This window comes from Indicator indicator, chromosome 3 (genome assembly GCF_027791375.1).
Source record: "Indicator indicator isolate 239-I01 chromosome 3, UM_Iind_1.1, whole genome shotgun sequence".
Classification (NCBI taxonomy): Eukaryota; Metazoa; Chordata; class Aves; order Piciformes; family Indicatoridae; genus Indicator; species Indicator indicator.
The window spans coordinates 17,134,235-17,206,035 of record NC_072012.1 but is presented as its reverse complement, the minus strand read 5'-3'; the positions used below and the strand labels follow the sequence as shown (position 1 = coordinate 17,206,035).

General features: G+C 44.0%; 1 protein-coding gene across 1 annotated transcript; it reads left to right on the top strand.

Annotated features, from left to right (window-relative positions):
- Positions 1 to 23,179: 23,179 nt before the first annotated feature.
- Positions 23,180 to 62,077, top strand: CCDC3 (coiled-coil domain containing 3). The gene is made up of 3 exons (XM_054399873.1): positions 23,180 to 23,592; positions 24,450 to 24,624; positions 61,802 to 62,077. Exons 1-3 carry the CDS (start codon positions 23,180 to 23,182, stop codon positions 62,075 to 62,077), a joined length of 864 nt encoding a protein of 287 aa, XP_054255848.1.
- Positions 62,078 to 71,801: the final 9,724 nt, after the last annotated feature.

Genomic DNA, 71,801 nt, shown 5'->3' with positions numbered 1-71,801 from the left:
ATTCAATCTGGGATCATTATAGATTTTTGATTATCAGTCCCGTATTGAACCTATTTCTACTGGTACTGTTATTAGCTAGAAAGGGAGAATCATCACATGCAATATCCATGAAGCCAAGAGATGACACAAGTAAAATAGTACAATAAAGTGATCCAAGATCATGTTTTCTGTCTGACAGCCCTGTGGTGGGCAGGATGTGAGAAGCAAAGGTAGTGCCAAAGAATGTATCTAACTAATTGTTTTTGGCCCATTCTGTGCATTTTAATACAGTGTCATGTACCACTTTCCCTCCCACATACAGCCGAATGGATAACTTCGTTTACAACTGCAATTATATAACATCCCTGTGCAATGACACAGAAAAGTAAAAATAGTACCTCTGGCACAGCTTTTAGATGATCTAATTCAGAGCTCACTGGAATGTAGAGAAATTGTAATGATTTTGTTTTTCAGCTTTTTCCTTCCTCGAGTTGCAGCTTGATTGTGCCAAGTTGCTGGAATTTCTCACTATCAGCTCTGATCTGTTTCTTGAAACAAATTCATTCCATCACCAGTCAAAAATATTACCTATAATTTTTTTTTCTAAGAAATTTAGTCATTGGAGTCACATTGGCAAAAAAAGGTCCCCACTTATTCTGGGCCTAGCAAAAGCAGCAACCAAGAAAAGTACTTTATGCTATTTCCTCTAGGTACATGGCCTTGCATAAGGACCCTGGTGACAAAGTAATGTCCTGCCTATCAGGAGGAGGATTTGGACTTTTTGCTGAGAAGTAGAGTGAAGTATTAACCACAAGTTCCATGGTTTTGTGATTCTGTCTTTGGCATTTCAGAAGAATTAACTGACTCGTGACTGCACAAAAATGGTCATTGACAGTACTATAGGATCCTTTCTTGGGCTCTCTTCTCCATTCTTGACAACTCAAGAGATACTGGTGACCGCTCAAGAGATACTGGTGTCCACTCAAGGAGCAGCACATTTCACTCAGCAGCTGCCATGCCAGCAGGTGCTACTTTTTCTGTCCTTACACCCTTGATGATAAAGCGGACAGAAAAAATAAAATGGGTAAATGTACAGAAAAGCTAAAAGAACAGTGGTAACTCCTTGTTTTCTCTTTCCAACAGATGGCACCAGTTCTCTTTTCAGATCATCTTAGTTTGAACAGGTCAGGAGCTCCAGAATACAAGTGTTTAAAAACTCGGACATCTTTGCCCTTTTCTTTTAGTCTTTCTGAGTGCAAAGTTTGGACCAAGGAGGCACCAGACTGAGAAAATGTCTGAAGCCTTTGGAATGTGGCACTGCTGCCAAGTACAATTATGCCAGGAAAACACAGGCAGATCAACAAGCAAATGTGAGCTAGGGCTTCGAGACGTGGAAGAGAGGTTTACTTTTGCCTAAGAATGGTCAAAAGTAGAAGCAGGACTATTTTAGGGAATTATTGTGAATGAATTGGAGAGCCATGGAGAAAGGAGGATGAAACATGGGGATTCTAGGCCAGATGGAGAAGTCTTAGACAGCCAAGGAGCAATGACAGTGCACCTTGTAGAAGGAGAGCAGTTGTCTGTCCAATGCAGCATTCTCCTCTTGGAAGAAATGACCCCTGAATCTGCATGAATTTAAGCCAGAATGAGGCTGAGGAAGCCTCTATTCAGAAAGTATTGTGGCAAAAATCTCTCACAGATAATATTTCATCCTGAAATGCACCCATGCTCATCATTAAAAGAGAACAGCATCTGCAGCTCCTTGCCACAGCTCCTTGCTACCATATGGGCCATGGGGGGAGATGTGCCAGGCTCCCATTGTGCATTATAACATACAGGAAACATTGCTTCCTGGCTGCAAAGAGATAGTCAAAACAAAAATATTTGGGTGGAAGCATAACATTATTTTTAAAGGCAAAACTCTCAACTAAAGAATGTGGGCAAATGAATTCTTCATGAATGTTGCCAGTTAAATCCTTTTAAAAACCCTCTTTTAATGTTTTTAGTCATACTTGTCCCTGATTTTGTTTTTACCTCAAATGTCTTGCTATGATTTTTGGTTGAAGGGCCCTTTGACTCCACAAGCTGCTTTCCTACTAAGTGTGGGAAATGCCACCTCTAGTGGGTTGTGTGAGTGCACCCATCACTATTTCCCTTTTTACACAATCTGAAGGAGGGGAACACTGCTGTCAGAATGATCTGAGCTGCACTGGCATTTTTTGAGAGGATGCAGCAAAGACCATATCAGGCATTCCAAACCACTAAGAGGACAATTGAAGCAACATTGTGGAGTTGGTGACAGCACAGAGTTTCCCAGTGAAGACCTCAGGCTGGTAGGAGCTAGCTGGATTTTTTAATGGGGCATCTTCTCTCTCTAGAAGCCATGAATCTTCACCAGATGACACCCATCCTGATTTGAGGCTGGGCCAGTCACTAAATGAGTGACAGACCCTATCCTCACCTTACTCTTGAGATACTGTGTCTGCTACTGAGTAGAAGTGAAGCTTGCAAGCCCATGTCACAAACTGCAGTATTTCTCTGATTCCTTAGGGGATCTTCTCATGTTGCAGTTTTGGCTTAATTCTGTGATCATTGTGGGAACGCTCTGGTTACCTGGGAATGCACCTGCAAGGAGGCTTGGTGTGAGGAGTTTATATACTGTCTAAGCCTGTATAAGACAGCACTGCCTTTGAAGGAATTGCAGGTAGAGACATGCAGACATCAGATCAGAGGGAACCAGACCATAAATTGTAACTAGGATCACTTTTTACCTAAATCACTTTCCCTTGGTCTGGCTTACCACATGCTTGCACAACTTGGTTGAAGACTGAAGAAATGGCTTTGGACCTGTTGGAGAGGGTCCATAGTAGGGTCATAAAAATTATCAGAGGGCTGGAACACCTCTCCTGTGAAGGAAGCCTGAGAGTTGGGGTTGTTCAGCCTGGAGAAGAGAAGGTTCCAGGGGTTTCTCTACTGAGGCTTTTTAATTACTTTAAGAGATCTTATACAAAAGACGGAGAGAGACTTTACCAGGAGCTGTTGTGACAGGACAAGGGACAACATTTTTAAACTGGGAGTAGGTTTAGATTGGACATAAGAAAGAAATTCTTTATCATGAGGGTGGTGAAACACTGGAAGAAGGTACCCAGAGAAGTAGTGGCTGCCCCATCATGGATGTGGCTTTGAGCAAACTGATCTGGTGGAAGATGTCACTGCCTATGGCAGGGAAGTTGGACTAAATGATCTTCAAAGGCCCCTTCCAACCCAAACCATCCTGTGATTCTATGACAGAAGGGAAGAATGTCTGATTCTTTCAGCAGCTGTGCTGGTTTATGCCAGCATAAACTCTGTGTGATACTGCAGTGTGTTTTAGAACCTTGAATCCCAAGGCAGAGGGAACTTGTGGGATCAAGAAAGGATGTTACCATGTCAGAGTGAGGGGCCTTCAATGGACATCTGCCCCACAGAACACAGAGGGGTACCCCAGCTTTCAGTGATGCCCTGGATGCCAAAGGCACGCCAGCCCCAGCTGCTCAGAACTTCTGTTCTGCTTTCCAGGACACAACAGGGGTAAACTGCGTTTCTTGTTAGCAAAGGTGCATCCTCTGCGAAACAGGCCAGAAATCCAGAGCCTGCCATTGCACTGTCATTGGGAGAGTGGTGAATACTGGGAAGAATTTGATTTGCAAGAAAAAGGAGAATTTCCCCGGAGCTGTTCAAGGCAGTCAACACAGCCTTGTTTCTGTCAGAAAACAGAGTGCATTTCAGACAGCTGAGGGCGCTCAGCACTTCTTAAATGAAGTTGGTGTTTTGCAGCTTTCAACCTTAAGGTGCAATACTAAATGTGTCGATGGTTGAATCAAAGATAGTGCTGCTGGTGAGCGAAGCCTAGGCAGGGGCTTAGGCTCTAACACTGCGAAGAAGTGAAAAACAAAAGGTCCAGAGCAGGTTAAATAGCTGCTTATCTGCTTCTGAACAAGCATAAGTTTAATGCCTTAATTTTAACAACACTTTCAAAAGAGCAGTAGCTTAGCAGTGGTACTGGGATTGTAAGCCCTAGGCCAGCGGTTGGACTTGATGATCGAAAAGGTCTCTTCCAATGTCAGCGGATCTATGATTTCCCTTATGAAGCAGCAGGGGTTTATTTGTTTATGATGATTTCAAGTATCTCCCTAAAAGCAGAACTGCAGAAAGATGTTAGGCTAATATACCTAGATATTTATGTTCTGGCCATCTTCTTGCAGTTTTCTCTCATTGTGGTTTTATCCTGGTCTGTGGGATCTACTTCTTGGCATGCACCTTTGCCAGAGCCACCATCTATATCTGTCCTGGATTTCCTGAGAGAAAGACCTTTGTTATGGTGGGTTCTGCATTGTGGGCATGTCTGTTTGGTTCTGGAAAGAGACACACTGACCTTATTTCACCCAAACCATGTTACATTATTTGTTTTAGGGATTTTTAATATAAAGGGAGTTTCTCTGGTTTCTCATTTATCTTCTATTAATTTCTGTAGCTTACTCAAACTTCTTAAATTTCTTCTGTGATTTTTGTTTATTCACCACTCTTTATTAGTAATTCCTTAGTTTTGTAGTGTTTCTAAAGCTCCTTAGGGCATGAAACATGCTTCTGATCTGCTAACTGTTATTATGATTACTGGTAGTGATATGAATAAAAAAATAGAGGATTTTGCTGAAATTCACACAGTTACTTTATTTAAGTCAAGTAATTACTGCTACTAAAGTCTTGCTTAGCTGGATACCTCATGTCCTCAAGAAGAAAGATTAATCTAATTATCAAGGCAATGATTTCTATGCTTGTTTCAGCTCTAAAGGAACATCTTGGCTTAGAAAGTTTAAGGATTTTTATGTCTGGTAGTTCCCACATTTTTCATCCACAGAGACTTTGATTTTCAAGCACTGGTTATTAAATCAAAGCACCTGTTAATTGCAAAGCCAGTTGACACTGAACATCTCACTGATCTCTCTTAGGTACCCATGTGCATGGTGAATTTTCCTTATGCAGAAATAAACTGTGTAAGTTTAGAGTTTGTGTACCACAACATGGCTGTAACAGTACTTCCTAACTCAAGCTGTGCAGAGCCTCATGCCATGGCATGGACTCTCTCATTTGCTTTGTTGCACTTCGTGTCATGCAACAAATGTTTTCCTCTCTTTGTTTTGTATGATGGATCCAACCACACAGCCAGTCTGCAACTGGTGTGGCGCCTTCAGGTGGGATTTCCATTTCAACCTTGAGCATAAGACTTGGTTCCTGAGCTACCCAGCTCCATGGTTTCTCCAGTGAGGGCTGAAGCACAGTGCTCCACAAATGGCAAAGCACTTCTTTCTTGTCCTGGGGTCTCTCTTCACTGGGAAAACATCAATTCTCAGTACTTAGAATCTGGAATTCCCAACCATTTCAGCATTTCCAATGAGATAAAAAAATGGCTTTAGAAACATGCAAGCTCCTCATGGTACAGCTAGGCAGCAGAGTAACCATCTCTTTTCTCCTCAGAGGGCTGTACCTGGGTATAAAAGGGAGAGACACTGGTGTGAACAGTAATCAAGTCCAGCATCCTGATGAGATGCAGAATGACATCCAGATGCCAAACTCTGTGCTAAACCCTTCTTTGCCGGTCAGCTCTGCTGGGGATGATTCAGACTAGACTTCTCAAGGGATAGCCTGTGAATGTCCCCAGTAAGTCATCCCTCTCACATGTCTATTACTTAATATATTGTGTGTCTTTGGCCTTTAGGTGCCCTAGGCAGCATTATAACTATCAAATTCATAGGGCTGCTTGAAGGGCATCTGCTTATTTGCAGTGTCCAGTATCTCACAAGTGTGACCCATGAGAACTGCATGATGTTAGACAAGGCAGAGCCATTTCTTCCCCTCTGCCAGCCTTTCTGACTCACTCCACACCTTCAATATTCTCTTTTCAGCTAGGACCAGATCCAAACTGGGGTTAATGGCTGGAGGCTCTGTAACCAGACATCCTCTGCTACTCCTCTGGAGCCAGGCAGTGTTAATGGCAATCCAGGGAGGAGATGGACGCTGCAGGCAACAACCACTATAAGTCCGTGCTGCTTTCAAAAGCAAGAGCCAGCCAAAGTACAAAGCAGATGAGGGAGCAGACTTTATAATCAGGTTTACAAGTTGATCAATTATTATCATAGCTGCAATAAATTAGTTACAGAGATGAGAACAAGCTGATGTTGTAGAAAGGCAGCTTTAAAAAATGTTTTTCTCGACATTCTGAGTTCTGTGAGGACAGAGAAACAACCTATTAAAAGATCTTGTTAACCCCTAGGTTGTAGCCTTAAAGCTGATATTTACTTTATACATGTTGTGGGGTGGTTTGTTTGGGTTTTTTCTTTTTCTTTTTTCTTTCTTTTTTTTTCCACAGAATCACAGAATTGTCAAGGCTGGAAGGGACCTAAAGGATCATCTAGTTCTAACCCTGTAGCTTTCCAGTAGATCAGGTTGTCCAGAGCCACATCCAATCTGGCCTAAAACACTTCCAGGGATGGCACTTCTACCACCTCTTTGGGCAACCTGTTCCAGTGTCTCACCACCCTCATGGTGAAGAACTTCTTCCTAACATCCAATCTAAATCTACCCTCCTCTAGCTTGGATCCATGTTTTTTCCCTTCTTCACTTACCTTGCTTTCTTGTCTAAAGAAATAGTGGGATTTGGGGGTAGATTATTCGATAATGCAGTATACAGGCAGGAAACACATCTGGTTGTTTCTGTTTGCTAAGCTCCCCCAAGGTGAACACAGTTGCATATGACATAATGGAGACACAAATGGGACTCCAGACAGCTTCTTTGAAGTTATGCTTATGGTGCTCATTGTTTCACTTACAGATGTTTCTTCTAATCTTCTTCCTTTCTTGCTGGCTTCCTGATTCTTCTGGCTGGCTGCTGAGTTAGAGGATACAAAGGGGAAGAGGTACCTGGCCTCAACTGTGTGTACTCCAGAGCAAACGTCAGCCTTACATTTGATTGCATTACATCATAGCTTCTGTCTATTGAAAAAGGGGTTATTTATGCAAGAGACACTGAAATGGGTAGGAAGTGTAATGATTTTTAGGGGTCTTCTCTCACTGAAGGGTTTGGATACTCATTGAAAATATTAGTTTGTCATATCATATTTACCTTATGCGCTTAATAGCATTGCAATGCCAGAGTAAGGGCCCAGATGACAGAGTTCCTATCCAGGTCTCACTGCTTTTGTTTGGCCTGTTCTTCCCCAAGAAAAGCATTTGTCACAAAGCCTGAAACCTGCCCAAGGTCAAATATCACTAAGACCTGGCATCATTGCCAATAGGGTTTTCCTTGGAGGGATTCCTTCTACTTGCAGTTTTTTCTGTAGTGCATCATTATCTGGTCTGGGCTTCCCCTGACATCCTGGTAAAACTCTGCTGATCTCTACAGGGCCAGTTATGACTTTAGCAACATATTTTCTGTGACCTGTTAACTTTCCCTGTGAAACCATTCTCTCCATTTATAGGCTGTGCTCTGGGTGGGGATTTAGTACGAATCTCTTTAAAAGCTCCAGTAGTTCCTTACCTAGGCCAAAGCTGGGCTCCAACACAGCTGCTGCTCCTGGAGTGACAGCTGGATATGGTGGGGTTTGGCAGCAGTACTGTGTCCCAGAGCAGAGAGACCATGTTGGAGGCTTCTTTAGGGTCCTGGAAGACTTTGTGTAGGATCTGTATGCTATGGGGTAGCTTAGGGCTAGGGATGGGAAACTCCTGAAGGTAAACTTCTTAAGAGGCATTTTCTCTTCTATATTCTTTGAAAGCAAAGGCTCATCCAAGATTTCAGGCTGCCTGAGACTAGCCAGTAAAGTACATTTTGGGGCTGCAGGGTGAAGATTTTTTTTGAGAGTGAGAGCTGGGCTAATGTATTTGGTTCTGTAACTTGTTTTGCCTGTAAGCACTTCAGGGTGGTATCTACACACCAAATCTCAAAGAGCTTTGTTGGTTACAGCCAGCTTGTGTAAAGATATCATTTGCTCAAAACCATTACCTGGAAAACACCTCCTTGAACTCTGGAAATTAAGGGTGGGTTCAGTGAAAGTAACTAGAGCAATTTGAGAAGGAAAAAGTAACTTCTGTGGGAATGACTTTTCACAGGTTAACTTAATTCATTGGCATCTTCAATTTCAGATGACTGAACTGTGCTGGAAGCAGAAGCTGTTTTCTCCTTGTTCCTTTTCTTGCCACTTCTATTTTTCAGCATTTGTTCATCACTAAGTTCAGGGGAGGCAAAATCAATAGCGCTCCAATATTAATAATTGAGCAAAGCAGGCATCCAGCTGAGTAAACCAAATCTTACTTGAAATCAGAGTAGTTACTTTCTAGCTTGAGCTAACATATCTGTGAGTTACATACAGACCAAGGTAGAAAATGGGATAAAAACAACAAAACAGAAAAAAAGCCAACGCCACCCTATGCTGTGCTGTCATAGTTCTTACCCAAAGAGGGGCAGAAATGAATAAGAATTGGTCTCTTGAATCATTTGAAATTGGGATGCAATCAGGCAGAATGGTTTGAAAGCATCTTTAGTTTGTGGGAATGAGTCTAAGTGCTCTTTCCAGGTTTCATCCTAAAACTTATATGAGGCACTTATTGAGAGCTGATCATACAAAGTACATGAAGGAGAAAAGAGCTTGACAAAAAACAGCTTTTAACTTGAGGAGTGGAAAAAGAAAAGGCAATAAACATGCTACTGGATGTGTTTCTGAAAGGCGTGTGGACACTCTTGCAAGAACCCCACTGGTATATAATCCTCCACAGCACCCCCTTGCTGAAATGGAAGACTGCAATAAACTTCTAACACCCCTGGTGAAATTACACACTGGATAAGGAACAGGGTCTCTTAATCCCAGTAAATCATCAGGAAGGGGTGCAGTAGGATGGCACCCCAGATTGTTATGCCACCCTGGTGGCTTTTGCAATTTACAGGTGGGAGTTGGCTGCATGGTGTGTTCCTTGCAAGTACTGGGTTTGAGAATCTTTAGATCAAACCCATTTATAAATACTGAGAACAGTGGGCTTCTCTGAGGAGCAGTCTTGTTTTAATGGGGTAGATTGTCAATTTATGGACTTGTCAGTAATGGCATAAGTCACATTTGAGACATAAGGATATAGACAGAAAAGAAATCCAATGAGGATTAATACCAGGATGTCAGCAATCTGGGAGATATATGATAAGCATTGCTGCAAAGCCAACAGACACAAAATACAACATAAAGATTTCCTTTCTTTCATGGGATCTCCAGGGATCCTTCTGCAGAGTGTCCAGAAAAAGTGCTCTGAATCCTAAGTAGTGTGAGGAGGTGGACAGGCTGATTTAAAGGGGTTAAATATTGCTGTGGGGTGGGGGTATCCACCAGAACTCTGGGATAATGCTGAGCACTCACTGCATCAGGGCTTCTGGGTGACATGTTGAGGACAAGCCATGTGATGCTCTGAACAATTATTTCCTAGATAATTGCATGCCATTTCTATAAGAGATAAGAAAAAAACTTCTGTGCTGGCGTGTGTGAGAGTCCCTGTGTATCAAGGCTTTCTTTAAAGGAACAACATAAGCTGCATTTGTGGACCTAGTTTGTAATTTGGATGAAGCTTGCAAAAGTGAATCTCCTAGAAGTCTCTGAGTGAGTCTCAGCTAATGCTGCCTTAAAGCAGGTGGTGTTTGCAACATTTTCCCCAAACAGCAGAGCAATATCAAGGTCTTTCATTTTCATGACACGCAATGTCGGTTTTTTTTCACAATTATTTCTTTCCAATGGCCTGCATCACAATAAGAGCTGCAGCATGAAGAGACCATGACATTCAGAAGCCAAGAAAACAAAGTTTTGCTAGATGTGGCCCATCTGTGTTTCCTCTCCTAGCTCTATCTTTCTCCTGTGGCTTTCTGTGCAGCAGCTGGCAGTATGTGTGAATACAGGAAAAGCCTTGCAAAGCCAGGAGAAACTCAGAAGTCAATTAATTAATCTTGAAACAGCACAGCTTTAAACAGTCACCAGTGACCTGGATTTCCTATACGCAGGGTTTAGTAATGTTCTACCAAATTGCCACCAGAGCTGGTTTTTTATTAATAACTTTTTACAACAAACAACAGTTTGATCAAATATTGCCTTTGAATGTGTCAGTGAAGGAGCAATCACATAGCTCTTGGCTTCAGACCAACAGAGGCCACTATGCTGGGAAAGAAGCTCCAGCCATGAAGATGAGAGCTGAAGGAAAGAAAAGAAGAGTAGAGGCTTGTTTGTCCTTGATAATCCACTTGGATTTGTGCAGACTGTATATGTATGACTGGAGTGAAAAATAAAACCATGTAACATGATTCAGCTGATCCCAAACAAAGGATAGGGGTGAGGAATTCCTACCTGAACACAGGGAAGCTTCTCAGGGAATTTCCCCTGGATGCCTCTTAAAGCTCTGACTGCTGCATCATGACTAGCAAGGCATTTGTTTTGTTTGGCTTTTCTTTTTCTTCCTTTCTCCCCCCTCCCCTCTTTCTGTTCTTGTCTATTTTGTTTCTGAAAGCATGACATGCTGGCCTCTAACATTTCTGGAGAGAACACACACATTCCTTGCAAGTCTGTGTTACCAAGAAGACAGAAAATGTTCCCCATAATTACATAGGATTTGATCATTCCAGCATTTCCATGTCTTCCCAGAAGTTTTATTATCAAAATTAATTTCTCTGGCACCTACTTGAAGCTCTAGGTATTTTCCCAAACCTTTAGCACACAGTTAGCAGTTCTGAACATTTCACTACTCTATTTCTTTTCCTTGGTTTGTTAATTATAATTTTGTTAGAAGTCTTGCCTACCACATGAGCTTTATGCATGTAGTTCCCATTCCCAGTATTGTGATACTCCAGGACCTCTGCTTCACTACAGCACTGTGATCAATCAAAAAGATATTATCCCTAGTTAAAAATAGGAATCTGGGATGCAATGGAACTAAAACTCATATTTTTAAGTATTTGGCCTTCAGTGACTTGCTCAAAATGTCACAGCAAGCCAGTGGCAGAAAAGGAAATTACACTGTGATGTCCCAAGTCCAAGTCCCTGCCTGCTGGGTCAGCTTGGTTTTACTGTCTGTTAGCGTATCACCTTTTTAAAAACATTCTGTAAATTTCAGTCTGTGCAGGACTCATCACTTTCTCAAATGCCTTTAAGGAAAGGTGAACCAAGTGGGAAGTGATTTTAAGAACCAAGGACTAATCCTACAAAATTGTCTTCTAGCACTGCTGCACATTAGATAGAAAAAAAAAGTCTTCTGCTTAAGACATATCTGAACTCTGATCCAAGCTGCAGAATATCAATCATATCATATATTCCCCTCATTTACTGCAGGTATAATTTCACCAATGAACTAGGTAAGGGCTTCAGGCAAGCAAGCAAACAAACAGCTCCAAAAGAAGAAGAAAAGAACTTCAAAGCGTTTAACTCTACATTATTTAAGATACAGGTCTGTGTCAGCCAACACATATTTAGAAAAACTTATCTCTGCAGCATAGAGCCTGATAAAGGTCTAAGTGCCTGAGAAATGTACAGCTATTGGGATTGCAGTGGCAAAAGCAATTTCCTTCTTTACATCAGAGCCTTAGCAAAACTCCTTCTGCTTAATGAGATAATGAAAGATTAAGGGACAAAGGTGGGGGTGTGGAGCTGGGCTGCAGTCAGCCAGAGTCTGTGTGGGGTGGCAAGGGGTGAGAGGAGCCCCAGGCAGGGCAAGAGGTGCCTGTGGCATCCCTGCCAGTATGGTGGTCCTGTTGCACACCGTTATGCAGGTGGTTCTCCTTCTTTCCACCCACCATGGGCCAGCCCCTGTCTCCAGACTCCCTCAGCGCTGTCAGTCCTGGTACATAACCAGGGCCTTACTGTCTAGGGCCTCAGCACAGATGAGCTTAGCCACCTCCGCCTCACGACAGTGAAATCGGGCCACTTGCTGCTGAAGTATTAGGGGATGACAGTGCTTGGACTGAGGAGCCAAGAAGTGTTTGTGACAACAGTGTTTCTTTGTTTCAAGTGAAGGAAACAAATTTAATGCAGGGTACAAAGCTGACCCTGGGGTGAAACACAGCACTGAACCTCCTCAGAGGCTGCCCTCCTACCCCCGAGCAAAACCCAGCAAATCTTTGATACACATTTACAAGTGAGTGAGAGAGCAAAAACCCCTCATAAATTGTTCCAGGAAGAGAAAAAAACAGCAGAAACAGCAAAGGGTGATCAATGTGGATTTTGTGGCAGATACTCATGCAGGACAACTACCCCATTTCCTTTCCAGTTTAGAAATAAGATTTTTTTCTCAACACAGAGATAGTCCTGGAAGAGCTAACAAAGCTTAAAGCTGAGTTAATGGAGTCATGTTCTGGGGGATGCTCACAGCAACTTTGTCTCTCTCTCTCTTTTTTTTTTTTTAAACCAATTAAAAAAAAAAAGAGGAGTTAACACCTGTGCCTGCTTCACCGTGCCATTTTTCAAGTTTGCAGTTGTTCTCAAGGGAATCAATGTGACAGATTTATGCAAAGCTTCAGTTTGGATCCTTTTTTTGCCTTGGAGCAAGGCTTTTATCCATCACTCTTCTTCCCCCCCTTCATGAGGGGATGGTGAAGAGGAGGAATGCATTGCACTTGAAAAAGGCAAAGAAAAACTTTCACAGCTGTTCCTAGCAGCTAGGATATATTTAATCAGAACTGGAGATTAACACAGCTCTGTGAAAGAGATGTTTTCCTTCCCCTTATGGTTGTGTTATCACTTGTGCAGCAGACAAGGCTCTGAACTGAACCTCAGTAGAGAACTCACAGCAAGGGGATAGAGGGGCTGACTTTGTATTCTTTTTGCCAGTCACTCCTGCAATGGCATGGCCGTTTATTTGGACCCTCTGTATTGCGAAAGCCTCTCCTCAGTGTTTCACATTCCTGGAAGACCTCAGATGGCCTGTGGCCAGCTCTAGCTTCAGTAAGCTTCTGTATAGCAGGATATTTGATAGAGTGTCTGCAGAAGGCAGCTCTTCTCTTGCTATTGCATTGGAGATGGAAACAGCAAAGAAGGTCTTTCCTAGCATCTCAACAAGTGCTACATGCACAGGGAGGCAAATAAGTAATGGCAGATCTCCTGCAGCCCAAGAACATCTATTGTTTCCTAAGCCTTTGTTCTGGGCAGTGAGCCCTGAGTACCAGTTTGGACTGTTCTCTAGACATCAGCTATGCTTTATCTTCACTGCTCAGTGTGCAAACATCCTGAAATCCCCTGAATCATTAAAGAACTGAGAGGCAGAACTATTAACATCTATATGGGCTTTTCTGTGTCATGCTTGTTTCCACATTACCTGCATGGCACGGACACATTAACGTATGTGAATTCACAATCCTTCACGCAGTAAGAAGATGGTACCTGTGTGACCTGCTATGCTTTTGATCTCCAAATCTTATTTTTCCAGTCAGCCTCCTTCTCCATTCCCACACTTCAGCGAGATATGAAGGTCTTGCCTCTACTCATAGAAGTGCACCTTTCAGTACAAGTGAAACAAGACATTATGCTTTAGCCTTTTCTGTGGGAGGGGCAATTGAACTATTTTCCACATAAATCTGCCCAGCATAAACATGCAAAATACGATCTTTCAGCCAGAGCAATTAAAGCAACCCAAGAAGGAGACAGGCAGCTTCACTGACAGGCAGTATAATCCAGAAAATCCTTTGCTTTAACTGCTGCTACTGGATTTAGTAGCCTTCACTGGCTCCTACACCAACTGCTTGCTACGTATCATCAACTCCTGAAGTAGTGGCCACAGGACAGCTGTCCTGGCCTTCATGTACAACCTTGCACTGGCTGCCATGTGTGTGCAAATCTACTGTGCAGCAGTTTAGCAGTCAGCATCTCCAGTGGGTTATCAGCAAGTTGCACAGATGCATGTCACTTAGCCAAGGCAAGTTTAGAAGTTGAGATATTTCCTCCTTGGTAGTGCTGATTGCTTGTGGGAGCATCTCATTGCCAAGGAGGTCAGGAGCAGGACTAGATTACCGACAGCATCAGCAGCATGGCCTTCATCTCTGGCATCCAAGTGAATCCCCCATGCATGGCCATGGCATTGCTAACCCAGCTCCTAGGGGAAGAAATTCCCCTGAGTCAGGAGGACAGTTTTACTCAGCAATGAGATGGCTAATTGCCATGAGAGGAGGAAGCAATCTCTGTTAGGGGAGATGGATCAGAGCCCACTTCACTACCTTGGCCACATGCTTGGGTTAACTCACAGGGTTAAGTGTAGCTTTTTTATCCTGTGCTGAGCACAATTTCTAAAATCCAAATAGAACTCCTGAACAAAGGCACGGGGGATGTGCTTTCAAGTCAAGTGCTCTGTGTACACTTCGTCTGTGTCAAAGATCTGGAAAGTCCCATTCAAAAACGCACCAGAGAAGAACAAGCCCTACTCAAGACACAGAGAAATGCAGGGCTCATATACTAATGGAGGAGGGCACCGAGCCGTTTTTGTGAGGTTTGTCTAGGTGGTTTGATGTCCTCTCAGTAGCAGTTAAAGAGAGAAACTTGCTGATTGGTGGTTGGGGAGTAGGTGCTTTGTGGGGAGTGGACATATCTCATGTGTCGATGGATGTTGGCAGGAGGTCTAGGAGCCCTGACTGTCCTGAACATAGCTCGTAAAACCATCCCAGACAAGAAACCTCATCTCTTTCCTTCACTTGGTACTTCATTTAAATGGCCCAGAAATGGAAGCAGATGTGGAGATGTCCATGAGACAAAAGAGGGAGTAATGGCAGGGCCATGATAGGAAAGGCATGCAGATGAAGGAGAGCAGCTCTTTGGCTGCAGATGAAGGAGGCAGCTCAGGAGCATGGGGATCAGCTGAAAGGTTGGTCTTGTCCAAGCTAAGCCCAGGTCTGCCAGTCAGAAGACAATGCAAGCTGGTCAGTGTGAGACTGCACAGTGAAAGCTGGTTTTACAGAAGGGCTGCCAGCTCCTTGGGGAAGGTGCACATGTCTATGATGGTATTTATACTGGACACTTTCAAGCAGTGCTCACTTGAAAAAAACCCAACAGGCTTAGGATTCTAGTTACTCCTTTTTTCTTTTCTTTTCCCAATTTCAGTAGTTTTACCATATGGTGTTAAGTTACCTTCCAAGCTTCTTAATTCCTTCACTCATTCCCTCTTTTCTAGTTTTCATTCATCAGGTACTTCCCTCACTGCCTCTTCTCTCCTGTCCTGAGTCTTTTTTTCCCTTTCTTCCCAATTCCTCTGCCTTTCCCTCACTGCCTCTGTTTTTCTCTTGAGCTCTGCACCACTGTATCTGCCTCATCTGTCACATTATTTCTCATTCCCTTCATCTGAGGGACTTCATGGGATGCAGGAACATTTCTTATCCTTCTAGTAGTCTGCTGTAATCTACCATTCAGTAATCTTCACTGCCTTGCCCCATTTTCCCACAGGTCTGCCTCTCCAGATGTGCATATACATCAGAGGTTGCACATACTCCCAGATCCAGGAGGATGGAGTTAAACCCAGGTCAGGGAACTGCCAGTATCTGTGGGATTCTGTTTTCCAAATCCAGAGCAACTTGAGTGTTGGATGAGATAAGGGTGGCAGGCAGTTTTGTTCCTTACTACTTCCCTGGAAAAGAGTCGGGTATTCCACTGGTTAGTGCAGTTTGAGAGAAAAGAAATGTGCTAGAAGTTAAGCATATGTTGTCTTACAATGGGAAACATTTACATAAAACCCCTTTAAATTGCACAAGGTTATTTTGTAAGAGAACTGTCATATACCATGAGACAACTTTACCGGAAAGAACATCTGTAATGAGAAACAAATTACAATGACCTTTGCTATAGTGCTTGAAAGCAGGTTTCTTTGGGGTTGTGGAGACTCATTTGCCCTCCAGCAGTAGAAGAATTAAGATGTTATGTTTAACATAAACAAGAGAGGTTTAATCCCAAATCCTCGTGTGAGAGCACTTTGTGTTCTCTTAAAAGTTCAGTAATTCCATAAGCAAGATGGACAGTTAGGTTATTTTAGGCTCAGCAAAAGCAGGGGAGGGACAGAAGGGACATCAAAGGGAATTAACTCATCAGAGTAAAAACCCAGTTGTGAAAGCTGAGCAGAGTGTGAGTTCAATTGCATTAACTATATGTGATGCCAAGTTTTCTCATTATCTGATGCACTTCCCCCTTTTGTTTTATTCAGGCAAACTGCAAGAAGAAAGTTTGGTCTGTGTAAGACTATCCCAAGTCAGCGCCACACACCTCCTGGACACACATCCTCATTCCTGCTCAGTCAGTAATAGCATGAGAGTCATGATTCTCATTGCCCTATGGGGTCTACACGAAGTTCTCTGGGGTCAGATGCTGTTTCCTGAGTGAAGAAAGAAAGGTAAGATGGTTCCTGCAGACTGGAAGGCTGCACAGGGAGGGATGTTGTCTCTGATGACCAGCCTTTGCTGGATTTATCTGCACATCATCTCTGTACTCAGCAAAGACAGAGAAAGTTTTGGGTTGAGAACATCTTGTCTCCTTTGAAAGGCAATGTCCTTCCCCATCTTAAGTTTGTCCTGCTGCTGTTCTGCCAGTGCCACAGACAGAAGTAAGCCCTGACAATGTTACCATTTAGCAGCACTAAATTCACTTTAGAGGAATGGTGTCAAATATATTACCTCCAACTATGTTTCAGAAATTAAATCAAATTTAACAGATTGAAAACATAGGAGGGACAGGATATAAATCCATAAAACCTGAGCTATTAAAGCAAAGGCAAAGCATTTCAGATCTTTTTAAAAAACTTTATTTCTAAACAAGAAGACGAAGTCCTACAAGATCAGTGCTCCACTGGAGTACATCACTTCCTTCATTGCTTCCCTGTGATCCTGCAGCTCAAGACACTAAGTGTGAGTGACGGGGTGATCGCTCTGACCCAAAGCCAGGTCAGAACTGCCTTTAGTTGACTGAACTAGGACTGAAGTACAAACTGGACTTTGCTAATACAATTTTTCTTCAGAACTGACCAATGGAAATTGCCCCATATTTGTGTCTAGCCAGCAGAATAAATGTGGTTCTTAGGTAAAGGAGCAGAAAATCAACCAAGAGTGGTGGTGCTGCCCTCTCTCTGACCAGTCTCTACAATCCAGGAGAAAAGGAGGTTGACAATCTGAGGCAATGAAGATACAACAATGACTGATGGTCTGGTCATCCTGCCACCAAGTAAAAGGAAATGTATTCAATCTGTTCAAGGGAGTGCTTGGTTGTCAGATTATAAATGCCAGCTGAGGATTTCTGTTAAGAGGGTTCTTTTTCCACATAGAAAAGAACAGCACAACATAGTCCCATGGCTGTAAGCTGAAGCCAGACAAACCCAGAATGGGAAAAAGCACAAAATTTTAACACTGGAACAACTCATCATCAGATGAACTTGCTTCTCCACCATCTGAGATTTTAAAGTGAGGGTTGGATGCCTTTTGCTTTCTTCTAAATTCAGTTGTGATCTTGACACAGGGGTCTCTAAGTGATATCTTCTAGCCAGTGTGGTCAGATTAGACTTTCTTAATGGTTCCTCTGCTTTTAAAACCTCTAATTTATAAGAAGTGCATTTACCTGCACCAGGGTTCACCCCAGGGACAGGGGAATTCGGGATCTTTATTCATTCCTGCACAGCTGTGGGAATGATCTGTTTAGATATTTTTCCCATCATCACTTGTGTCAGTGGTATGTGTTATGCAGATGTGTGTCTACTGGGAGCTATGCTCAGACAGCACATTTCACATTGATTTATGAACAGACTTCTGAGCCCAGCTTCTGGCCTCTGCTGACTTGGGCTGGAATCGCTTGCACATGGTTGCTATTCTTATTCTTGGACCTGCAGTCCTGGCTAACAAACCAGATGCTGCAGAAATGCAGAGCCAAAATGGTTCTTGCCTCAGAGCTCTTCTCTAAGAGCTTTGTATGGAGCAAGGGGTGGACATGAATAGCCAAGGGAGCGCAGAGGAAAAAATGGGTGGTAAAAATGATTAGGGGTAATGAACTACAAAAACAGTGTACATAGCAGAAGGTTGGGTAGACAGTGGTGGGCCAAGGCTGGATCGGCCCAAGAAAGGATGCTGCAGGACTCAAGTGAGAGAATAGTGCCTGCACAGAACCTTTGTTGTGTGAATGGTGGGAAAGACATGTCTGCTAGAAGGATCAGGGAAAGTGTATACACAACCTTGAGAATATAGAGGAGAGTCTAAGGTGAGGATGACAACCAGGTTGTAAGCCCAAGTGATGAATAAGAGGAAATGATAGTGCCAGTGATTGAGAAAGGGAGAAATGGTCACTTGGAATGAGAGTAGCTGTTAATCTTCATTCAGTGGGACTGAGGGCCAGATGTCCCCAGGTGTCAGGGAGCCAAGCTGAGATGGGAGTCTGGATAGGATGACACAGCTAACAGGACAGAGGTCCATATCCAAAGGAAACTGCATTTAAAATAATGAGATTTATGAGGGGTTGGGGCAGAGGGAGAAGAGAGTAGGAGGGACCCTGTGGGCACAGTGAGAGCAGGATGGGAAAGTTGGACAGTTAAGAAGGGTAAAAGCCAAAGGGGTGAAGAAAGGACAGAAAGACACAATGAAGGTGTAGACAAAGATCTCCATCCATACCAACTCTTTGATCCTTCTACTCACTTTTCCATTAACATTGTAAATGGTAATACAGAAAGTCTTTTTACTGCTTTGCAAACTCCTTGAAACAGAAGTGTATTCCTTGCTGATCCCCAAAGACAGATCCTGTTTCTTCATGGTCATGATCCTCAAAAGAGGGAAACATAAAGAACTACAGGGAACTTTGGCCAGGCAGTCTGTTTTTGTTTTTTTTTTTTTTTTTCCAAATAGGAATCACCCAGTCCAGAAATGGTGCAAACATAATTAAGTGTAATGGGCCAAATGTTAAACTATGAGAAGAATGATTCAAATTAGAGAAGCATAAACAGAAGAAGCTAACAAAATCATCTCTTCCTGTGGGGACATCAGGAGCCAACTATTAATCTTTGTAGGTCATACAGTTTAAAGATGAGTGGGCAGGGGGAAAGAGATCTGGGTTTGATATTTTGTGCCTTGGACTACAAAGGAATCGCTGTGCATATATAAATAGAAGACATCTGGGCTGAGGTTTCAGATCACCTACACCCATCAGAAAAGCAGCCAGACTCCTAGCACTGTGCTCTTACCTGGACTAATGCTCAGCTCTGTCAATACTTTAAAGGAGGAAAAAAAGAGACAGAGAAGAGCTATGTTTTATTAAAAGGCTTAAATCACCCACATTGCCACAGAAATAGCAAAGAAAATGACACAGCCCTGAGGGAGAAACCTTTGGTATCTGTAAAGATGTGTGAAAGAAAAGGAAGAGCTCCTGCCTGGGAAAACTGCAATCCTGTCTCAAAGTCTACAAGACTGTCTAAGCAGAGGAAGTGAATGAATAACTGTGGCACATGCAAGAGTTGCTGAAAGTGCAGCCTGAACGGTAATTGGCTCTATTGGTGCTCCTCTGATTAAATGGCTTTGGCTACAGCACTCATCAGACCCATGCTGAGTTCATAGAACAAAAGTATTCATGCTGCACTGAAGTCTCTCAGATCAGCCAGTGGATCCCTGGAGAGAAACAGCAAACACAAATCTGAAGGATGCAGTCTCCAGGGAGGGTTTCTAAATCCTTACTGTGTGTCACTAATTCCTTGTTATCCAGAGCTGGAAGAGAAAGGACTCCTGGAACGAATTCAGATACTCCTGCTACTTTTCTCCACCTTGGAAATGAAGGAAGAGAGAAGAAAATTGATGGTGCTCATGTGGAGAGAAAGTTAAGAACAAAACCAGGCTAATCACTGTGATGTGAAGGTGGATGGTTGTAATTCTTTACTAAAATAGTGGTCTGAAAGTTGCTAATGAACCAAAACAGCAAATAGCCCAAAAGGACTGGCTTGCAAGGATGGGAAAGAAAGGTTACATGATGATAACCTCCAGAAAGCCTTCTGACAGAGAGTGGTCTCAGCTGGGGATGCCTTCCAGATGGCACAGGAGAGTCACCCCAAGACCTTACAATGGCACTGGGCTCAACACCAGCAAAAAGAAACGGGCAGAAGAAGGAAATCAGGCATTTTCAAATGAGAGGTGTTTTTACTTTTCTATGAAGGTCTGCATGCCTATTGTGTTTGCTCCAGAGTTATGGCCAAGACCTCCTTTCAGCTCATTCAGCTCTGAAGTCAGCTCCATGGACTCCTGCTGTATACTTAAGCCACCAATACAACCACTCTGCAGGATGACAGAGAAATTCCAAAGAATATTAGTTGCTTGCTTCCACACTCCCGTAACTACCACCAAAAAGAGAGCTGGATAGCATCACCCAGAGCCAGAGTACACCAGCCAATGCTGTTGTGTTTCTGAGATGGCTTGCTGGTTCAAGCAGTCTTGCCCAAATATAAGCAGTTTAATTTAGACTATTAACAGTAGCATTAAGAAAAGACACATCCATATTTTTTTGTGTGAGCTGCCCATGCCCTCCCCTTTTCCCTCCTTCCCAGCTGCTGTGTGGTGGCTAACTGAAACGTGAGGAATAACAGAAGAGATCACAACTTAGATATTTCCAAAGTTGTTTGGGGTCAGTTGGCCATTACTCACTTGCAACACAAAGTAAACAGAGATGAAACTTAAGTATGAAGCTTTTTTATCCAGAAGAATCAATCACATGTAGAATATACAGAAGAAAGAGCAATTTCACACAAGCTAAGAATTTGGTTCCCAGAGCAAAACCAACCAATCTGTGGCCACAAATGTCTCATCAGCTTCTTGAGGTTCTATCTCCTCAGCAGCTGTGCTGGCGTAGTAACATACCTGTATGTTGCTGCCCACACCCAGCATGAGATTCTTGTTGCTGAAGCTGCTAGGCACTGTCACCAGACATATCACATGGAGGGAATGTGGAGAGACACGACCCTGGGTGGACTGACCATCTCTCCCATCACTTGTGTCACTTCTCTCTTTCTTCGCATGACCTCCATTTTTTTCCCCCAACATCTTGAAGCACCGTTTCTCAGGAGAAAACTGAGGTTTATAACAATGCTTCCATATACACTGGATTGCACAAAATGCCTTCAAGACTGCCCCAGCTTTGTCTGAAGTCAACATCAGCTCCAATTATTTATTTTTCTCCTTAGTTCTTGTTCCTGTAGCTAAAAACTACTGAATGAGACTCTGAAACTTCTCTTCCACAGTTTAATTCCTTCAGTTTCCAAAGCAAAAGCAGTTTTTCCTGGTGGTCAGTGTTAAAAAAATAGTGGTCTGTGGGGATTTCCTGAGGATATTTTCTTAAAAAAAAAATACTTTTCAGGATTGTATTTTAAGCTTTTTTTCCTGAGATTTGGAAGCAATTTTTCATGTGCAAGAAGCAAATTATAAAAATAATTTAGAAAAGCTGGATCAGTCATTATGAAGTTTTTGTTAGGAAAAAAAATTACCAAAAGCTATTTCTGATTTAGCAAGAACCAAATTTGCTGTTCTTGTATAAAGGTATGACAAAATAGGCTGTAGGACATTGCCATCAGAAAACATGAATGCTAACTTTGTAAAACTCTTCAGCACATAGCTGAGTCTGATGAAACTATTCCAGAAGGAGACACTTGTTAAAGAAGAAGTCTTGTCTCACTGTTGTGAAGTTGGCCCAGCATTATTTAACTGATGATTCATTATTTTGCACAATATTTTGAATACCAGTCATGCATGAGGACCTCCCCCCCTATACTGGGCACAGTACAGATATAGAATGAAAAAAGCATCTTTTGCTCCCAAGAGCTCCTAGTCATTGTAGAGGACTGGAGGGGCACATGGAGACAGACAGACATACAGACAGATGGAGGATGTAATAGATTAAAGGAACCAGCCAAACATGCTGTCAGACTTTTGGTAATCATCACAATTAGGGAGAGGCTTAAGTGTGTCCATGATATTTATATTCTACCAAAAGTTTTTAAATGTCCCATGCCCATTCTTGACTCCATTAATCCCATGAGATCTGATGTAGGAAAAGGAGAATACTGGAATAAAAAGAGAATATTTTGGGCTGTGAGTGGTACAAGCACCCCCCGGGGACCCTCAGGAGAAGCTCCACAGCAATTCATATGTGGGGAGAGGGCCAGTCTCTGAGCCATCTGCCAAAAAGCTGGAGAAGCCCAGAGCTGCGCCAGCCACTTCTAGAAGGAAACAGTGGGAAGCAAAAATACATCAGGACCTGGCTTTTTATTTTTGCCTTGCTCACGAGATGCATTTTGAAAAATGGTCGCAGGCTGCTAGGAAGAGTTTCTCTTCTCTATTTGCAAGCTTTTCTCCATCCTCATCTTGAAGTGGGAGAAGTAAGTGACCAAGATTACAAGCTTCCCTACTCACACATCTGCTGTTTCCCAGGCTCTTTATTCCCAAGAGGAGCTGTGCACAGCCCTCTGCTTCGCTGGGACCCTTGTACTTTCAGCACCCTAAGAATCACCCCTTCACCTCCCAAAGCCCTGGGTGCCCTCCCCGGGGCCAGAGGGTGCCTGGCAGCAGCTCTTCTCACCCCGGGGTCTGCTTGCCCTTGGCAGCTCGGCTCAGTTATATCCTGCCTCTGCGCTCCCTGTCCTGTCTCGTCCACCTCTTCCTTTCGTATTCCTCCTTTTTGCTGCTCTGCCGTTGCATCCCTCCCCTTTGTATCCCTCCCTTTTCACCTCCCCCCTTTGCACCTCTCTCATTTACATCCCTCCCCTTTGCCTCTCTGCCCCCTTCGCATCTCTGCCTTTCCCCATCCCTCCCCTTTCCATCTCAGCTCTTTGCATCTCTGCCCCTTTCCACCCATCTCTGCCTGCTTGGGTCTGATCCCTTTGGGTATCTGCCTCCTGACACCCTCCATTTCACCATTCCCCCCTACACCCCTTTGCACTCCTTTCCTTTTGCCTCCCTGCTCTCCCCCGCTTGCTGCCTCTCTGCCTTCTCCAACCCGGCTGCTTTGAACCTCTCCTCCAGGGCCCCCAGGTTCCCCTCAACCTCTGGGGCAGCCCGCAGCGGCTCCGGGCCGTCCTCCCCTCTCCAGCCTCTCCAACCCCCCCTTAACCTCTTCCCCTCCTTCTCTGCCCTCCCGCCCTCTCCTGCGCGCCCCGGAGCCGGCCGCGGAAGCCTTCCGCGATGCCGCCTCCTCCGCGGCTGCTGCCCCTGCTGGTGCTGGGCTTGGGGCTGGGGCTGGGGGGACGAGTGGGCGGTGGGGGCGGCTGCCAGCTGCCGACAGAGTGGCGTCCGCTCAGCGAAGGCTGCCGAGCCGAGCTGGCCTCGATCATCGTCTACGCGCGGGTGCTGGCGCTGCACCCCGACCCCTACGGCGCTTACAACTACCTGCCCTGGCAGAGGGGCCCGCCTGCCGGCCCCCAGCACGGAACGGAGGAGCTCTTTTATTCGGCCGAGATCGAGCTGCTGTGCGACCAGGCGTGGGGCAGCATGCTGGAGGTGCCCGCTGGCTCCCGCCTCAACCTCACCGGCCTCGGCTACTTCTCCTGCCACTCGCACACCGTCATGCAGGGCTACGCTTATTTCTTCTTCCTCCGGTGAGTCCCGGGATAGCGGGGGTCCCGCTGAGAGAAGTCGGCATCTCGGCTCCGGGGCATCACCGCGCCTGCCCCTGCCCTGGAGGGTTCGCTCCGTCCCGCTGCCGCTCTTCCCGCAGCTTGTACCCACAGCTTCATTGGGAAAAAAACAAGCCCAAATACGTATTATTGCAGCACTACCGGGCAGCAGATGGATGGGGAGCTGCTGCTGAGTAGCTCCTAGGTGCTGCTGGTTTGGTTTTGCTGGAGAGGGGCCAGCACCTGCTCTCCAAAGTTTGGCACAGGAGTTTAAAACACATCCCCAAATACTCATCTGAAAGCTTTGTCTTGGCTTTCCCAAGTCCCAGACAAATCCTGACTTTGGGCTTGTAAAAAAAAAACCCCAAACCCCACAATGTAGGAATAGAGCCATAGCTGTGACCTTTCAATCCAAGAGTGTTTACAAAAGGCTACTAAGTGGCTTGTTTGGAAATACTGGGTATATTCCTGTGCTGGGTGCATAGCACAGCAGTTTGATGCTGTCCTGTGCTCAGTCTGTGGCAATATCTTTAAACATGTTTGACATGAATTATTTATTAACTGCTTGAAGGAGTTTCAGTAGGAACCATGGGCCAAAGTGTAGATTTGCCTTTTAGTGGCAGGTGCCTTTTAGGTCCTTACTGCTGCTGCCTGGTTCAATCCTCTGTGTGGAAGTTGTCATCTTGGCAACCAGACAGCCAAGAGCCACATGCTGGCTAGAAGTTTGTCTGTGTGACTTTGGTGGCACTTGCTGAGCCAGACTGAAGTATGATGGGTGCCTTCTGTGGGAAAGTGCTGTTTAGCCTCACAGAGGGCTGCCTCTGCAATTTGTGTTTCAGAATGGATGAGAATTACATCCTCCTGCCACATGGGGTCAACTTCCAGGAGGCAATATTCCCAGACACCCAGGAGAACAGAAGGATGTTTGCCAGCCTTTTCCAGTTTTCTAACTGCTCACAGGCGCACCATGTCTTAAGTTTCTCCAGTGACTGGGAAATTCAAGAGGACAACCGGGTAAGGGACTTGTTTGCTCTCCAGGGCTTGCTTTCTAAGTGGGCACAGGCATTCCAATGACATCCGAATGTCATTTGCAAACATATATGTATCTATATATATATATGAATGCAAAGCAGAAGATCCCTGATTTTTTTGGTCCTTTGGTGATATCACAGGCAAAGTAACACACTGGCATAAAGTTAAACTGTTTTCAAAGCTGACCTCTGTTTTAGCTCTTTATCTTCCTGTGGACCTGAACAAAGCTTGGTTATCAAGCTGTTTGTGACTAATACATTGGAAACCAACATTGTTTGTGATCCTGTCCTACTCTGCCAGGTCATTTCTGGGTTTGCTATCTATAGAGCCCAAACTTTAACTTCATCTGAAATGTTCAGGAGCAGAGCTTTGCTTTTTTCACTTCTGTGTTCACCTCTTGTAGTGAGAGCAGTGCCTGGACCATGGGAGACTGTAAGGGATCATTCTTGCCTAATTTCACATCTAGCAGCACAAGCATCTGCTATCACCCTAAGCTGTCTTTGTAGCTTCTGGGAAAAAAATAGACTGTTGAGGGTGTGTTTCATTTAAGTGATGAGGACATGGTTCATCTGAACATGTGCTTCTGAACAAGCTGAGTGAAATGCCTTTTTCTCCTCTCAAGGGAAGCCACAGCAAGTAGTCCAACGTCTAGGTGATCCTCCCATAAGAAAGCACATTTTTAGTACGGAAAGACCAACAATGCTAGTTGTTAGTGGCTTCTGAGCCCCTTTATGGAGCCGTACTGTGTGTAAGAAATGCAGGATTTTAATAAATAATTCCCTGGCAGCAAGAAGCAGCCTGCGGTTATGTGTGCGCAATGTCTGGATGTGCATATACTTTTGCAAAAGAGGAGTTTGGAGAGGTGTTGTAGTGCCAAACCTTGCTTGATGAGGCTGGTGGTTTCCACTGATAAGTGAGAACACTTAAAGCGTTTCTTTCGGTCAGGAAGGACAGGACATGTTACTGCTTTGCATCTTCTCTGGATTCATCCAAGGAACAATATTTACGCAGAGCAGCAGATGCACTAGTGGTTTGTTGGGAGGTGGATGGAGGGAGCTTGTTAGCTGTCTGAGCCCTTTACCTTCACCAGCAAGCTGACTGCCAGTGTACAGTTTGAGCTGCTGCATGACTGTCTGGCCAGCGACATGACCCTGCTCCTTGGGGTGTGCCATGAGTGAGTGTTTTCTTAGAGCTGATATTTTGGGGAGGGAGTGGGAAACAGTGATCTTCAAACATATAACTAGGGACGCCATCAGGAACTCATGTTTAAGAGAAAATGAAGCATCTTACAATTAGTTTGCAGAGCCATAACCCTGGCTGGGAAAAAAGCGGGAGGTGCCTGCAGGCTCCTCAGTGACCCAAGCAAACTATTTGGCAAATAAAGGTGCTGCAGCTGCCAAATCCACAGATTTTGCTCCAGGGGAGCAAAGTGGCACTGGAGAACCACCACATCCATCTCTCTGTGTCTGCTTGAGATGTCTCTGCACTGCTTATTTAGCCACACTTAGCTACATGTAAGGGATCCTGATAGATTGGTGCTCATTTATGCCAGAATTGAACCTCACCCATCCACTGTAATGGAAATCACAAGGCAGAAACCTCCAGGGTAAGCTGGGGCAACCAAAAGCGTATGTATCAAAAGTGTATTTCAGCTGTTGTGCTCTTTGACCCCACACAGCTGTGAACAGAGTAGCAGGGATTAGAGCTGCTGGTCACCCAGACTGGGGTTGGTGGCTTTACATACTTCAATACCCACCCATCCAGGGAATAAATTCAGCACAACTGATGGACGCTTTGTCTTCCCTTCATAATGAAAAGTAAAAGCTTTCTCTGCACCAGTTAAAAATAGTTCAGGCTGACTGTGCTCCCATTCAGTTCCTGCATCTGTGTTTGACCATCTGAGCACTGGCTCCCAGGCTCCGCCTGGGAGGTGGATTGTGTTTCTGGCTGCCATGGTATTAGGAATTTGTCCCCCAGTTCTTCGCAATACAGGTGCCCATGTCCAGGGTGCAGCTCTCTTTTTGCTCCTCTCTTTGCCTTCTCACATCTGATGGTGAGCAGCCCTGCAGAAAAGGACTTGGGGGTACTGGTGGGTGAAAAGCTGGACTTGCAGCCCAGAAGGCCAGTCACATCCTGGGCTGCATCAAAAGCAGCATGGCCAGCAGATCGAGAGAGATGATTCTTCCACTGTATTCTGCTCTGGTGAAACCTCACCTGAAGTACTGTGTCCAGCTCTGGGCCCCTCAACACAAGAAAGACATGGACCTGCTGGAGCAGATCCAGAAGAGGCCACAAAGCTGATCAGGGCTGGAGAGTAGGGGTTGTTCAGCCTGGAGAAGAGGCTCTGGGGAGACTATGTAGTGGCATTTCAATATCTGAACGGGACCTACAGGAAGGCTGGAGAGGGAGTGTTTAGAAGAGCCTGTAGTGATAGGACAAGGGGCAGAATAGATTTGGATTAGACATAAAGAAGGAGGCAGTGAGGGTAGTGAGATACTGGAACAGGATTCCCAGGGATGTGGTGGAGGCCCCATCCCTGGAGACATTCAAGGTCAAACGATGGCACACTGAGCAACCTGCTCTAGTTAGAGATGTCCCTGCTCACTGCAGGGGGATTGGACAAGACGACCTTTGATGGTCCCTTTCAACCTGATGCGTTCTATGATTCTATGATTTACGATTGCCACCACATCCACTCACATTTCATCAGAGTGCAGGCAACTTCTACTTCCAAATGTACTTGGACAAGCTGCCCCATGCTGGCTCTTGAGCTGAAACCTGGGCCCACCCTTGTGACACAGAAATTGAGCATTACTCAGAGGATTACTCTTGAAGCTTTTTGGAAAAGAGTCTTCTTGGTTTCTTGTGGACAACCAAGGGGAGGTTCTGTGATTGTGTCAAGCTGTGGAGAGCTTGGACAGAGAGGGAATTGTCTTATGGTGAGGCTCACACTGCAGTGAGAAGTCAGGGGTCTCACTAGCTGCCTGTGTACTGACATAAATTGCTGTGCAATCAGAGGGAAGAGATGGAAAGGCTAAGATCCTCCTGCAGAAGGCAGTTGGGATGAATGTCTGGTTCCAAGAGTTATTAAATAAGGTCCCAACTCTGGGTCATGAGACAGCAGCATGCATGGATACCTTAAAAAGTGTCCCTGTCAAAAAGCAATGTGCTAAAGTAGGAATAAAGGAGTGAGAAAAACTTCTCTTTAGAGCTGCATCCCCTACTCAGGAAGACTTTAAAAATCCCTGTATTTGCTTATCGCCCCATGCCCTACTTCTGATATGTTTTGGGGTAGACATTTCAAGGGAGAATTCAGCACTGAAAGTATGTGCAGTTGCAGTGAATAATTTGTGTTTGTAGTTCTGGAGTGCTCAGCCGGAAGGTGAGAGAGCCCTGTAATGGTTGAATGCCTTTAGCCTCTTATAATGCTGCTCCCACAAGAGGTTCCTTCTGCAGAGTGTACCTGAGCTGGCAGCAGAGTCAGGAACCCAAAGGTGACTGCTGACTTGCTAGCCTCTGGCTTGCCCTCTCCTCTCTGCAGTGCTCCTTGCATGCCAGCAGCCTTGTCTGGGCTGTCTGAATGGATGAAACAAAGAAAACCCTGACAGCTCCTTCTTTTCTTCTCAACATGAGTGTCTGATGATGCAAAAGAGAGCAAAGAGATGTGCAGGAACTTCTTGGTGCACTGGGATGCACCACTGCCTTTTCCACTGCAGAAAAGCCCTTTTAATGTTTTGCAAGCCCCATAGCTCATGGTGAAAGGAGGCCAGACCCAAGGCACATCTTGTTGGGGATAATATGTTCCTCATTCTAGGCCTGCTGCTGTTGCTTGAAGCTAATTCCAGCTGTGTTTTTAAGCCCCTTGCAGTCTGGGCTGAAGGCCAGATGTTGCTTGCTGTAGTTTTTCAGTCTCATAAACTCACTTAGGTTCTTGTTCTGGTCACTCTGGAGAGCAACAGTAGCTCCTGCTGGCATTTCTTTAGACACTTGCAATTGGGCTTCCAGGTTTGCAGAGGCACTAATTAATTTGGCTCCATCCTGACTTTTCTCACAGCCTCTTAGTGGTATTTGCAGACTTTGGGTTTTACTCCAGCTTGCCACTGCAGCAGCTTCTGCAAGGTTGTTGCTAAAGCTCTAAGTTTCTACCAGGCTTGGGCTTGGAGCTGTATTTGTAACAAGCAGCTGCAACTTCTTGCAGAGTTGGGGGGCTCTTCTTGCAGCACATTGCAGGTACCTGGGTCCCAGGTTTGGCCCAGTCCCAGAGCTTATGTTGTTGGAGATAACAACATAACAGCACTCCTTTCTCCCTCTTGGAATTAGTTTTAGTCAATTCTTCCCACCCTCTGCCCCTGGGAGAAATGCAGTATTCACCTGTCCAAGGAATCTTGCAGTCAAAGCAGTTTCTTTTAATAAGCTGCTTTTATTTATGAAAGTAATAATTAAGAAGTAGTAAAAACCTGGTGGAAATTCTTAAAAAGTCCATGTTTTTACCCAAGTCTCATGCTGACCCCCTGAGGGAAGACCCACAGAACTATCAAAGAGTTTGTAAAATCTGATAGCCTGCTACATGGTCATCCCAGGCTGTCCTGTCTGTGACCAAGGTGCAGACTTGCTTCAGGAAACCACCCCAGACAACCCATTTGCTTTACCCTCTGCCTCCCCTCCATGCAGTTTTATTATTTTAGTGCAAATCTAGAGGCCCTAATTTCTATAGGTCAAATAAGGTCAATTAAGACCTTGCAGGCACAGGAGGAATGACACCAAAGTAACTTGAGGTCTGGTAATAATAAGGTCTATAGAAGTGCCAAAAAGAGCTTGTCATTATTTGTTATTCAGAGAGGTTTTAGCTCCAAGTTGATACGAAAATGTGGTCTTGTGGCCTCCATTCCACTTGCTGTGAGTTGAGGTGGTGTTCATGATCTGGGACCATGCAGTGCTTTCCAGGGCACCTTCCTCCCTGTTGTTTTCACACAGGATAATTTTAAGTTTATTCCATATGCATTAGCAGTGGCATGTCAAACTACCTGTGGGCAACTGTGAGAGCACTTGTGTTAGTGCTGTGATAAAGCCCATGGAACTTAAGGAGTCCAGTAACTTCAATTAAGCCTGGCAAGATTGCAGAGAGAAATTATTTCTTTTATTAAACCTCTCTCCCTGCATTGCTTCTCCTCCTCTCAAGCATCAAAACCACAACCATATTGTTACTTCAACCGATTTAGACAGACTTACCTTCTGAGAGGCCTCCAGAGATTTATCTGGGTAATAAGAAAGCTTTGTTATGAGGGCTATCTGTGTTCCAAATAAAAAGCAAGGTAATCAGTGGGTTAGCAAGGCAGTCTTCAAGTACCTGCTTAGCATCTTTGGGCTTGGGTCCTCTTCTCTGGTGGCAGTTTGGCTGCTGTAACAAACTGGTGACCTGATTAGGACACCTGCAAGACTTTGGAACAGCTGCAAAGGGAACCAGTAAGAAAAGCAATGTAATTGCATAAATGGCCTTGCTTGTGCCAAGCAAAAATTAAATGGCATTCCTCCTCTGTGGAAGTAGAGGACATAGTTTCAGAACGATTTGTATTTTAGCAGTGGCTGTGTGTGTGAACTGGGAGCTACTGAATCAAATAATTTCCTGAACCCATCTATGGGCAGCACCAGCATATTTTGCCACCAATGGCTCCAGCCCATCTCTTCTCTGATGTTCTCAGCTGGGTGGATGGTAGAGGGTCTTGTTCAGCAGCACTTCACAGGACCACAAGAGCTTAAATCACAATGAAACAGCTATTTGCACAAAAGCTCTTTGGGCTTGCATAGTGTTTGCTGTGGGGACCTGTGTCAATCCATCTCCCCAGCTAACACGCCCGTGGAAAAGGGAAAAGAAAGTAAATTGGGGAAGTCTCCATATTTTTTCTGCCCACCCTGGTTTTTGGTCTGGACAGTGATTAAACAGTATCATGGCTAGATACCTGCTGGAGAGATGCCTATTGCATCCCTGGAGAGAGCCTCAGCCACCTTAGGTGCAGGGCCCAGAGCTCTTCATGCTGTGGCTGAGATGGACATTGGTGATGCCGAAGGCGTCTTTGCGATGTGAATCGTGCAAAGCCTGGCCGCTAGAAAGACAAGCTGATAACTGTAATGGATTTCAGCTGAAACTTTATCCATGGTACCCACTGATGGAAAATGGAAAAGCAATTTGGTTTTTTCTCTCTTAAAAACTAAGAACTTCTGTTCTTGAGTTCCCTCTCTACTCTGAGTGCTAGCATTGTAAAACACTGTTTGTAGAGTCCAGATCCTGCAGTTTTAAGGGCAGGACTGGTTTGGAAAAGAGCAAGCAGCAGCCTGGCTTTGGTTAAGACAATTTCCTTTAATTCCCATGTACTGGCCTTTTGTGTTTGCTTGTGGCATGAACTGCATAAAGGATCCTCCCTTCTCCGGTCCTAAGGCATTAGGGAAACAGAAAATATTCCAAGTTCAAAACAGTGCTACATGGCAAGGGCAAGGCAAAAAGATATTGAAATAAATGGAAGTAAGCCAAATATCTAGAGGTCTGAAAATTTTGGTTTATGTTCAGTTTCTTGCCTTGCTGTCTGTTAGAAGAGTTATTGCTTGGTTAGCCCAATAGCATAATAGAAACTGTACAGTGCTTCTGGATTGTTATAGTAGTGGTTTACAGCATTTTGTTCTCCTCCCAGAAACCCACCCAGAGTGTATCCCCTCCCTATGAGCTGTGTTTAATTTGAAAACATGCAAGAAATATGAGATGAAATGGAGAACTGCTGACAAGTGTCTGTGATGAGGGGAGACCACGAGACAGTTGGTACAGTCGGGTTAACAGCTCCAAGAGTCTTTTGGCATAGAAATGGCATTGACTTGTTTCCAAATCTTCCCACTCAGACTGTGGTGGGGACTGTTAGAGATCTGACTGGCATCTCCCTATCAGTTTTCTGTCATTCCACATGCACACAGGCTGCTAAAATACAGAATAAAAGATCAGAAAGGAGTACCCAATATTCTTAGCTACAAGATGTTTCCATTGCATATGGTCTTTGTCATATCTATAGAACCAAGAAGGTATTCTGAACATTTCCCAGGAGAAAAAATGGGGACATTTCTCTGGTTGTAGAGTGTCTCTTCGAGGCACCTTATTTCTGTGCCTGAAGGCAGGTTGTGTGACTGCTATATGCAGTGCAGGAGAGAGAGCTTGAGGTAGGATTGGTTGTGAACAGACTGAATGAGGAGCTTTTCTCCACCCATTTGAAATCTTGACCTTACTGGCAGCTGGGACTGTGAGGAGCTACCCAGATGAGGCCCCCCCCACTTAACACCCTCCTGGTACCAATGTGAAGTGAGGGGAGTGTCCATCAGTGTCCAAGCTCCCAGTGGATGAGTCTGGACCGACTTTCTGTCGAACAATGTAGATTACTGTAGAGCACAGCTCTCTCTGACTGTGTCTTGGGCACATCCAAGTACATGATATCCCTAAAAGTATCTGGTTTTCAGCCCACTGAGCAAGGAAATGCCTAAACAACCATGGATATGTGTGTGTATGTACACAGCTGCCTCCTCTGAAGGGTGAAACACCAATACTTCCAGGAACTGGCAATGAATGAAGACCCACAGGGCTCCAGGCTGCTTTTGATTATCCAGAGCCACAGTTAAACAAAGCTCTGCCAAATGCACTAAATCATTCCAGATTTCATGGCACAGAGCTATCTGCTGTTGTACATGAACTTGGTGCTGAGCAGTCTTCTGACCCTGGCCCCAGCACTTGAAAACACTTGTGCCCATGGCCAAATCATCTTCCTTGACACAGGTGTTCAAGGTGCTGCCTGGGTGTCTGGGACCTGGCCCCCAAGGAGAAGGATTGATGTTGGTGTTCTCATAAGGTAGATGTGTTATCTTACCAATTGGAGGCAAAAGAAAATGTGCAGCCCAAAGAAGCAGATCTTGGTGGGTTTTTGATCCAGTCTTTCTTATTATCCATATTTGTCCCATGATTTTTCAGCCTTAGGGAGTGGAGGTACTGACTTAGCCTGAGAGCTACTGCAAAATGCTCAGTGCTTTTAATTGGATTGGGAACAGGAAGGGGAAGCAAACATCTGAGCTGGGTGCCTCTGGCTCTTTACCTGCTTGGATGTTCCTGGACCTTGATTTGGGCCATTTGTTTTGGGAAATACATTCAGAGTGAGTCTCAAGCAAGTTTTCTGGGACAAGAGCAGCCAAAATGAATGAGGGAGGTCCACAAATTCTGTGTTGCTCAGCCCAGTTACAGGAGCTGTCAACCCCCTATGTAAAACTCCAAGTCTATAGATGTGCTAAGTGTTTGTGTGTACAAATCCATGCTTTATGTTCATCAGCAGTTGGGGAGGTGATTCATATGGACCAGCAGTTCCAGGCCAGGATGTGTCCTTGAGGCACACGCTGCTTCTATAGGCACTATAAACAGATCTGGACTTTGGTTTAGTTGCTGGCCCCAGTTGACCTTGAATCTAGGGAAAAGTCTTTTCTTTCCACTTCTGTCTCTCTCCTGTCCCACCTGTGAGATAGATGCAGAAAAAGATGGAGCAAAATGTTTGTTAAGATCAACAGCCACCAAAATCCAGCTATCAGCTGACTGACAGGACATCTGTAATACTGCCTGTAACCACATCAGCCACTGCAGCCTGAAGGATGATGAGATCTCTCAATTTGGGATGTATTTTCTCCCAGCCCGTGCATTTGGATGTTTATTTTTGTAAATGGCCACCCAAGCTGGCTCTGAGGCAGCAACAGTTCAAATCCCTAATGGAAGCTGAAGATGGAGCCTTTTAAAGCCCTTCCTGCCTCCACCAGCCAAATTCCCCCAGAGAATGTCCTTGTGCCACTGTGCTTGGCCAGGAGAGGCCATGCAGTGCCAGGCTTGGCTTCACCTCTGGCACTGGAAGCATGAAGCCCTTGCTGCAGCTAACATGAAGTGACAAACCAGAGAAACTGGTTTAGAGGGACTGGGAGCATAGCAATTGTTGTGACCAGTTACAGCTGGTTGCTGCTCAAATCATTGCAGGTGCCTCTGGCAGCTGACATGGTAATTACCTCCTTTTGCTGCCCAGATTTGCAGGTTGGTTGTTTTTGGTTTTTTTTTTTTTTTAGAAGAATGCTGCTACAACTGTTACTCCAGTTATCTGTGAAATGAATGACAGTAGGGAAAGATATACTGAGCAAGAAGCAAGTCTCCATGGCACTGTATAATGTGAAGGGGAAATAATATGACTAGAGAGCCATACTGAATTTCTGCCCAAAAAAGTGAAAAGCAAGCAAGCAAAAAAAATATTTCCTGAGATATGAAAGCACTTTAATGGACTTGTTCTGCTATATTTTTGCATTTCCCAGATCAGTGGGGACCCAGTAGAAGTACCAGCTACTGCAAAAGGGAATGTCATCACAGTGTTTGTATTGAGATAAGATGTGGGACTATAATGAAAGCCAGTACTTTCATACTGCTGTCCTTGAACAGACTCATCACTTTACAGAGGTAGAAGGAGAACTATTTCCTTTCTGCAGATGGTAAAAACAAGGCAGGCATGTTAGGCCCTGTATCCCAGTGGAGACAATTCTCTTTGACCCAAGATTTATCTCTACTGGTATTAGAAACAGCTGTCTGAACAATTTTTCTTTCTATAAATTGTCCTGTGCCCTTCTCCTTTCCTCTCTGTGACTTCCAGCCTTGTTACACAGGCAGGACCGTACTTTTGAGTAAGATACATTCAGATGGATGACAGACGCATGAGCAACTGAGGTTTGGTCATTGGTTCAAACCAAAGGATGCTGGTGGTATGAAGTCTCTCTTCTTTCTTCAGGTGAACAGTGACACCTGTCCTCTTCATTGCCACAAAACGCAATGAGTTTATCACTTCTGCTTGTCTTCACTGTACACCCATTTCAGAGCACTCTCATTTGTTTGGCTTGCTTTTTGTCTTTCCAGAACCTTTAGACAAAGCCTCAACACAATGATCTTCGTCTGGATGTTTTTGATTAAATTTTTTATTGTGGAAAAAAATTAAAAAATTCAGTTAGTTGCTTAACTGGATGGTAGATGGGGAGAAAAAGGAATGAAATTCAAAGTGGAGTAATAGCTTGTCCTGACATTGGCTGAGGATTGGTGTAGGAATTCAGATGCTATAATTCCCCATTTCCATTACAAGGGAAAAGAAGCCCCTTTCTGAACCTGTGAAGCATGAAAATAGGAGCCACATTCACCCAAAATCTTCCATTTTGGTGCAGAGCGGGGAAGTTCTTTTTCACCTTAAAAGCATCATCTTGGAGCTTGGAAGAGGACGGGTAATGAAGAAGGGGCTTAGCCACAGTGGCCATGGGGGACCTCTGCCAAATATCAACCTATGCTTTAAAAGAGCTCTGAGGTCTCAAATGGGTCACAAGATTTTATTTGTGGTCTGTAGAAGATACACAAGTGAGAATCTCTGGTTATATGGCTTATTTGTGGGAAGGAGCAGGCAGCTTGTTCTTGATCTGTAAGTACCATTGCTGAGGAAATATCTGTTAAGTAGAGGGAAAGTAAATAAAAAGATATAAAGTAAAACAGATATAAATGAGAGAAAAATAAAAAACCCACATGGAAATAGGAAATGAGGAAATAATTGACTGAAATATGTAGCCAGTTGATGTGGCAAAATCTCCATCATTTACAAGGCTTGGCTAAAGCTGGGAGATTGTGGTGGATCTCTTAGTCAGAAGGCAGGATCCTTCCTATTTTTGCCTGCCTCTGGAGGAAGTTTCACTGCACAGGTCATGACATGGCTTTGGGTTTCAGAGCACTCTGCGCCTGTCCACTTCTTTCTCCTCAAACTGGACTGTGTTGTCAGTATTGACTTGCTCCCTCTGGAGAGGGTCTAGATTCCCTATGCTGTGGTTGAGCAGCTCCAGGAGGTACCAGGTGGCATCCACAACCTACCTCCATAAACTGGATTCAAGAGTACCAGGAGGTGAATTTTTCTAAAAACCACTTGCAAGTTCCTTGAGTCCTTCAGACAGCTACAGCCATGATGGACATGATGATATTGGGAAAAGCCTGTGGACTGGACACCAGCAGTTTTAAGAAGCCCCCCTAGGGAAGGGTTGTTACTACCATCAGTGACTAGATTTCTGCCCTTTTTCATGTTTTAGGCACATTTTCTTTGAGTTCAGTTAACACTTTACAATCTGTCCCTTGAAATCATAATTGAGCCTGTGTTTTCTGAAGTCTCTATTTCAAAGGGCAGGGAAGCAAATGGGATTCTTGGTTCTTTTCCCAAAGGTGCAGATCTGTAGATTAAAGGTATCATGAAAATAATATTTTTTGCTCAAATCTTTTCCCTACAATAAAAATGGCTCAAAATCACATCCAGTGACAAAACTCTGCTGTACTTAACCCATGTCTAGCAGCAGGTGAAGTACTGCTGGGAAATGTCTGGTGCTTCCAAGTCAGTGGAACTCTGGAACACATCCAAATCCTTACAGATGGTGGTTTCTCCAGAAACACATTACAGATGTTAAGGATGTGAAGGAGCAGACCCCCTCCAGCACAGCATCAGGTCAGAGAAGGGCTAAAATCAAAATCCCAGACTGGAGGCATTTGCCTGCCTATTCTGTGTCTTCAGGATCCACTTCTGGTTCCTGCTCATTGTCAGAAATGCCAGAGAAGCCTCCCGTGGTCCCTGCTAACAAAGTGGTGCTTATCATGCTTTGGTAATTGCATTTGCTATGGTATTTGCAGCATTGCCTAGATTTTGAAATGGAGAGAGCTCAGACTTGCCCAGGGCTAATTGTGTGCTCTAACCTGCTCCTGAGCCCATGTGGGTCTTTAAACATTCTCATACACACAGGCAGTGTCCAGGGTCAGTCCAAACCTGACAGTTACTGAGCTGGATATGTGGCCATTGCATTGTTAATGTTTGCTCTCAGAATTTATCAGGGGCAGTATCTTGTCCCTTCCTCTACAGATCCTAGATAACTTCTATTTTCTTTTCTCTTTTTTTTCTTCTTTTTATTTTCTTTTTTTTTCTTTTCCCTTTCCTTTCCTTTCCTTTCCTTTCCTTTCCTTTCCTTTCCTTTCCTTTCCTTTCCTTTCCTTTCCTTTCCTTTCCTTTCCTTTCCTTTCCTTTCCTTTCCTTTCCTTTCCTTTCCTTTCCTTTCCTTTCCTTTCCTTTCCTTTCCTTTCCTTTCCTTTCCTTTCCTTTCCTTTCCTTTCCTTTCCTTTCCTTTCCTTTCCTTTCCTTTCCTTTCCTTTCCTTTCCTTTCCTTTCCTTTCCTTTCCTTTCCTTTCCTTTCCTTTGTAATAATAGTAAAGCTGTCTACCCATCAAATCTATCTTTCTACAATTTAAAGAGAAGGTTGTTGAGAGGAACCATATCAAAGGCCTGGCAGAAGTCTGACAGATGACATCTGTAGCTCTTCCCTTGTTCACTGACTTAGTTGCTCCATCACAGAAGTCCCATAGACTTATGTATGTTCAGATTCCTTGGGTGGTCATGAACCTGATCTTCTCTTACAGCAGGTGGGTCTTTGCTCCTCCCACCCTTGTCTTGTGGTCCATTGACTTGGCAGGTGTGGGAAGAGAGGTTGCCAGTGAAGGCTAGGGCAAAAATTTGTTGAGTACCTCAGCCTTTTCTGTTGTTACTAGCTTGCCAGTCTTGCTCATTGGAGGGTACTCTTTCTTTGACCTTCTTTTTCTGGTTGACATACTTCTAGAAGCTCTTTTTATTATTCTTTGCATCCCTTGCCAAGTTCACCTCCAGTTGCACCTTGTCCTTCCTGACCCCATTCCTACACAAGCAGGCAGTGTCCTATACTCTTCCCAGGATACCTGTCCCTGCTATCACTGCTTGTGCATTTCCTTTTTGCTCTTTAGTTTGACCAGCAGATCTTGGGCTCAGACATGCCTGTCTCTTGCCACCTTTGCCTGATTTCTTGCACCTGGGGATCAAGATCTCTTGCACTCTATGGAAAGCCTTCTTAAAGATCTGCCAGGTCTGTTCTGCTCCCCTGTCCCTGAGGACCATTTCTCAGGGGGTCCTACTGACTAATTCCTTGAAGAGATGGAACTTTTCTTTCCTAAAATTCAGGGTCCTGACTTTGCTCTTTGCCTGGCCCATATCACTCAGGACTGTGAACTCCACCAGCAGGCCCAGGCTGCCTCCAGTGTTAGTGTCACTGATTAGCTCATTTGAATTGGTGACCAAGCCATCCAGTATCATATCCTCTCTGGTCAGGCCATTACTTGGTTTAAGAAGTTATTCTCCATGCTTTGTAGGAGTCTCCTGGAGTCCAACAGACTGAGATGCCTACCTTTATGGGAGCAATTCAACTGTTTGTTGCCATTTGAGAAGCCATAGGAGATCTGAGAGAGCTCAAGACCAGGAACAGCAGGATGCTGTTCATCACTGAACCATCATCTCATCCAGTAGTAGCTGGAACCTACACAGGCATTTCAGGTGTCACAAAGTGTCACAGGGTGGGCTGCTGAATCACACTTTATTTTATTTAATTATGAGAATTGCCTTTTCAATATGAGAATTGGCAGCATAAATAACTGCTTACAGAAATGCTTCAAAACGCAGGCCTAAATGATACCAGGATTGTGTCTTCTGCCTCAAAGCATTGATGCTTTCTCCAGGCATAAACTGATACCGAAGTGGCAGCTTCATGGATGCACACCTTATGGCACATAAAACATGCTGAGGAGTCAGTCCAGATATTGAGACTGGTTCTTCCCAAGACCCAGATGATGTTTGCAGTGTCAGCTCAGCTGCATTTGGTATTCCTGACTTCTCTAGAGCAGCACAGTCATTTGGAAATCCATGTCCAGCACAGTAAGTGCATTGAAAGAGCTCCTGTGTTGCACAGAGTGGTGAGGGTAGCCCTGCAAATAAGTGGTTTCAAATTCTGCTTTCCTTTTAGGTGAAGACAATATCTTAATACTGCAGAAACAGAGCTCACCTGAGCTCACATTGTGGTTTGGCCTTGCCTCCCTGTGGACTTGTTAGTGTCTTAAAGGGACTGACACGATCCTGGACCGTTTATGTGGCAACACCCTGACCATGACTATGGCTGTCTCTCTGTGTGAGTTTCCTGAATGCTGCAGTTCTGGACTTAGATTCAGTGAATTTTGGAAAAGTCCAGAGCTTGAAACAAGCACTGCAGCCTGTTTGGGGTCATACTTCCGTATCTGTTGCTGTGTGGAGCAGGTGGCTTGAATTTGGCTGAAGCTTAAGATGCATTTTGAAATCTTCATCTTCTAGTTTTACAAAGCCTTTTGGATAAGGTTTGCTGAATGCATGTAAGATGTTGAGTTTTATTTTATGGATTTGAAGCAAATCTTCTAAATTCCTTTAAAGTAATTCCTTGCGTTTTGAAATTCCAAACCCCCAGGCCCCTTCTTTCAAATGCTTGTGGTCAATTATAGACTGATTTAGGAAATGGTGCAAAATGTTTAAATGAAACTAGAAACATTTTTATTTATATTTTATCAAAAGGGAACTATATCTCTTACCATGGAAAGCCTTAGACTCCAAAGCTTGTGTTCTAATCTAGACAACATTTTTGGAACCATCACGTAAGAGGACTTTTTTTTCCACATGGGGCTCTTTGAATTACTTCAACATTGATTTTAGGGATTTTTCTATTTGGTAACCAAGCATACACTCTAGATTGGAATCTGAATGTATTTTTTCCCATGCATTTTATGCATAAATATTCTGTTTTGAGATTGATTTCCTGGTTGGATTTTTGTAAGTGGTAGTTGAAAGGAGTTAAGGAGTTTGACTACTTCAACATTGCAATCTGAATGTATGAAAGACTGAATTGCATTGCATACAAGACTCTAGTGCTGTAGCCAATAGCAGAGTGGAGTACAGGAGTCCTTTCATAGGTTCATAGATTCATAGAATGATTTGGGTTAGAAGGGACCTTAAAGATCATCTAGTTCCAACACCCTTTCCACTAGACCAGGTTGTTCAAAGCCTCATCCAACCTGGTCTTGAACACCTCCAGGGAGGGGGCATCTGTGACCACCCTGGGCAACCTGTTGTACGCTACATTAAACTTCACATTTCATCCACTCTGAGCACCACGGCTGTACCCCCAGCCAGCTCTTAGCACTGCATCCTCATCACTCCTTCTCCCTCTCTATCCCATCATCCCACAAACAGTAAAGCCAGAAAACAGCATCCATGTAATGGGAGCTCAAGACAATTAAGCTGCATAGAAAAATCTCTGGTGGTCAATCAAAGACCGCTCTTCAGCTCCAGAGGTCAGAAACCTCTATATGGATCCATCTGTGCTGTCAGCAGAAGAGCTATAGACCCTAGGGCAGGTGCTTCAGTATCAGAAGCCCTGAACTGGTGCAAAATAGTGCTCTTCTGTTGACAAGTGGAGAAAAGGAGTTGGGGCTACAAAAGAAGTATGAGATATGTGATGGTTTGATTTCAAAAGTTCGAAATGGAAACCAAACTATATTCAAGTGAAGCAATCCATTGAATAGCTAAATATAGTGTGTTTTGTATTATCTACAAAGTACAGTAAATATTTCAACCTTATTCAATTTCCACTGAAACTCCTGCTGACTTCAAAGGGGGAAAAAGTATGTTAAGGAATATAGTCCATTTTCTCCTCCTCCTGTGATTTGAGAGATGTATAATCTGTGGTTGTGATGAGGTGTGGTTGGTTTGAGACAGTTTGGTCTCTTTTGGGCTGATGGAAACTAAAGATACGGTGCAGAAGAACCAGCCAAGCCAACCACAGTGGCGTTTGAGTTGCCTCATGTCATACAGAGGAGACATGCTCTTGTGGAAATCTCTCAATTTCTGGAAAAGGTAAAAGGCAGGAGACAGGGTTGTCTCTTGCCACCATGAAGCAAGCCTGGTGCCTGAAGGAGACCAAGTGTCCTGGAAAGACTTGCTCTTGGCAGCAACTAAAACACCTTATTGCTTCAAACCATTACTTAGAGTTCATCATTCCTTACATGGCCCCATTTCTGGGAAGAGCTGAATTTAGAAGCAGAACATCCAACCCAACCTTGAAAGCCTGAGCACCATCTTTCTAAACTGAAGGATCTTTTAGCCCATAGTTGCAGTAGGCTCAAGGCCTGGTCTCAGAGATCATCTCGAAGGGAACAATGAGTCATGCTGTATGAAGGCCTACTAAAACTTTCCAAGGACATACAGCTAAGAAAAACTGATGTGATTTGTTCTCAGCACGTTTGCTTAGCTGGGCTGATCCTCAGTCTTTCAGCTGTTGTCTCCCCAGGTAATGATATGTGGTGGTTCTTGCTGATGCTTTCTCAGCCTTCAGTGTTTTTGGGTGAAGAACTCTGCAGTAAAGTTACTTTCATATATTTAGTTGTTTCTATGTATTCAGTGACTTTCAGTGAATTTATCTTCCATAAGGCTGTCCAGTTTCCTCTTGAGAACCACTGCTTTTTGATTGCCTTGAACCTGGTTCCTATTATATTATCTAATACGCTCAGTACTTCTGCTGGAAGATGGTGCCATCTTTTTTCATTCCCTCCATGGCATTCATGGTTGTGTAGACCTCTATCCTATATCCTCTCATAGCATAGGACTCAAGGTTACAGACAATGTTTTATGTCTGAACCTTAAAGAAGGTTGTTTCTGTCCTATCCTGGATGAGAATCAGCTACCACAAATGCTCTGTGATGCAAGTCCATGAGAAAATAGGTAGTAAAGCCCCTTCTCTGGCTGTCTGAGACCTCCCACTGCTATTGCCACAGAGAAATTTCAAAATTTTCCCTAGACTGCTGGAAGTGCCAACAGGAAAAGCAAATATTTATGTGTAAGACTTAACCCCAAAAAGATTAAGTGCAGATGGATGTCAGCAGTGCCAGCAACCTGCAAGAGCAAGTGAAAACTGAGAAGGATGTAAAATCAGAACATGGTATGGAAAAAAAAAAAAAAAGAAGAAAAAGAAAAAATTAAATATAAAACAGATTAGAAGCAAATGAGGGCTTTCTGCTTTCCCAAAGAAGGGCAGCCTGAGGACCAGCAAAGAGGAGTGCTACAGCAGAGCCTCAGCAATGTTAGCAGCTTGGGAGGCTCCAAGGGTAAGCACAAAGTATGGAGTTGGTAGGAACATCAGCATGAGGAGTGCAGCTTGATGGGATGGTACATGGACTTTGGAAATTGGGAAGTGTTGTGGAGGCGATGAATATCTTGCATGGGCTTTGGTTACCACCTCTTTAGCTCTGGAAGTCACTTACTAGCTGGGAAATGGTGATCCGTGGGAAGAGATTTGGATTAGTGAAGCTTGGCCCATGTTCCGTGGGAGGAGAGCCGTGCAGTTTGGAAAGTGTCCATCTAGGGAAAATCCTAAGTGGTGGGGCTGTCTAGACTAGTCAGGAAGGCGTGAACAAATAACCAGGGGAAAATAGAAGAAAAAGAATAAAAGAAAGCATGATGCCTCATCTAGAATGAAATTAAAATGTCAGGAAAAAAATAAATCTTCTAAGGATGCAAACAGAAGATGTTCTTAACTGACTTCATTCTAATGCTGTGAACCCATTTAACAAGGAGTGGAAATTAGACATGTCCATAGCTGGATTTACATGCCACTGCTGGAAGTGGGTGGGGAGCTGTGTGATAGGAATGTTACAATTAATTATGATAAACCTCTTCCTAACAACTGTGTGGGCAGCGTGCAGGTGTCTGTGAGGACCCTGGCAGCCTGACAGAAATGTAATTATGGGTTATGGAGTTAGAAGTGCTACAGAAGAAAACACTCTTTGGCACTTTGTCAATCAGCAAACTGCTAATTATCAATTGCCCCAGGAAAGTAGTACCTCCTTAAACACCTGGATGTGGTGTGAGTGGGAGCATGGAGGGAAGTGTAAGTTACCCGGGAGGCTGCACTTACAGCGAGGATTTCCTGACTTAGAAATCAAACCAGTTCTGCTCTAAATCTTTTTTTTTCCTTTTTGACCTGCCACTGGAAGTTGGTAACCATGTATGTCCATAAAATCCAGCTTAAATATGGTGGCTTTTAAAACTGAATAGATCACAGATTGGCTGGGTTGGAAAAGATCCTCAAAGGTAATCTTGTCCAACCCCCCTGCAGTGAGCAGGGACACCTCCTGAAGAGCATTAATCTTCAGTTTGCCAGTGGCCATGGTGGACTCCTTATCTCTGAAAAAGAGGTTGGATCCTTTTTCTAGGAAAGATATGCACCTGCTGAGGTCTTTAGGTGAGTGTAAGGGATGACTTTCAGCAATTTTTTACAGGAAATCGGATCTAATCTGCTTTAAATAGAACTGATTCTTCTTGCTCTCATTGTCCCATATTGGACGTGACCTTTGGGCAATTTAGTTTCATGTGTGGGGGTTTGGGAGCTGTATGCTACATAGTGTCTTTGTCCTAAAAGCTATCCTTTGAGATTTTTCTCCCTGTGGGTCACAGGAAAGATTGTACAGCTGTGATTACAAGAAAATCTCAACCACAAGAGTGAACAAACAACAGCCCAGAAAACAAGGTCTGAAGCTGTCCAAGGCACAATTTTAATCAAGCTCAACTACAGCTGAAGAGTCAGGATGAGAAAAAGCATTGCCTTACGGAGGCTGTCTTCTAAAATCACTTTGGAGTAGGAGCCTTTTAAAAATCCCCATCAAATGCAATAAAACATGCTGTAAAGCAGCTTTAAAAACAGAGGGAAAGAAAACACATCTCCATCACTACAGTGACAGCCAAGTGGTGCTTGTCAGACCTGGGTTCCTTTAAAAATGTGTGCTGAGCCCTTTCCCACTCTTAGTGCTGTTTGCTGAAGTATTAAGGAAATGGGAAAGCATCCAGAAAACTGGTTCAACTCAGCTGACACCATGAAGTGTGAAAAAGGAGCAGGAAGGAGATTGAGGTCTGCAGCACAGTGTTGACCTGCCGCTGGCTGACGACATGGCAATGCATCACACTGGTCCTGCTGGCACAGTGCCATGCTCAGAGGTGTCCAGCAGCTGTTGAAAGGGGAACTGGAATAACATCTGCTCACAGCTGCTTTTTTTTTGGGGGGGGGGATGGGGGGTGGGGAGGGGGGGTGGGAAGGAGTGGTGGGGGTGGTCCTGATGGAAATAAGGAGATGGATTTTTGAGGTAGCCTTCAGGAAGCTTTTAACTCTGCTGACTACAAGGTGTGGAAGTGCCCCATAATACCACACTGCCCTTGAAGATGTATAAAATCTGTAACAGTGAATTGATGGCAGTTTGTCAGAGGTTAGCAGAGCTGTGTTCTCTTCCACTGAACTTCTGCAAGCCTTACTGTGTGTGAATTATTTGTGTGCTGTAATGCCTATAGTGGCTTAATGCATAACATACATGCAAGATGAAGTTTAAGGAGTGCCTATCTGTGGTTGTTACAGACATTCTTTGTCATGGCCATTGCTGTAACTTAATTGTTTCTTAGCCAGGATTTTTGAAGCTCAGGGAACCCACGTCTGCATTCACTGTATCACCATCCAAGATTCAAAACTCAGCTCGGAACTGGTTAGGTAAAACTGCGTATAAACCTTCTTGTGATTTAACATCAAGAGGAGTTAATACTAGAAGACACTTCCCTATCTTATCAGTTAATGTAGAGTTTATTAAGGATCCTTCCCTTTTCCTCTTCCCTTGTATGTGGCTTTGTGTAGATCTCATGGACTATGAGTCATGAGTACAAGAAAAGAGAGTAACAAGTGAGTTTGAAATCTGAGGCCAGTTTCAGAATTTTGGGAGTAAAAGTGACTTTGTTAGTTTAAGGTGCTGGTCTACTTCAATAAGCAGTAGAGATGGAATGTTGCTTTTTGAGCTCTTCGTTCACTGCTATCTGGAGTAAACTTGGGTGTGGGGTTGGCCAAAGAGGCAAAAGGTGGTCTACAAACTGAAAGTGCAGTTTGAATTTTGGGGTTCAGCCCAAATCTGTAAGATTCCTGGGAAATATTCCCTCAGCAGTCAAAGGCACACACAAGGATGGGGCTTGCATTTTCTGTAGTTTTCATTAAATTGGAGCATTCAAATTAGCAATTTAATACATGAGTTTACTCCTGGCCAGCAATGGTAACACTGATTTCAAAAGGCAGAGGTAGGCTGACATGGCTGTTGGACAAATGGCAGTTTCTTTAGCTTTTGCCACATTACTTTTGTTGTCCTTTCTGTCATCTTATCCAAATTGTTACCTGGTCATGTAAGCAAGTCTTAGATCCATTGCCTTTAGTCTATAGCAGAGCATTTCTTCACATGTCACTCACTGTCCTCTCACACAAAGCAAAAGGTCAGCACAAATTCAATTTCTTGGCATTTTTTTGTGGATCTGAACATCTGTGGCTTCTAGTGAACTCAGTCCGGCTCTAGCTTCATGGTGTACCAAAAAATCGTGTTCTGGTTGTATCTGAGGGATTCACTTCACAACAGGAATATCAAAACAACTTTTAGATGGCTTTAAGGTGTGGACAGTCATTAGTCTTGCTTCTAGACATCTACCTTCCTTCACACATAACTCTGAAAACACTTTCCCTGTCTCTTTGCCAGAATTTCATGTGTGGTATTTTTGGGGAAAGCTTATTATAGCCTAGCTCAAGCATAGCCAGCACTCAGTTACAAGTGCAAACATATCATAAATACCTGTCTTGCATTAGGATCTTTCCAGAAGGCATTAAAACATAGCCAAGTTATCTTCATGGGTTCTATGTTCTCCTAGCACTTGTTGATTCAACTGTTCTTAAAACTGTGGGAGTTTGGGAGAGTGTGAATGTCAGCACCATTAAGGATTTGCAGTGTGTCAAGCAGAGGGAAATAGGCAGGCTATTTTAGAGCCAAGCCAGCCCTCCTTTTTGCTCCTCAACCTTTCATATGAAACTTTAGGGAGAGAAACACAGTGAGCTCTGGTGGTGCATGGCTCTTTAGGGAGCTGCCATCTGCTATTTCTGAGTTAAAATTGGATCACACAATCCCAGAGCTGCACTGCACATTCATCATCACCTCCTATCCACAACCAAGCTGTGAGGGGCCCTGGCCAGCCCAATGCTGAGACCTCTGAAGGCTGAAGTCAGTCTATCAGGGAGGATGGGAGGCAAGTGTAAAACAAAGTTGTATTGCAGGTTGTGCAGTGGTGGTGAGTTCTCCTCTTTGAAGTTTTCCCAAGCTGTGGAGCTCAGGAAAAACACCTGTGGGAGTAGCAGCCTTCTCAGGGTTGTCAACAAGATGTGTTAAATCAGTGCAATCTCCTTCATGACAGGGAATGGCCTTGGTGAGTAGAAGGCATAGTTTTGCTTGGCAAATATTGGTTCAGTTCACAGAGGGATTTTGGTGCACACTGAATATATTCCTTGCGGGGCAAAAACAGCCAGGCTGCTCCAGGTGCCTATCTGGTGTGCACCAACTCCTAATGGGAACACAAGGGATCCATGTGTTGGTCCTTCATACACCTTTTGATCCCCATTCTCCACGTACATCTAGAGCTCACCCCAAATACATGCAGTTCGTCTTTCTCCAACTGACTTGCTGACTTGTGTGGATGCAGCGAACATGCCCAGCCTTTTCACAGTGTCTCACGTGAGACCTTCGCTTTCAGTCACTCAAGCCTCACTGTGGGTTTCTGGCAGGTGCAGTTACTCATCTCTGCTGTCTTTTTGCTCTTCACTTTAGGCCAGTCCATGGACAACGGCTCTGCCCACCTTACTTCTGTTGCACTGGTCTGGCATGGTAAATGTGACAGAAGGGATGGAGAAGTACAACGTTGCCTATGGCTTAGTGAGGGATTTCTGTGTGCTTTTAGTGGAAGACATAACCATAACACTTCCCATCTGACCAGCATCAAGGAAAACTCAGCTTTATTTTGTCCACAGTCAAGTGCAATCTCTGCCTTGCACTCAGTTTGCATTTAAAACATTTAAGGGACACAGGTTCATCAAATCACTGTTTTTTAGCAAGTTGGGGCTGTTCCTGCTTTCTGACGTCTCTGCTTAGACTGATGCATTTCCTGCCCTTTCCTTCTGTGAAGGATGGATCTCCTCATTCCCATTTAAAACCTCCACGATGTGGAGTCTTCCTTTATTTCAGCACATATCAGAAATTACTTCATAAAAGTCATTTAGAGAGTTGGAATTCTCATCAGATTTTGTAACTTGGTTAAAAGGTCTGGCTGCAAGTTAAAACTTGACACAGAAGTCTCAGCCAGGAAATAATTCAGTTTCTGTCTTTCCATCAAAACAGCAACAAGTCCTCCTCTCCCAAACACTTGCAAATTTCTCAATGGTAAAAGGTTATTTTAGGAAAGGATTAAATAAACTTTATCAAGAGGCAGGATCTCTAGAGTGGGGAGAATAAGGAAGGAAAAAACATTTGAAATTATACAAATTTTTATGATTTTCACTCAAAATGTCTCACAAATCCTGAGGGAGCAGTGTAGATCACCAGTTTGATTGATGTGAGATGTGTAGCTGCCATATGCCAGTACAGTGATGTACTTATTAACAGGATTAAACAGACCTAGGCAGAACTGAGATATCAGTCTTGGTAGGAATCAGATTAAACAAATTGGTTGTCCAGTCTTTCCATCTGACTTTATGCAGTTTACATGTATTAACCTTAAATCACATCTGGTTGATGGAGAAAAGCCTCAAATATCTGCAGGAAAGGGTCTTTATCAATTCCTCCAGAAGCTTAGTGCCATGCTCTTGATGTGCTTTTCCACACCAGCACAAACTCCTCTTTATTTCTGTTCTAGCTAATGGGTGAGAATAAGTGTTCCCTTCCTGTAACCCACTTTGTGTATTCTTCTGCTGTCTTTTCTGCTGGTTGATTGGCCCTTAGGTCCGGAAGAATATGAAGTGTAACCCTGGGCATTCCGTTGCCCAGCTGCTTGCATTAATTTTGTTCCTGAATGGTGCCTAAAGAATGCTTGGCTTGTAATCAACCCATGTCCCAACAAGGGCAGTTGGTTGAAGTTATCCCTTTGGTTATGCTTGAAATCTCTGGGTTTGGGGCTATAACACCTTCCCATCTGCATCCTTCACTGGGTTCATATGCAGCCAAGCAGAAGTATAAATATGTCTCTGCCCTTCCTGATGCTCATTGCCAGTTGAGGATGATGCACTAATCAGAGGGCAGAGTTGGTCCATCCTGCTGACAGACACTGACATGACGGTGTTTGACCAGATAAAAAATGGTCCATGTTTTAGCTGGTGAGACACCCTTCAGCTCCCAAAAGAAAATATTTTTGCAGGTGATGAAATGACAGTCCATAATTTTTTAGTCCTTTTCAACCTACGAGGTGCTTGTACAGCCCCCAGCACTTTCATTAATCTGAGCAGATATGTCTTTGTCCTGTAAACAAATAAAATTTGATATAAACATTAAAAATACAGAAAAAAAATTATTTATTTTCCAGTGTTACAACCCTGTGAGATTGAGGCCTTGACTATATCACCTACAGCTCATTCTCCTGTCTTCAATATCTGAAGGAATAAGGGTTCAAGATTGTAGCACATTTAACCACTTTACCCTTCTCTTCAAAGAAAACTTAAACTCTTGAGAAAACATTTAGACACATGGGGTGATTTCCAAAGGCATCTAGTGACTTTGAGTAGGATCCGTGATTCTCTCAGCTTTGAAAACTCCTCCTGTCTGTCGTAAATGTGATGTAGCAATACCCAAATGCCCACGGATGTTCTTCATGTATCTAAGCTAAGCATTCACACAATCAGGATTTTCCCCTTCTTGGATAACATGGGCTTCAATGCCTTGATCTGTTACAGAGAGATACAACTTTTATATTACAAACTTCTGTTGACTAAACCCTTAAACTACTGAAAGCTCAACCAGTCATATGCTCTAGTGCTGGGCAGTTTATCCAGGATCCTTACTGGAAAATGGGTTTCCAGATTGCCAGAGGCAGAGCTGTAGTGGTAGAGAAAGTTTAACAGTACTATTCATGGAAAACTGCTTTCTGGGCTCATACTCTGAATTTGCAGAGAAGCACTGAGACCATTCTACATGCAAGAGAAGTATCTGACTGTGGATCCTGGCTCTGCTATTGCTCCTGTCCCCTCAGAAAACTCTGTAAATCACAAGTGTCTTGTATCCTCATTTTTGAGACAGAACCACAGAATGGTTTGGGTTGGAAGGGACCTCCATCTAGTCCAACCGCCCTGCAGTGAGCAGGGACATCCTCCATTAGAGTCCAGCCTGACCTTGAATATCTCCAGGAATGAGGCCTCAACTACCTCCCTGGGTAACCTCTTCCAGTGTTCCACCACCTTCATGGTAAAGAACTTTTTCCTAACATCCAATCTAAATCTATTCTTCTCTAATTTCAAACTATTGCCCCCACCCTATCACTACAGGCCTTTGTAAATAGTCCCTCTGCAGCCTTTTTGTAGGCTCCTTTCCAGTACCAGAAGGCTGCTATTAGGTCTCCCAGGAGCCTTCTCTCCAGGCTGAACAACCTCAGCTCCCTCAGCCTGTTCTGGAAGAAGCAGTGTTCCAACCCCCTGATCATTTTGTTGGATGGTAAATCGAAACACAGAAAAACTCTTTCTCACTGGGACTGCTAAGTAATTATTGCCCTCTCTGTAGTGGAGACATCCAGTTCTTTTCCCCTGATTAGGACATTCATTTTATCTGCCCTCTTTGATTAGGTGTGAAGTGTACATGTTGCTTAATGAGAACAAGCAGTTCAGATAATGCAGCTCAAAATAATTGAGATTTTGCTCTTCCAAAATTACAGTTGCCAAAAGACAAGGAAATGTCCTAGTTAAATAGTAAATAGAAGCCCAGATCCTAGCTTCTTCACAGTGTGTTTTTTTTTTTTGTTTTAATCCTTTTTTGCTTTGTTGCTATTATTGTGAAGTTTGTGGATGGTGACTGTGATTGCTACTGCAGGAGATGGCGGGGACAGTTCAGATCATCTCTTCAGACCTGTCCAGGTCGTGTCTCTTGCTACTGATAAAGCAATGCAATACAAAGCTTTTGAAAGTATAGATAACTTCTGTGTCAGAGAAATGTGAGAAAAGCAAAAGAAGAATCTTAGACAGATAATGAAAATTAATTTCATAATCAGATTTAAAGGTCTTGTATGCACATGCATACTGAAATGGTAACTCAAGCTTACAAGGGATGCATTTGCTACCTGTCCCTAAGTATTTGGCCAGGTACAAAACCAGATTTTACAGATAAGTGCACATGACATCAGGATTTGATGAGATTTTGCAGACCACAGGGTGGTTATTGACAGAAGAGCCCATACCCAAAGTAGTGTGTGATTGAACTGTAGCTCAGAGGGATTGCTGTCTGCTCACTGTGCAGTGTGGTGGCACTTGCTATGTAATTATCTTACTCTAACACAATTATTAACTCAAGATGAAGCAGTTGAGAGGCACCATTGTAACATTAACCAGTACTGGAGTTTGTGCTCTGTAATTCAGGTGCTTGCAGAGAAGAGCTCACTGCAGGGCATCTCTCAGCCCTGTGGACATTTTGTCTGGTGTAGCTGTGGCTTCAATCCTCCTCATGAAATCAGGCTGGAAAGAAGGCTCCAGTCTTGTGTGTATGGGGAGATCTGACTCACACTTTCTTTAAGACCTTACTTTCCGTGGGCATTGTAACCAGTCCTGTGTGAAATGCTTTACCTAGTATAAGGCAGTGAGTTGTGCAGTATCTGATGGGAGTTTCTAATGCTTCTGTGTCCATATGTAGCACAGCACAGCAGCTTGGAGAGACTTTGGTCATATATGATGCTGGAAACCCTGTATTTCCCTGACCCAAAATTTCTACTGAGAACTGAAATACTCGCTCAGGAACAGGATCCTATCTGAGGGGTTGTACTGGAGTGAAACAGCAGCTTTTGATCCATGGAAACAGCCATTAATGCAGCTGTTGGAGCACAGGCAAGCAGGAGGGTGGTCTCCTAAATACTGCCTTTGCACCTTGAAGACTGGGTATTTGCCAAACCCTGCCATGCTCAGAGTAGCCTGTTGCCCACTTATTGCATCCAGGGTGGTCTGGGGCTCTTTCAGGATTTACAGCCCATGCAGCAGCTGGAGCTGTGGATAGGCTGCTCTGAGCTGCTTGGTGGGACAAGGAATATCTGTGAGTAGACGTGAGCTCCCGTCAGCCAGATGTTAGTGATTGGAGCTTGTTATTTAGAACTGCTGATTAGTCTCTAGGGCATTCTGCCTCCTTGGTTCCTTTCTTGGTTGCTGACGTTAGCCAGAGATCACCTGCAGATTGCAGATGTTTGTTTTTCTATCCCTTTGTTTCTTCAACCTCACCAAAGCTTTTCCACTTCACTCCTGTGGCAACCTGTGGTACCTCTGCTCCTGAATGAGGGCTGAACCTAGTCCTCTCTGCATGTGTCTGTTTGTCACCTATCCCAAAAGATAGAGCACAGCAAACAGCTTCTTGCTGGTCTCCTCTTTGCTCTGGGCTTTCAAAGCAGCTCAGGAGCAGATGCAGATGCCCTTTGTCAAGCCTTTGTGCTTCATTCAGTCTGATTTCAGGGCTGCTGCCATCATTTCCCTCAAGGTTTCACAGATCTCTTCTTGCTTGCAGGAAAAGGCATCAGTAGAGCCTCTTGTCCTGCTCCTGCCATGGCAGGCATGTCTCTGTGTGCGTAAGCAGTGTCAAGAGTTGTTTCCATGCTACTCAGCTCTGGTATAGTGCCCGCTTCCCTGCTCTGAATTAGTTTCTCTGACTCATCCACTGGAGGAATTTCTCTCTCTCCATTGCCTGTAGAAATAGCTCAGAAAACCAATGTTTCCTTTGCAGGATCCAGGTTAAGTATGTTAAGCAGGGTGGTGCAAAGGCTACACCAAGGGATCCATCCACCCCAGTTAAATACGGATCTGTGTATGCCCTTTTCACTCCTCCTGCTTTCCTGCACCCAATTGCTCTTGACAAATGAAGTGAAGCAGCGCTGGCAGTTCCTATGTATGCTCAGGAGCAATGTGGAAACTTCCACTTCCTAGCAGCACCAGAGGACAGCAGGTTGCCCAGGGGCACCTGCATTTGCTGTTTGAAATCCAGAAGCTTTGCACAGCAGCAGTGCAGTGCTTCCAGCTGAGCCTGCAGCCAAGGAAATCCTATCTGTTTGTAAAGGCAGCTGAGCTGCAGCAGCTTATGTGAAGCACAAAACCAAGATGTCTAGAGTGGAAGGATTTATGGGGCAACATGACTTTTACAGATACTGCCTTAACTCTAAACATTTGCCTTTCTCAGCATGGGTTCTCCTCATGTGCATAAAACTTCCCTACGTATGATATAGTTGCTGAGGAGGAGACATAGTCTCCAGTCACAGCAAATATGCAAATATCCCTATTTCTATACTTTCTTGAGAGGCAGCATTTAATGCTTTGCAGTCACACCATTGCTATTCACCAACACCCATCTACAGCCTGCTGGGGTTTGCTCTGCTTCTCTCTTTGACTTACACTTAACAGACAAGAAAAGGATTTTTCTTATTATATATAAAACATATTTTACTACGTATTTACTGATCTCAGTCCTTCCCTTCTCAGCAACATAGGATGTGGGCACTGAGCATTTGCACTCTGAGTATGCTGACCTGTGGAGGGGGTACACAGAGGTCTGGCATTACCTTACCCACAGGAGGTTATGAATTAATTAAGCCATTAATCAAGCCATTAATCAACCTTGTTTTACTGTTTCCATGCACCCCCACATCCTCCCACAGCCCAAAAGCTTCCACCTGTTATTTTGTACCCCTAACAGCTATGTTTAATCTAAACCTCAATATACAGACCTCCATACAGCACCTGTGTCATGGGTTGAGCATCACACCAGAGGATCAAGCACCTGTTAGGAGCCCCAGGGAACTCCTACGAGTTGTGATACATTAGATTGAAGTAAACCATACTTAAATATCTCAAACCAGGTTTAAATTAATTTTGTGCTCATGCAAGTTAATATTGTAAACATAAACATGTTTCCTTACCAGCTGATGCTGGTCCTCAGTTTCAGCTACATCTGGGGATGGTTTATTTGAATATATTGTACTGCCCTCACTGCTGAACTGCTACAGGGTGTATCCTGTCTATTTAACAGGACCATTAAATTAAATAAAGTTCCTAGGAGCTGTTGTAATACAAGGTAGAGGTCAGCTCATTCAAAAATCAACACTGACATTTCAATAATTAGAAACAAAGATGTAAGATGCTGTCCCAGTCTGATCAGCAGTTTCTCATTTCCCTGTGTTCCCATCAGTGAGAAGGAAGGATACAATACATTCTGTTTCTGGGTCTTGCTGATTTTATCCCTTCCTTGGTATTTAATTAATTTGCTGTGTGTATGTGTGGGGGGAATGGTGACCTAATCTATTGAAATACAAGCCAAGTAAAACAAGTTTAGATGGAGAAGGGGTCACACAGCAACTTTCAGTTGGAGAATAATACACTTGAGGTAAAGTATATTAGCAAAGTCATTTTAGGCACATCAGACCTAATTAGTTTTATTGTGATAGTAGTAACTCTAGGTGGGAAAAAGCTGAGCTGGAAATTGAAGTGGAAAGGAAGTTTTGGAAAGTTTCTATACATGTTATAGAAAAAACCCACCCACTTCTTAGAGAGACTTTTGAAGTTCAGCTGAAACTGCAACCCTAGTTCTGGGACAGAAATGAACAAAAAAGAAGAAAAAGCAGTAACAAAATGCAAAAGTCTATTAAGCAGCCTGTCTTGTAAACCCACATTTGTTTTCAGCACCTATATTTCTTCTAGCAACAGTGAAAGATTTTTGGTTTCTGTTGCTCAAAGCATTTCCCTCTAAGCTCAGCATAGTTGATCTGAGTAGTGTGCTTTAATATTCAGTGCCATTTGCCTGTAAATTATCAGCTTAATCCATGCTGGCACTGTGTAATCTCCAGGAACAGGACAGAATTATATAAGGAATGTCTACCATAGACAAGGAACAATGGGTTCAAATTGAACATAGAAGATTTCACCTCAACATGAGGAGAAACTTTACAGTGAGGGTGACGGAGCACTGGAACAGGCTGCCCAGGGGGATTGTGGAGTCTCCCTCTCTGGAGACTTTCAAAACCCACCTGGATGCATTCCTGTGCCGCCTACCCTAAGTGATCCTGCTCTGGCAGAGGGGTTGGACCTGATGATCTCTTGAGGTCCCTTCCAGCCTCTGATATACTGTGATACTGTGACACGACCCATCCATGGTACCTAGAAGGAAGCAGGGCAGGTGCTGCATTGCCTTGGATCGTATTTGCAATTCGTGCTGTGCAAATGGCTGTGTCGCAGAGTCTGTGAGCTACCTGGTTTTGTGACGAGCCCTCTACATCCCTTGCAATAGAGCGGAGAGCTCTAAGTAGTGTCCCGGCTTCTGTCTCTGCTTTTGCATGCTATGGAAGTGTGCCCCACAGTTTGTTATTTCGCTGGCCACTCTTGAGTATTTTTGGATGGAGGGAGTCAGAGGAGGGTGGCATGGATCTCAGCAAAGAGGCTGACAGGGTGGCATTGCCTGTCCCTGGGTGCTATTCACACCTGGAATGGCTGCAAGACTCCCCACTTCCCCCCAGCCCTGACCCCCCATCTCAGAGGGTACATCTTGCCCAACCTCGAACTGAGAGTGATGAAGTCTGGGAAGCTCTTGGAAATGCATAAAGCACAAGATATGGGGCTGGTGGGGCTGAGAACTGAGCCTAGTGTTTGGCAGCTGCAGCCAGGAGAGGAGGAGGACTGCTGCTCCTGCTAAAGCACTTAGACATGAGAGTTCACTGCCTCTCCCCTCCCAGATCCACCACCACATTCCTGTGGCATCTTGGGCAAATTGCTGAGAGGAAGGTTTTGAAAGGGAACAAGGTGAAAGTGGAGCCCCTCTGCCTTGGAGCAACAAGGAAAAAAAGCAGTCACCTGGCTCTTGGCATGTCTCCTTCACTGCCTGCCTGATCAGTGAGGAGAAGAAAGGGACTTGGAGATCCCCCAGAGTGAGGTCCTACCCTCTTGATTTATTTTTCCCTTCCTGGAGACCTTCTGTCTCCCACTGACTGGGCAGGGGATTTAGGGATTTACTGTCAGGACTGACTTATCTGCTCACTTGGCACAAGTGAGGTGCCTGTGGTAGGCAGCCTGGCTCATACCCTAGACCTTTTGTTCTTTTTTCCTGTCTTCTTGATTAGTGTGGTTTCTATTCTTGTTAAACCATCACCCTTTTTTTCCTTCACAAGTATAGGGAATAAAGTGTTGATTCCTTCTTGAGTACTGGCAGTGGCCAGCCCAGGTATTTTGGAGACATTTCTACCTCCATCACCAGTCTTGGCAGAGGGAAGCAAGTACAACTCCCACCTGGTATCTGTGTATTCACCTCTTCATCAACATCTCGGGGTTCAGAATTCAAACTCTCGAAACTCAGGGTTTTAGAATGGATGCCTGCAACACCCACTGCAGGTGAGAGTCACCAGCAGTTGAGACATCTTGCCATAAAGGAAGGTCTGGTTTTAAAAAGTACTTAATCACAGGAAAGTATCTTTTTGAAAAGCCCCTGTTGCTCAGCTTAAGATCATTATTTTTAAGAAGATGAAAATAAAATTAATAAGTGGCAAATGTTTTTCCTTGTGAAAAACACTCATCCCCATGTTACAAATAAAGATGGGTAAGGCAGGGAATTAATAAAAAAATATAAATTATTTATTAATTTAACTCCACCACCCACATAACTATATACAAAAGTTATGAAATATTATACAGATTCGGTATGGCTGCTTGAAAAATATCTTCAGAATATCGGAGTGGTTGCAAATAGTTTGAGAGAACAGTAGTTGGAAAAGGTAAATCCAAAAGCAGTATGTTACCCTTACTAATAAAAGGCAGGTATTTCCTGGAGACTCTAGGAATATATCAATCTACTCCCAATGCTGGTTGCCAATGGTGGGAATTGTTCTGGTGTCTCGTTTTATCATAAAATCCTCGTGGAACTGCTGCTGCTTATTATCCACACATGTGGGAGGCAAAACCGAGAGAGAGAGAGAGTGTGCTCTGAAGCTACCCATTTTAAACACCCATGCTAATTTGTGTCATAATGCTACCATAAAGCATGTCCCAGAAGATGAAACACGCCTGGCTTGTCCTGGAACGGGGTCTGTGGCTGGCACATGGCTCTGGGGAGAGGGGCCCATGTGCATCCGCTGACATACCCTGGGAGGGGGAGGTGGCTTCCCCTGCTTCCTTTTCCCATGCTTCTCTGCTTTTTCCCCATGCCAGGTGCTCCAGGGGAAAAGGGGGTTTGGATGTGCTGCCACACCCAGTGAGTAAACCATCTCCTGTGCTGAGTCGGTGTCTGCTGGAGCTGCTGGCACTTGAGCCTTATGTTACAGCTTGTAAACGCCAGTCACATTTTCCAGGTGCATGAGGCTTTCTCAGCCATTCAGGGGTACATCACAGCCAAGTGTCACCCAAGAGACCTGCCAAGCTGATGTCCAAGAGCTGCCCCTGGCAGGTCTTCCAACAGTTCTTGGGATGTTTTTCCACCAAGCAGTGGTTTGATGCAGGTCGGAACATACGAGTCTGTTTTTAAAGACTTCTGATTGCCCGTGGGTGTGGATGTGGGTCCATATCCAGGACAAGCTTCTCTAAACTTCAAGAAAACTATCTATATGCTGTCCTTTCAGGCTGCCCAGGTTAGTCAGTGATGCCAACTATGATTCTGTGGGACTTGGGGTGGGATCCATCTCATTTTGAGCTAGTTATCTAGGCAGTGGAAGGGGGTACTCAAAAGTGGTCCACCCAAGGTAGGTATCTAAGGTAGGAAGGAAATCTCCCCTTGGATGTGCTCTCTGATGACAGTTGAGAAAGGTGAGACACCACACCTTGACTGGCTGCAACTTAGGAGTTTAAAGGTAAAAATCTGCTTTTAGTGAGCAATGAACTGGGGAAGAAAAGCTCCATTCACAATGCTGGGGCACCTTGGGGTGGGTGTAGCCTGGCAGAGGCTCCCTGCAGGCAGTGCTTCATAACCCAGTGAAGTCTCCATCTCTTAATATTTAGAATGAACCAGAGACACGTGCTGCAAGACTAACACCTCCTATAGCAAAAGCCACAATCATTTCTTTCTCCATCCAGGTCTTTGGTGTCTGGAAGAGGTCATATGAAGTCCTAGGGTGAAATTCCAGCTCATCTCCATTAATGCCAGTGAAGCTGGATTTGCCCTTGGAACCCCAGTTTGGTACCTCTGAAAGATGTGGTCTTGCAACAAGCAGAGGTGGTTTAATCCAGCACTGCCATGACTTCACCCAACATGATGGTTTAACAGTGCTGACAGGGGCTTTTCCACACTTCAGCAGGATTGTTAGTCTTGGCTGAAAAGTTCCAGTAACTGGAGGTTAAGTTGATCCATCCCAAACCCAACAGCCTCTGCTGCCAAGACTTCTCCTGCTATCCTTTGCCACACCATCCATCTTTCCATCCAACATGCTTGATCCCGTGTACCCTGCTCAAAGGGGTTGATGAAGAGGAGAAAGTGATACTCAGAGTCTGAAATGTGACCAGGGCAAGGAAAGGCTTCAAGGGGACTTCCCAGGCCAGGAGAGGTGAAGAACATCTGTATGAGCTCTATCATGTTTTTATCAGCTTCCTCAGAGGACAGAGCCCACTCTCTTGCTAAGAGAACAGAAAGAGTTGGGGAAATAAATCATGATGGGGTTAAAGAAAACAAAGAGCTGTGTTTGTCTCCTGAGCCTCTTGAGAGAGAGAGAGATCATGAATTGTTGCTGTTCTGAGGTACACATTTTGTGCTGCATAAAGCTTTGTAAGTTTGATATAGTTTGAACAGTAGTAAAGCATGGAGCAGTAAGTCAGTGTGCAGCAGATGAAGACAGATTGTACCTTTTCTGAGGAGCGGATTTGTAGTAGGGAAGGGTAAGAGGAGAGCAACATAGATATGTGGTGAGCTTACTGGAAAGCAGTGCAGAGGAGGTTCTGCAGCACAGCAGGAGCTGTGCTCCAAATCTGCAGGTCTTGGGCTGTGTTTCCAGACTCATTTCTTCCACCACATGCTTCCAATAGGTTGTGTTGTGGCAATGCTGGGTCTGTGATGCTGAGGGAGTATCCTGGTTAGATACTGCTCCAGTAAGCAGTGTGGTTCAGGAGGAAGATTTGAGGACAATAAACCAAAGTGATCCATGTCCAGTTCATGTCATGTCCACGCAGAGATCAGGTCTTGCTGTCACACATTTAAAGATGCTCCTGCAGTTGTCTTGCCTGATAACACCTTATCTCTAAATGTCAAAAAATACTGTCTGATGTGAAAGATACTTTTAGGGATATGAACTGAAAGATTTTCAGGTAGTGGAGCTCTAGTGCTTTTTAGCAGTGCTGCCCATAGGGAACATGCACGCAGAGCTGCCTAGACCTCAGCTTCCCTCCCTTTGGTAGCTGAAGGGCAAGACTTGGGTGCCACTGCTGGGTTTTTAGTGACTGGAGTTCTGTAATGCTAACTTCATCCATTTATGGACATTTTGTGGTGTAGGATGGCTATCATTGTGCCTTTATCTATGAGGCATTTCCTAGCCACTGTCCCATTCATACAAAGAGAGGCAGAGACATGTGTCTGTCAGTCAAACAGATGAATACATATGTCAGTGTGGGGTGTTTGGTAAAGGTCTCATATAACCATAATGTGACACCCCAAAAATCAGTTTGATTTGTCACAACATTGATTTGTTTGGCAGATGGGTAGATCTTGTAAATCATCTAGATGTGGTGAAACTTAAAACTGGGTGTATTTGTTACAGGGTGTTTCAAATAAATATATTTAATTCGTAGTTTCACATCTGTAGGTTTCCTGGGGTGAATCCTAAGGAGCTGTATGGTTCTTGTTGTGCTACCTTTCGTATTCCATCTTCTGGTAGTACTCTAGACTGAAGTTTAACCACTGCTGAGGATGCTTTGCTACCAAAACTGTGAAACAAGCAAACATGAAGACAGAGATCTCCAGAACAAAGAACTTGTCTGAACTGTGGGTCAGAGAGAATGTAACTTTTGAAGGAAACCAGAAAAATAACCCATGAGTTTTCCTGAGGAGCCATTTCCTGATCCTTCTCTCCATTCCCCAGGTCTGTGAGCATGTATGACATGCTAGGTGTAGCATTTCAGAGCTGTTGCTTAGCTGACTGCTGCTGATACCTTGTGGAAATAGAAGCTGTCAGCTATCCATCCTTTCCCATCCATTCCTTCAGTGGCACCAAATGGAACTGGCTCCTCAGTGACTTGCCTTGATGGATGGAGATTTCATTGTCCCTTAAACATTGCATAACATGCCTGTCCCCTTTCTCTAGTGTACTGACATGGCAAGTTGGGATGAGGAATGGGAGGCCAGTACCAGAAACAAAATCCAGTTCTCTGCAGCTTTTAGCAATGCCTTTGGCCTAAAGTCTGATCTTGGTGGTCGTTAGTCCAAACTGTGCACATTTATGGGTATATGAGTCCAGATAAAATGGGGTGCCAAATTCTTGTCTGTAGATATGCTCCACAGGAATGACTCATCTCGCTGTACACATGAAGTATTTAAGTAGCAACAGGGACCAAGTGTTGGTTAACTTCTCACCTATTTGTTCAGCAGCTGGGTTAGTTATAAAGATAGTGCCGAGCTCCAGATCGTCACAGTTACAAAGGTTGTAGTGCCAATTTAAAACTAATTTGCTTGCACCCATGTAAAATGCAGTCCTAGCAAGGATAGGAACAGCACTCGCATTTAAACATTATCTGTGCAGAGCCCTGTGAAAAATGCTGTTTGTAACCAGCCTGTGAGAAGGTGAGGGGACTCCACCTTGTTGTTTTTTGCCCATGAAGAAAGAGCAAAGAGTTCATTTTACAGCTGCTAGTCTTGAGATTGCAGGCAGGCATCCAGTTATCAAGCTGGCCTCTTCCAATCACCCACCCTGTTGGCAAACAAAGCTGTGCCTGTCCAGCATTACCACATTTTTTTATAACTGTGTTGTTCCACTGATCTCTCTGGGTATCTCCAGATAATATAAGCACTAAACAGGGGGTTTCAAAATGGAAAATAGGGAGCTGGAAGAGGAACAGCAGAAGGAAATGAGCTGGCTAGCTTTCTGATGGTGTTTGAGAGGTTTCTGAGTGGGTCTGCAGATGTGGACTACCTCTGCTGTTAGAGGAACAACCTCAAAAGATTTAGGAGTGCCTCTGGGATGAGGCTAATGCCACCCCTGATGTCTGCCATCAGATATTACCATTTGCCCACCAGCCAGCCCACACAGTTGGGTTTTCACAAGCTCACACTTCAGCTGCATGAATTGTTTGCTCCTCTGCATTGGACTCTATCATATGCCATGCCTAGCACTGCATCAATGGAAAATGCAAGAAATCCCTCATGAAGCACAGTTTCCACTTCCTGTCTTCCCAACAAATATCTTTTCCTAACTCAGTGCTCTCCTTTGAAGGGATTTAAAGTCAAGAAGTGTTATGCTTGAGGTTTTGCAAGGGTTTGGCAAAAACAAAAGCCAAGATCTGCTGGCCGTTTTCAAATAGCACTTGGAATGAGCTGTGATCAAAACCAAATTCCCTCCTCTTCAGCGCAATTTCTGGACTTCTCTCTGTGAGCTCCTAGCCTTCCTAGTGTATATTTGCAGAAGAGCCCCAGTGAGACGATGGCCAGGGCAAGCATTTGCCTTTTAGCAAAGCCCTGCAGTGCTTTCACCCAAGAAATGAGCTTATGGGGACTGGAAGCAGTTGCTGCATTTGTGTTAACAGGCCACCATTTTCAACTGCTGGAGATTTCCAAAGCAAATGAAATGTTCATCAAAGCAAGTTCCCTCCCCTGCTTTCAGTTGTTGAAAATACTACAAAGGAAGATGGAAAGAAACATGTAATCCTTCACCGCATTGAGGATTTACTTGTTTATTTAGATTCCCTGTCTGTTCCAAATGTTCTGCCAGAGAAAGCCCATCCAGGCTCCAGGAATGCTTGACACACTTTTAAAAAAATAATCTAGATGTGTAGTAGACAGAAATCCATCAGAAGACACTGACTTTCTTCACAGTGCACCAGTGCAGCAATCACATGAAAGTCTCACCAGTACAATAAAATATCTCAGGATGCTTTTTACAGGAAAAAAAATGAAGAAGGCACATGATCCTGGGCAGAAATAGGTTTGAATAGTGGCTCCTCTAGATCACAAACTTTTTTGATGGGGCTGTCCTTAATCCCCAGACACCTTCTCTTTTTCTGCTTGGAAAATGTTGCCTGGGTAGAAAACTTGGAACTTGGTGCCTTTGTAGTCAGTGAAATGAGATAGTTGTCTTCAGAGGGTGATTCCTCCCACTGCCCTAAGTGGTGGAGATCACCCTCTCTAAGGATGTCTCTCCCTGCAGATACTACAGGGGAAACTGAAAGAGAGAAGCCCAGACTGGAGTCTCACTTTTAGCTGCTTAAGAGAAGAGAGTTGAAACCTGTCTCTTCCCTTCCCTCACAAACAGGAGTGCATATCAAAAGCTGGAAATCCCTTCTGGGGGCAATACTGCAATAAGTTAGTAGTGGGCAGAATGAGAGGGACATTTTTCAGCCAATGCCCATCATCTCCCCCAGCCACCAAATTTAAACTTATGGGATCTCGAATGCTCCTAGAGACTCCTGAGATTTTACCCTTTAGGGAAAAATCTGAAAGAAGACAGATAACATATTTAAGACAATTCAGTTCCTGAAAAGGCAAACCCAATCAGTTCTGTGCTTTGCAGGTGTTGTCCTTATTTCACATGTTGACACAAAGAGCAAAGAGCAGAGTCATGTCAAAATCTGGGGCTTCTGAAGGGCTGCTAATCTGAAGCAAATCTAGAGTTTTCACCCCTTGGCCTGAACGCCAGTTTCATATCAGAAAGAGGGCAACCTTCCTTCACACATTCAATGTAACTTCAGTGAGCTGGACTGGTCTGCAAAAACAGTTAATAAAAGTAATTGTGAATCATTAGCATCATTAAAATCTACAATCTTTGGGTCTTATCTGAATACAAAAGTGAAAGAGAAGACTTTATTTTAAAAGGTATAAAAACCAAATAGAACTTCCAAAGAAAGCCTTCTGCTTTTGAAGAGTGTGAGATGTTTCAAGGAACACCTCAATTAACCCTTGCTTTAATAAGTTTTTGTGTAAAGCTCACCTGTTCCTATTTCATTTATGCTGTCCCCTCAGCTCATGTGCTCCTCAGTCCAGAGAGCCCTGTTTGAGGAGGAGGACAGAGTGAAGAAGCTGCAGCAGAAAGTGGCAACACTGGAAAAGCGCAACAAGCAGCTGCGAGATCGGGTGAAGAAAGTCAAGAGGTCCCTCCGGCAAGCCAGGAAAAACACCAGGCATATGGAGCAGATGAATCAAAAGCTCAGTGAGAAACTTTCCTCTGCAGGTGGTCAAATCCCCTATATTAACTCTTTGAAGCAGGAGAACTCTCATGCTACCTACCTTAAAGTATAATGCAAGGGTAGGTGCTCAGGCCAACAGCAACAGTGAGTTTTGCCTGCATTAGGTCAGGATCTGGCTCTCACACCTTGTCTACACTGTGCTTCAAATCCTGCATGGAAAATGAATCTGAACTTGCTTTAAACACAGTGCTAGATTAAACAGAAAGGCAAACTGTATATGGCTGGGTGTTGCAGACACAGTCAAAAGCCATATCCTCACTGTCCTGGGAGGATGTAGGACCAGATGATAATCTGTGCTTCTCTGCCCTCACTGCCCTCCACCTCCACCACCAGTTTTAGATTGTCTTTGATGAAAGTGCTGGTTCAGCCCCATAGGCCATTGCAGGCACTTGACACAGGAGGAGCTCATCTTGGAAAGATCTGCTGCCAATTTACCTACACCACATGGGCTGGGTGAGCCAGGTCAGAGGGATATATGGAGATGGATGTTGTAGGAAGGACGCAGGCATGAGTGCTCTTTGCTCTATCATGGTTGATCTTTGCTTTATCATCACCCCCAAGCTCTCAACCTCCCTTAAGCTTGACTAAAGTCTTCATTCAGTGTCTGAACAAAGACTATGTCCAGGACACTGTCAGTTTGGACCCTCTTCAAAACGAGGTATAGATGTGCCCAAATTGTCTTAAGACTGATTATAAATATCCCTAAATATACTAAATAAAATACCTAATATTTTTTATTTTCCCAGGAAGTGCCTCAATGGTCTCAGTAACTCTCTCATGTGCCTTCATCATTGCCCAGACAAGAGGGTTTTAAACTACATCATTTTGAAACTGTAACTAGGACCTAATCCACCTCTTGCAATCAGAAGAGGGTGTAGCCTTACTGTTAGTGGTTGCTGCATCAGGCCCAGTGGGCAATTTCAGATCCCATTTTCAACAGGTTTAATTTACAGTGTGGATAAGGCTTCAAGTTTTGTATTCACTGTTTGAGGTTTAATGGAGGTTGCTGGGCAGCCCCACAGAATCACTCTTAGATACTGTAGAGACCACATCAATATCTACAGGGCATTAAAAAGTAAGGTAGTTTATATATGTATATATTTTAAAATCCTACAGAAAATATTTTTATTACACATTTGATATAGTCTAATTTCTTAAAATATGAAGTAAATCCTGTTTGTTGGTTATCTCATTAAAAAAAAAAAAATTCTATCATGTCCTTTATATGACATTTACAAACTGACTCCATGCTGTGTCTCAGCACTCAGAGTATATCTCGGCTACAGCCCTGTTGGACCATACTTTAACTACCCTTGCCCTAGGAAAAGCCCTTATCAGCTTTCAACCATCAGCTGCAGTCCAAACTGAACTCCAAAGTTAAACCTCATGTTGGCTTCTAGGGTGCTGCCAAGTTGAATTACCTTCCAGTTTAGCTCCTTTTGGAAACAGAACTTTCTTTTTTTCCATCTTGAAATAATATTGGCGTTTCTTAAGATTCTGACTCCTCTATGAGCTCCACTGGTTTCAAAGGCTTTGCCTACCGAATCAGCACAATTTGAGTTGTTTTGTGCTGTAGTCAGCAATGCTATTTCCTGAGAATTACTACAGACCTAAGGCTTCCCTGGAAGCCAGCGAGATATTTTTAACTCTAAAATTTAAATCCATAGGAAAGTAACTAATTTTTTTTTTGTTGTTGCTGTTTGTTTCTGGTTTCTAAACTGCTGTTTAAATAAATGAACTGTTTATCCTGGTAGAGGTATCCAAAGCTTGTGTTCTAATTTTGTGTTAATAAAAATATTCCCTCTGCTACTCAGTCATCTTTTATAAATGTGTGTATGAAATGGATAAAGTAAAACTAATATAGCTACACCTTTGTTATTTTTACAAATTTTCCAAACATGGTGTCAAAATATATTTCTTCTTTTGGTTGATCGTTTTGTCTCTTGATGAAAACATTGGAATTTTCTTCCTATTTCACCCCATTCTCTAGCTAAAAAAAAAACAACAACAACAAAAAAACCCAAACAAACCAAACCAAAATAAAACAAAACAAAAAAGTGTACTATTTTGTTCTCCTTGTCAGTGTTGTGAGAATATTGTTGCTTTGCAAAGAAAACAGAAGGAAAAACCCCAAATGCCAAATTCAAATATAACCCAAAAGCTTCCCTCTGGGTACAAACCCAAAGAAACTTGGTTCCTTTCATTCCTTCTTGGTTTTGGATCATTTCCAGCGATAAGGACTAGCAGTGAGATCAGATTACAAGTTAACCCTCTCAACAAGTAACAGGAGATGCCAAGCCCAAATAAAAATACCGTTAAAGTGCCACCACTGATTGCTGATGACAGTATCCAGAGAGCGACCAGGGCAGAAAATGTTACTGTGAAGAGGAATTTGGGTTACATCCATTCAGACTGGTATATATCACATAGGGCTATACATCATGCAGGCACACTAGTTTTTAGACCAACTCTGTAGCTATCTCAGAGACCAGTTTTCTGGAAACCCACAGAAAAGGGCAAAACTTCATGTAATTCTCCAGTTTAAGGAGAATCCCAGTGTTCCAGAGTTGTATCAATAAAGCCCATTTCTAACACACAAAGCTTCTCATCAAGCTAGGTAACCTCTCATTAATGAAGCAAAGGAGTCCAGATTAATTTCTGATAGTGGGAGCAAAAAACAAAGTGAAAACTGTGGCAAGCAGATAAAACTGACAAGGCGTGTCATTCTTTCTTATAATAAATCCAAGTAATTGCAAAGAAATTTCATTTTTCATCCCCATTTAACCCCAATTACTTTCATTTAATCATAGAAACATTGCTGTTTCCCTCCAAACCAAACCAAACCACACCAAACCACTTTGCATGTGAAACATCATTTCCAACATGTGCTTGGGTTTAGGCATGTTCCTAATCCCCTAAAACAAACACAGAGAGCAGGACAGTATGTTCCAGCATATGTGGCACTGCTGGGAGGACTTATTTGCTCCAGTTGCATCAGCTGTGCAGGAAACCAGGATAAGTCCTCCCAATAGGGATTTCCCAGGTGGCATCAGAGCTCATGCCTGGGGATGCAGGCACAACACAGATGTAGTGAACAAGGAGTGATACTACTTACTGAGGAATCATCTTAGGGTGAGTCAAGATTTTGTGTGCATGACACCAACTTGGGCAGGAGTGTTGATCTGCTTGAGAGCAGGAAGACTGCAGAGGGTGCTGGATCAATGGGCTGAGACCAATTGCAGAAGGTTCAACAAGGCCAAGTGCCAGGTTCTGCATCTGGGTCAGAACAACCCCATGCAATGCTACAGGCCTGGGGGAGGGTGCCTGGAAAGCTGACCAGTGGCTGCACCTCAAATATGATGTTCAGTTTTGGGCCTCTCACTGCAATAAGGACACTGAGGTGCTGAAGCATGTCCAAAGAAGGACAATGAAGCTCGTGAAGGATCCACAAAGAAAAAGACATTTCTCAGAACAAGGTAGTGGTGAATAATTGTTTTGCAATGTCAAAATATAATCAGTGAAGTGACATTTTCTTTGGCAGACTCCCACTTTGGAATCATGACAAAATTGGCAGAAGTCCCTTCATGTCCTTATACCACCCAGGGCAGGGGGTAAAATCAGCAGGAAGCCTTTGAAATGCTTTGGGTTTGCAATGCACACATACTCAGTAAAGCCTTCACAGTGCTTCACGGCTGAAAGAGCAGTGAATGCCCTTAATGAACCTTCTTCAGCCTGCCTTGGGTCTTCATTCCAAATGGACAGTCAAGCTGCCAAAGACAGCAGCACAGACAGCCTATGCTAGAACATATAAAAGCAGATTTTTATTGTATCTCATCCTCCATATTGCCCTGGGGCTGGATCATATGCTGGGGGATGCTCTGGTCTGTATATGCAGGGAGGTGACACAAGCACAATAAGCTCAGAAAGGAGATGAGGAGTAGCAAAAGGGAAAACATAGGAGCTAGAGCAATCATAAGACCAGAATGGTCTTACAGAGAAGGCTACCTGTACCTTGGATGGGACTCTTGGAAAAGAAAGAAATGATCTCCAGAGGTGCCTTTCAACCTCTGCCATTCTGTGATTTGCTATGCACTGTCCATCAAGGGTCTGCATAAGGGAGCCCAAAAATTCCCACAGGTGAGGATTTGATTGTGTTAGTGACTTTTCAGTAAGGTGAAAGGAAGTATTGATTTGCTTAACATACACACCTGCAAAGGACTGGTGTGTGACAAGTGCCTGGGGATGCTGCAGGAAGGTGTGAGATTGAGCAGAAGCCAGAGCATTCAACCTCCTTCCTCCAAGCTCACCAAAAGTTCTTGTTTCTCTGGACAAGTGTTCAAACACCAGGCATGGCTACGATTTCAAAGCTTCTCTTTGAATTACTGAGAAAAAACAGTAGCCTTAATGAGAATAAGCCCAAGGTGTCGTGTTAGTGGCACAAGTTTACCAAATTGGGAAAATCCTCTAACCACAAGCTAGACAGAGCTTTGACTTCAGCTGCTGCTGTGCCCACAAATTGTACCAGAAAACCACATATTAGCTCATATATGTGGATATGTGGCTTCCCTGTCATTCGACTTGTCCAGCATGCAAGGAATGCAGTCAGATCCACCGGGCTGGGCTGCAGCCACCCATATTGACATGCCCCTTGAATCCTTCAAACCCCTTGGTACCAGGGTTCAGAGTGAGTTTTGTCTTTCCGTGTTTTGTTGGGAAATAAATAGCATAGAGCTGCAGTTCTGCTTTCAATTACCTAGAACTGGGACTTGGTTGGAACTGAGTGGAAATTTTCCTACAAATATGAATCTTTCTGAATGTCAGACAGTTGTCTGCTGACTGTACCCTCTGAAAGTCAGATTTATCAGCATCCTGCCCTCCTCACACACAGCAGAGCAAGCTTCCCACAAATTGGCCACCTCAATGAACATAGAATCATAGAATTGTTAGGGTTGGAAGGGATCTCAAGGATCGTCTAGTTCCAAACCCAGTGCCATGGGCAGGGACACCTCACACTAGAACAGGTTGCTCAGAGCCACATCGAGCCTGGCCTTAAAAACTGTTACAGTGTGAGAGCTGAAATCCCCCTCCCACACTGACAATAACCAGGCTAGCACAGTCTGGAAGCAAATGAAGCTGTATTTACAGGCAAATCTACAATCTATGATGAAATGCAATGAATATGTACAAATACACACTATTCACAACAGTTACAAATATATACAATCAACAAAAAAAACCACAACAAAGCTCCCCAACCCCCCCCCAAGGGGTTGTGCTTCCTTCCTCCCCCCCCAGCCAGAAGGACTCCCCCAGGCCCCCCTGGCAGAAGGCAGAGAGCCAAGAAGCAGAGAGGCTGTTAGACTTAGCTTGTCAAGGTCAGTATGTGGGTGTGTGTTATCTTCAGACAGAAAAGAAGCAGGCAGGCTGAGAGAAGGCTATGAGACTGCTGTACCTTGTTTTGAGTGCTCCTTCTTAAACATTTCTGTCTCTCCAATGGAAGTGTTTAGAATAATCATTATTTGGCTTTTTTACACCCAATAGTGATTTATTTACATCCTTTCACTTTCTCTGCTCGAACTTCATGAGAAGAAAAATTAAAGACAGTCTTAAAACCATCACAGACATAATGGAGTCAAAAGCATCTCATCATACACACTACACTGCAAGCATGAGGAAGAAAGTGGCCAGGGCCACCAGAAAGTTCTCTGAGGGTTTTGCAGCTAGAATTTGCATTGCAGCAGCTCACAAATGTATTACTTCCCAGTTGCTGCCATGTCCCTCTATGGTACCCTGCCACTATCCTTCCTGTGGGTGGAATCATCTCTGCTAACATCAGCCCACACTATGCACTCTACCTTGTGAAGGTAGGGATGCATCACTGTGTACAGGCATCATTTCTCCTCACATTGTTTTTCAGGTGTTGGGCTGACTTCAAGAGAACTCTGACAGTGTGTTGCTCAGTGCCCTCCCTCACCACGGGAGGGGGATAATTAGTGTGTCCTTCTCTTCTTGGTCACCAGGGCAGACTATTAGTCAGAAATGCTATAAGACATTTTTGTACTTGAGTGTGCTTGGCCCTGTTCCCCTTGGCTTTGGCTCTGGCTGTGTCCCTGTCATCTGAGATCTGTAGCTGACTGGCTCACGAGAGGCCGTGTTAAGTCCTTCAAATTTGTGCATGTGCTCACTTCCACCAGGAGCTCCTCCGTCCACACACAGTGGATTGATAGCTAGATCTTTGGAGGGAATGAGCAGACACTGTGGTGAGATGTACCCATGTTCAGCACCCAGGTCTCCTCTCCACTTCATATACAGATTGACCCAGTTCTCCTCTCACATTAGGCAGAAGCAGCAATGACATCAAGTCACTGCTGATGGTGCAGACAAGCTGATTTTGTCAAGGTTGTGGCAGATTACAGGTGCATACTTGCATTAGTGTGAAGTAAAGCTCAGCAATGAGAGCTGACCTTTCTCACCCCAGTGCCTTCAAAAAAGACTCTTTCTGGGAGAGACAACCTCTATCATACATGTTTGTAGCAGGAGATAGCCAGGAGCTGCCTTGCTCCAACTCTAGTTCCAGATAAAGCACCAGCACAGACAGCAATGAACAAGTGATTATTTCTGTGTGGGAGTGACCCTGGTAAGCTGTCCTTGAGGCACTGCTTTCAGGTGGTGACTTGAAAATGCTTAAAATACCTTAAGCAAGGCTTTGCATGGTCTCCCTCCACTCACTGTCAAGCAAAGGTACCAATGCACACACAGATACCTAAAGTCATAAGTCAGTTCTGCATAGGGAAGTTCAGGCATCCTTGACTTTCGATCCCTGCTTCAGTTCCTAAAAGTGCCAGCTGCTCTAGTGGGGCAAGGAGAGTAGATGCCAGCTTATCAATGAGGGGATGCAGCTTCTTGCAGAGGATGAATCAAAGCAGTCTGCATTAGGTGCCCAAATTTGGATTGCTCATTCAGATGGGAACACACCTAGCTGAATGTATGAGATGGGACAAATGTACTCTTGCCTAGAGGAAAGACCAGGGAAGTCTATTCTGTTTTTCAACATCAAGAGCTTTGCTTACAGCCTTAGACTATTGAATGTCTTTACACAGTCTGCAAACATAACCCAGATCCTTCCCAGGGACTGCCATGATTTGGCACTTTTGATACACTCAGGCTTCCTGGCAGGAGGCAAACTGAGGAATCCTACATGATAGGAACCATGGGGACATCATCCCTTTGCTCTTACCATGCAGGGGTTCTTCCAGTGCTCCCCATACCAGCAGAGGCTGGAAATGCATTGTTTTTTCTCAGTGTTTCCCTGCAGAGCAGACATGCTCTTTGGAGAGCAGAGAATATATTTGACATTTCATTTTTCTCTATTCTGTTTACCCTAACAGACAAGCCATAATCCAAGCCATGATTTTTACAGGACTCTGTTCCAGTGCCTCACCACCCTCACAGTAAAGAATTTCTTCCTTATATCTAACCTAAATCTATTCTCTTTCAGTCTCAAACTGTTACCCCTCATCCTATCACCATAGGCCCTGATAAAGAATTCTTCCCCATTTTCCCTGCAGGCCCCCTTCAAGTAGTGGGTGGCTGCAATAAGAGTCTCCCTGGAGCTTTCTCTTCTCCAGGTTGAACAACCCCAACTGCCTCTGCCTGTCCTCATAGGAGAGCTGTTCTGGACCTGCTCATTTTCATGGCCCTCCTCTGGACCTACTCCAACAGGTTGTCTTTCTTGTGCCAAGGACTCCAGTGCTGGATGCAGTACTTCAGGCAGGGTTTCATGAGAGCAGACTATATGGAAACAAAGACCTTTGTCAGCCTGCTGGCCACACTTATTTTAACCTACACAGCTCAGTTTCTTAATGTCTGCCTCACCCAGGAGGTGAGCATGGGTCTGATGGGCAGAGATACTCCCACAGGGTTGCTGTAGCTTGGGAGGAGGAGAGAGGGCACACCTGAGAACAGCTGGACCAGCAAAGAGGGGAGGAGGAAAGTGCAGAGTCCCAATCATTCATTTAGGCTGTCCCAACCATTCATTTATGTCTCAGATGACATTTCTCTGCACAGAGAAAAGCAGAGAGCCTCCAAAGCAAAAAACTTATTTGATGTGCCATACCAGTAAACCCCAACCAAACACAGGAGAGGATGAGATGCCTGATCTTCACCCACTGTCTGAGGACAAATACATGACCACATTGCAAAGGGTGCTCACTTGAACTGTTCCCATGCATTTCCATGGGAATGAAAAACATTTTTTTTCCTTTCTAATATTTCTTTTGTGATTATTTTCTGAAATAGCTGGAGACTTGGCCTCAAGAGATAAGGAAAAGGAAATGCCACAGACTGTTGTCAATAAATTATTTTTCCCATTTCTTGATGCCAGGAAAAGCAGCTCTTGCTGGGAGAAAAGAGACCATGGGTTATGCTCTCTTTGAATAGTTTGTTTCAGAGATATTAGAAATTGCAATGTGCACCAAAGGCTGTGGTATATTAGTTGGAAGCTGGCAGCAACAAAACCCTTTTCTGTAGTAAAAGAAACCATCTTCTACTCTGATCTCTCTTCTCTTGTGCATATATAGGTGCTTCAGGCAAGCTTTAGGATTACAATCTGTTCTTCTTCAGTGCACCAAACCAGGGCTCCATTTTGGTCCCCATGAACACAAGACAAAGAGATAATTCCTGCCTCAAGAAACAGATCTTATAATTGTGGATGGAACCAGTACTGCTTTCCAGGAGAACAGGACAGTTGAGATTTCACCACGCTTCCAGTAGCTATGTTTACACTGTGCAGACATCTCTGCATCTGTAAAATACTTAATTTTTCTCTAAGTATTTTTACTGATTTTTTTACCATCACCATCATTGCAGCAAAGAGCTAATCTCCGATTGGGACATTTTTATAGCAAGTCTATTATTTTTGTTGAAAATCCACCTTTTTTTTCAGGCAAGTTATAATGAATGGTTAAGAGTTCTTCAGCTGCAGACACTCAGCCAAGTCTCCCTCTCAGCCAGCTTCACTGTCCCAGCCTTATGGACCACACTAGTGGTGAGATCTCCATCACTGTACTACGGTTAGGCAAAACAGTGAAATACAATGGTCCAAATAGTATCAGTGGCTAAAAGGCTCTTCCAGAAAGCCTTATCTGTAGTTGCACCCTCATGCCACCAGAGAAGCCCATCCTGCGTCCACACCTAGCTCAAGAAACCACCTCCTGTTCTCTTGTGTCCTCGTGACATGAGGGAGCATGACAGTATCAACTGCTTTTGCTCCTAGCCCCATTGTTTGAGACGCTCCCTTGATAATCCATGTGTCTCCACAAGTGGGTCACAGTGGCACCAAATATGAACCACCACACACTCATGCTATAGCCACGCTACACTTAAATGGTCTGTCACAAAACATGGCTGCCAGCCAGAGAGTGCCTGAGATGCTAGCTCATCTCCTCCAGAGAGGACACCTAAAGGTTATGTCAACTAGGTGAAGAAAATGGTAAGAACAGTTTGGCAGAGTGACCTTTAAATCTCCCATGACAGATGTCTCCAATAAAGTACTTGGATCTTACCTTTCCTTCTTTCCTGCAGACCTCCATTACCATTGGTAGCTATGGCCAGAGCCCTAGGCACATCTGGAGCAGAGCTCTACTAACAAGCAATGAAGCTGCAACAAGGTCATTTAAGAAGAGAAATTAGAAAATATTTCACACTGATTGGAGACCAGGAGCTGATTATGGGAGCAGACTGCAAACTCCACAGAAAAGGTATAGAGACTGTGATGA

Coding starts and splice junctions, on each gene's coding strand:
- CCDC3 (XM_054399873.1), top strand. CDS start 23,180: ATGCCGCCTCCTCCGCGGCTGCTGCCCCTGCTGGTGCTGGGCTTGGGG. Junction 23,593..24,449: donor GCTTATTTCTTCTTCCTCCG/GTGAGTCCCGGG, acceptor TTTGTGTTTCAG/AATGGATGAGAATTACATCC. Junction 24,625..61,801: donor AAATTCAAGAGGACAACCGG/GTAAGGGACTTG, acceptor CTGTCCCCTCAG/CTCATGTGCTCCTCAGTCCA.